Source organism: Hordeum vulgare, chromosome 2H (assembly GCF_904849725.1).
Source record: "Hordeum vulgare subsp. vulgare chromosome 2H, MorexV3_pseudomolecules_assembly, whole genome shotgun sequence".
In the NCBI taxonomy this organism is placed as follows: Eukaryota; Viridiplantae; Streptophyta; class Magnoliopsida; order Poales; family Poaceae; genus Hordeum; species Hordeum vulgare.
This window is the reverse complement of record NC_058519.1, coordinates 578,435,355-578,507,443: the sequence shown is the minus strand read 5'-3', so window position 1 is coordinate 578,507,443 and position 72,089 is coordinate 578,435,355. Positions and strand designations below refer to the sequence as shown.

The 72,089-nt window shown below is 45.0% G+C and overlaps 1 protein-coding gene across 1 annotated transcript; it reads left to right on the top strand.

The window, feature by feature from the left end:
- The first annotated feature begins 32,889 nt into the window (after positions 1 to 32,889).
- LOC123430612 (ethylene-response factor C3-like) lies at positions 32,890 to 33,961 on the top strand. Its single transcript, XM_045114462.1, has one exon. The coding sequence runs from the start codon at positions 32,891 to 32,893 to the stop codon at positions 33,728 to 33,730; it is 840 nt and encodes a 279-aa protein (XP_044970397.1). The 5' UTR covers position 32,890; the 3' UTR covers positions 33,731 to 33,961.
- Positions 33,962 to 72,089: the final 38,128 nt, after the last annotated feature.

The following is a 72,089-nucleotide window of genomic DNA, read 5'->3' as shown; positions in this document are numbered from 1 at the left end:
TGAGCATGAGCGTTCGGGTTTGATCAGACCGAGCTCGTCTCCGTGGGGCTATGGTGTTCTGTTTGTCAAGAAGAAGGATGGCACGGACCGGCTGTGTGTCGATTACCGTCCGTTGAATAAGAAGACAATCAGGAACAAATATCCACTTCCGAACATAACTGAGTTGTTCGAACAGTTGAAAGGTGCTAAGGTCTTCTCCAAGCTTGATCTCAGAATGGGCTATCATCAAATTCACATTCGCGAGGAAGACATTCCAAAGACTACCTTCAGGACTAGTTTTGGCTCATATGAGTATACGGTCATGTCTTTTGGTCTGGAAAATGCTCCTCCGACATTTTGTCGATTGATGAACTATATATTCTGTTCGTTCAAGAATGACTTTGTCTTGCTCTATCTCGACGACATTCTGGTCTTTTCTGAAACTGAGGAGGAACATGAAGAACATCTCAGGTTGGTGCTTGATAAGCTGAGAGAGTACAAGCTGTATGCCAAGTTTTCCAAGTGCGAGTTCTGGCTGAAAGAAGTGGTGTATCTTGGGCACATTATCTCTGCCGAGGGCATTAAAGTTGATCCGTCCAAGGTTCAGGCCATTGTTGAATGGGAGCCTCCGCAGAATGTGAAGCAGCTTCGAAGCTTTCTCGGGCTTGCTGGATATTGCAGAAGGTTCGTTGAGAACTTCTCCAAGATTGCCAAGCCGCTCTCAAGTATTCTTCGGAAGGGTGTTAAGTATGCTTGGTCTCCAGAGTGTCAACTGGCCTTCGATACACTCAAAGAGAAGCTTACCTCCACTCCAGTCTTGGTCCCTCCGGATGATTCCAAGCCGTACCAGGTCTTCTGCGACAGCTTCTCTCCAGGGTCTTGGTGCGGTCCTGATGCAAGATAAGAAGGTGGTTGCTTATACCTCCACGTAGTTGAAGCCAGCGGAGAAGAACTATCATGTGCATGATCTTGAGCTAGCAGCTGTGGTACACGCTCTGATGACTTGGAGACACCTCTTGTTGGAACGTAAAGTTGAAGTTTTCACCGATCACAAGAGTCTCAAGTACATCTTCACTCAGCCTAACTTGAATCTTCGACAAACACGTTGGGTGGAAATGCTCCAGGATTTTAATCCGAGTGTTGAGTACACGCCAGGCAAAGCTAATGTCGTGGCGGATGCTTTGAGCAGGAAGGCATATTGCAACAGTCTGATTCTGCAACCTCTCCAGCCTGGTATTTGTGAGTCTTTCAGGAAGCTCAATCTTCAGCTAGTACCTCAGGGATTTCTTGCAAACCTTCAAATCTCTCCTACCTTGGAAGATCAGGTCCGAGCAGCACAGCTTCTTGACGCTATGGTGAAGAAGGTCAAGATTGGCGTGGGAAAGAGCCTTCCCAAGTATAAGTGCTTCACTGTTGATGCCAGAGACACGTTGTTCTTCGAGGATCGCCTTGTCGTCCCGAAAGGTGATCTCAGAAAGGTAATCATGGAGGAAGCTCATAAATCTCTGCTCTCTATTCATCCTGGAAGCTCCAAAATGTACCATGACTTGAGGCAGACCTTCTGGTGGACTCGGATGAAGCGTGAGATTGCGCAATTCGTAAATGAGTGTGATGTGTGTCGCAGGGTGAAAGCAGAACATCAACGTCCAGCAGGTCTTTTGCAGCCTTTGCCGATTCCCGAGTGGAAGTTCGATCACATTGAGATGGACTTCGTCACCGGGTTTCCGAAGTCCAGGAAGGGTAATGATGCTATCTTTGTGGTGATTGACAAGCTGTCGAAAGTTGCTCACTTCTTGCCACTGAAAGAATCTATCTCAACATCTCAGCTAGCAGAACTGTACACGTCGAGGATTGTTTCCTTGCACGGTGTTCCGAAGCTCATTTCATCAGATCGCGGAAGTATCTTCACTTCCAAGTTCTCGGACTCCTTTCAGTCTGCTATGGGCACGAAGATCCTCTTCAGCACAACGTTCCATCCTCAGACTAGTGGTCAAGTGGAGAGAGTGAATCAAGTTCTTGAGGATATGCTGAGAGCCTGTGTTATCTCTTTTGGCATGAAGTGGGAAGATTGTCTGCCTTTCGCGGAGTTCTCGTATAACAACGGTTATCAAGCTAGTTCTGGCAAGGCTCCGTTTGAAATTCTCTATTGCACGAAGTGTCTGTTGGATATGCCCTAGAGGCAATAATAAATTAGTTATTATTATATTTCTTAGTTCATGATAATCTTTTATTATCCATGCTATAATTGTATTGAATGGAAACACAATACTTGTGTGGATACATAGACAAAACACTGTCCCTAGTAAGCCTCTAGTTGACTAGCTCGTTGATCAAAAATGGTCAAGGTTTCCTGGCCATAGGCAAGTGTTGTCACTTGATAACGGGGTCACATCATTAGGAGAATCATGTGATGGACTAGACCCAAACTAATAGACGTAGCATGTTGATCGTGTCATTTTATTGCTACTGTTTTCTGCGTGTCAAGTATTTGTTCCTATGACCATGAGATCATATAACTCACGGACACCGGAGGAATGCTTTGTGTGTATCAAACGTCGCAACGTAACTCGGTGACTATAAAGATGCTCTACAGGTATCTCCGAAGGTGTTCGTTGAGTTAGTATGGATCGAGACTGGGATTTATCACTCCGTGTGACGGAGAGGTATCTCGGGGCCCACTCGGTAATACAACATCACACACAAGCCTTGCAAGCAATGTGACTTAGTGTAAGTTACGGGATCTTGTATTACGAACGAGTAAAGAGACTTGCCGGTAAACGAGATTGAAATAGGTATGCGGATACTGACGATCGGATCTCGGGCAAGTAACATACCGAAGGACAAAGGGAATGACATACGGGATTATATGAATCCTTGGCGCTGAGGTTCAAACGATAAGATCTTCGTAGAATATGTAGGATCCAATATGGGCATCCAGGTCCCGCTATTGGATATTGACCGAGGAGTCCCTCGGGTCATGTCTACATAGTTCTCGAACCCGCAGGGTCTGCACACTTAAGGTTCGACGTTGTTTTATGCGTATTTGAGTTATATGGTTGGTTACCGAATGTTGTCCGGAGTCCCGGATGAGATCACGGTCGTCACGAGGGTTTCCGGAATGGTCCGGAAACGAAGATTGATATATAGGATGACCTCATTTGATTACCGGAAGGTTTTCGGAGTTACCGGGAATGTACCGGGAATGACGAATGGGTTCCGGGAGTTCACCGGGGGGGGGGGGGGGGGCCCACCCACCCCGGGGAAGCCCATGGGTGTTTGGGGTGCCACACCAGCCCTTAGTGGGCTGGTGAGACAGCCCAAGAGAGGCCTATGCGCATAGGAAATAAAATCAAAGAGGAAAAAAAAAGAAGGAGGTGGGAAAGGGAAGAAGGACTCCACCTTCCAAACCAAGTGGATTTCGGTTTGGGAGGGGGAGACCTTCCCCCTTGGCTCGGCCGACTCCCTTGGGAGTCCTTGGACCCCAAGGAAAGTCTCCCCCCTCGTCCTCCTATATATAGTGGGGTTTTAGGGCTGATTTGAGACCACTTTGCCACGGCAGCCCGACCACATATCTCCACGGTTTTACCACTAGATCGCGTTTCTACGGAGCTCGGGTGGAGCCCTGCCGAGACAAGATCATCACCAACCTCCGGAGCGCCATCACGCAGCCGGAGAACTCTTCTACCTCTCCGTCTCTCTTCCTGTATCAAGAAGGCCGAGATCATCGTCGAGCTGTACGTGTGCTGAACGGGGAGGTGCCGTCCGTTCGGCACTAGATCGTGGGACTGATCGCGGGATAGTTCGCGGGGCGGATCGAGGGACGTGAGGACGTTCCACTACATCAACCGCGTTCACTAACGCTTCTGCTGTACGGTCTACAAGGGTACGTAGATCACACATCCCCTCTCGTAGATGGACATCACCATGATAGGTCTTCGTGCGCGTAGGAATTTTTTTGTTTCCCATGCGACGTTCCCCAACAGTGGCATCATGAGCTATGTTCATGCGTAGATGTCTTCTCGAGTAGAACACAAAAGTTTTTGTGGGCGGTGATGTGCGTTTTGCTGCCCTCCTTAGTCTTTTCTTGATTCCACGATATTGTTGGATCGAAGCGGCTCGGACCGACATTACTCGTACGCTTACGAGAGACTGGTTTCATCGCTACGAGTAACTCCGTTGCTCAAAGATGACTGGCGGGTGTCAGTTTCTCTAACTTTAGTTGAATCGGAATTGACCGAGGAGGTCCTTGGATGAGGTTAAATAGCAACTCATATATCTCCGTTGTGGTGTTTGTGTAAGTAAGATGCGATCCTACTAGATACCCATGGTCACCACGTAAAACTTGCAACAACAAAATTAGAGGACGTCTAACTTGTTTTTGCAGGGTATGCTTGTGATGTGATATGGCCAACGATGTGATGTGATATATTGGATGTATGAGATGATCATGTTGTAATAGTTAATATCGACTTGCACGTCGATGGTACGGCAACCGGCAGGAGCCATAGGGTTGTCTTTATAACTAACGTTTGTGCTTGCAGATGCGTTTACTATTTTGCTAGGATGTAGCTTTAGTAGTAATAGCATGAGTAGCACGACAACCCCGATGGCGACACGTTGATGGAGATCATGATGATGGAGATCATGGTGTGACGCCGGTGACTAGAAGATCGTGCAGGTGCTTTGGTGATGGAGATCAAGAAGCACGTGATGATGGCCATATCATGTCACTTATGAATTGCATGTGATGTTAATCCTTTTATGCACCTTATTTTGCTTAGAACGACGGTAGCATTATGAGGTGATCTCTCACTAAAATTTCAAGACGAAATTGTGTTCTCCCCGACTGTGCACCGTTGCTACAGTTCGTCGTTTCGAGACACCACATGATGATCGGGTGTGATAGACTCAACGTTCACATACAACGGGTGCAAAACAGTTGCGCACGCGGAACACTCGGGTTAAGCTTGACGAGCCTAACATGTGCAGACATGGCCTCGGAACACATGAGACCGAAAGGTCGAGCATGAATCGTATAGTTGATATGATTAGCATAGAGATGCTTAAAACTGAAACTATTCTCGACTCACGTGATGATCGGACTTGAGATAGTGGATTTGAATCATGTACCACTCAAATGACTAGAGAGATGTACTTTTTGAGTGGGAGTTCTTAAGTAATATGATTAATTGAACTAATTGTCATGAACATAGTCTAATGGTCTTTGCGAATTACGATGTAACTTGCGCTATAGCTTTACTGTTTTTATATGTTCCTAGAGAAAATTTAGTAGAAAATTGATAGTAGCAAAACTTTGCAGACTGGGTGTGTAAAACCGAGGATTGTCCTCGTTGCTACGCAGAAGGATTATGTCCTTAATGCACCACTCGGTGTGCTGCACCTCGAGCGTCGTCTGTGGATGCTATGAACATCCGACATACACGTTTCTGATGACTACACGATAGTTCAGTGCAAAATACTTAATGGCTTAGAAGCAAGGCGCCGAAAACGTTGTAAAACGTCACGGAACATAAGTGATGTTCTAAAGAGATGAAATTGTGATTTCATGCTTGTGCCCTTGTTAAGAGGTACGAGACCTCCGACAAGATTCTTTGTCCACAAAGTAAAGGAGAAAGGCTCAATCGTTGAGCGTGTGCTCAGATTGTCTGAGTACGACAATCGCTTGAATCAAGTGGGAGTTAATCTTCCAGATGAGATAGTGATAGTTCTCCAAAGTCACTGCCACCAAGCTATGAGAGCTTCGTGATGAACTATAACATATCAAGGATACATACAATGATCCTTGAGCGATTCGCGATGTTTGACACTAGAAAGTAGAAATCAAGAAGGAGCATCAATAGTTGATGGTTTGTAAAACCACTAAGTTTCAAGAAAGGCAAGGGCTAGAAGGGATACTTCGTGAAACGGCAAAACAGTTGCTGCACTAATGAAGAGACCCAAGATTAAACCCAAACCCGAGACTAAGTGCTTCTGTAATGAGGGGAACAGTCACTGAGGCGGAGCAACTCTAGATACTTGGTAGATAAGAAGGCTGGCAAAAGTCAAGAGAAGTATATTAGATATACATGATGTTGATGTGTACTTTACTAGTACTCCTAGTAGCATGAGGGTATTGGATACCGGTTTGGTTGCTAAGTGATTAGTAACACGAAATGAAAGCTACGGCATAAACGGAGACTAGCTAAAGGTGAGGTGACGATACGTGTTGGAAGTGTTTCCAAGGTTGATATGATCAAACGTCGCACGCTCCCTCTACCATCGGGATTGGTGTTAAACCTAAATAATTGTTATTTGGTGCTTGCGTTAAGTATGAACATGATTGGATCGTGTTTATTGCAATACGATTATTCATTTAAAGAGAATAATGGTTACTCTATTTTCTTGAATAATCACCTTCAATGGTTTATTGAATCTCGATCGTAGTGTTACACATGTTCATAATATTGGTGCCAAAAAGATACGAGTTAATGATGATAGTACCACTTACTTGTGGCACTGCCGCTTGAGTCATGTTAGTATAAATTGCATGAAGAGGCTCCATGCTGATGGATCTTTGTACTCACCTTATTTCGAATCAATAGTGACATGCAAACCATACCACATGAGCAAGGCCTTGTTTTCATTGAGATGAAATAAGATAGTAACTTGTTGGAAGTGATACATTTTGATGTATGCAGTCCAATGGGTGCTGAGGCACGTAGTGGATATCATTATGTTCTTACTTCACTAACGATTTGAGTAGATACAGGAGTATTTACTTAATGAATCACAAGTCTGAAATGTTGAAAAGTTCAATTCCGTTTCAGAGTGAAGTTCGTCGTAACAAGAGGATAAACTGTCTACGATATGATCATAGAAATGAATATCTGAGTTACAAGTTTTGGTACGCAGTTAAGACAATGTGGAAATTGTTTCGCAATTCATGCCACCTAGAACATCATAGTGTGATGATGTGTCTGAACGTCATAGCCAAGCACTATTTGGTATGGTGCATACTATGATGTCTCTTATCGAATAACCACTATCGTTTTTGGGTTATGCATTAGAGACAACCGCACTCACTTTAAATAGGGCACCGCGTATTTCCGTTGAGATGACACAGTATAGACTGAGGTTTAGAGAAATCTAAACTGTCGTTTCTTGAAAGTTTGGGGCTTCGACACTTATGTGAAAAAGTTTCAGTCTGATAAGCTCGAACCCAAAGCGGATAAATGCATCTTCATATGATATCCAAAACAGTTGGGTACATCTCCTATCTCAGATCCGAAAGCAAAGTGTTTGTTTCTAGAAACAGATCCTTTCTCGAGGAAAGGTTTCTCTCGAAAGAATTGAGTGGGAGGGTAGTAGAACTTGATGAGGTTATTGAACCATCACTTCAACCAGTGTGTACCAGGGCGCAGGAAGTTGTTCCTGTGGCGCCTACACCAATTGAAGTGGAAGCTGATGATGGTGATCATTGAGCTTCAAATCAAGTTACTACAAACCTCGTAGGTCGACAAGGTCGCGTACTGCTGCAGAGTAGTACGGTAACCCTGTCTTGGAGGTCATGTTGTTGAGCAACAGTGAACCTACGAGTTATGGAGAAAGCGATGGTGGGCCCAGATTCCGACAAATGGTTGGAAGCCATGAAATCTGAGAGAGGATCCATGTGTGAAAACAAAGTGTAGACTTTGGTAGAACTACTTGATGGTCATAGGACTATTGAGTAAAATGGATCTTTAAAAGAAGACAGACGATGATGGTGATAAGTCACTATTAAGAAAAGCTCGACTTGTCGCAAAGATGTTTTCGACAAGATCAAACAGTTGACTATGATGAGACTTTCTCACTCGTAGCGATGCTAAAGGTCTGTTAGAATTATGTTAGTTGTTGATGCATTATTTATGAAATATTGCACGTAGGATGTCAAAACATTGTTTTCTCGACGGTTTCCTTGAGCAAACATTGTATGTGATACAACCAGAAGGTTTTGTCGATCCTAAAGATACTAGCAAGTATGCAAGCTCCAGTGATCCTTCAATGGACTGGTGCAAGCATCTCGGAGTTGGAATATACACTTTGATGAGATGATCAAAGATTTTGGGTTTGTACAAAGTTTATGAGAAACTTGTATTTCCAAAGAAGTGAGTGGGAGCACTATAGAATTTCTGATAAGTATATGTGGTTGACATATTGTGGATCAGAAGTAATGTAGAATTTCTGTAAAGCATACAAGGTTGTTTGAAAGGAGTTTTCAAAGGAATACCTGGATTGCGCTAGTGGAACGTTGAGCATCAAAGATCTATGGAGATAGATCAAAAGCGCTTAATGAAAGTTTCAATAAGATGCATGCCTTGACAAGTTTTTGAAGGAGTTCAAAATAGATCAGCAAAGAAGGAGTTCTTGGTTGCGTTGTAAGGTGTGAATTTGAGTAAGACTCAAAACCCGACCCCGACAGAATAAAGAGAATAGACGAAGGTCGTCTTCTATGCCTTAGCCGTAGAATCTAAAGTATGCCATGCTGTGTACCGCACCTGATGTGTGCCTTGACTCAAAGTATGTTGAGAGGTACAGAGAGTGATCCATGATTGAATCACTAGCAGCGGTCAAAATTTATCCTTAATAACTAATGGACTAAGGAATTTTTCTCGATTATGGAGGTGGTTAAAGAGTTCGTCGTAAAGGGTTACGTCGATGCAAGCTTTGACACTAATCCGAATAACTATGAGTAGTGAAACGGATTCGTATAGTAGAGTAGATATTTGGAGCATTTCCGAATAGCACGTAGTAGCAGCATCTATAAGATGACATAAAGATTTGTAAAGAACGCACGGATCTGAAAGTTTCAGAACCGTTGACTAAAACCTCTCTCACGAGCAAGACGTGATCAGACCCCATAACTATATGGGTGTTGGATTCGTTGGAATCACATGGTGATGTGAACTAGATTATTGACTCTAGTGCAAGTGGGAGACTGTTGGAAATATGCCCTAGAGGCAATAATAAATTAGTTATTATTATATTTCTTAGTTCATGATAATCGTTTATTATCCATGCTATAATTGTATTGAATGGAAACACAATACTTGTGTGGATACATAGACAAAACACTGTCCCTAGTAAGCCTCTAGTTGACTAGCTCGTTGATCAAAAATGGTCAAGGTTTCCTGGCCATAGGCAAGTGTTGTCACTTGATAACGGGGTCACATCATTAGGAGAATCATGTGATGGACTAGACCCAAACTAATAGACGTAGCATGTTGATCGTGTCATTTTGTTGCTACTGTTTTCTGCGTGTCAAGTATTTGTTCCTATGACCATGAGATCATATAACTCACGGACACCGGAGGAATGCTTTGTGTGTATCAAACGTCGCAACGTAACTCGGTGACTATAAAGATGCTCTACAGGTATCTCCGAAGGTGTTCGTTGAGTTAGTATGGATCGAGACTGGGATTTGTCACTCCGTGTGACGGAGAGGTATCTCGGGGCCCACTCGGTAATACAACATCACACACAAGCCTTGCAAGCAATGTGACTTAGTGTAAGTTACGGGATCTTGTATTACGAACGAGTAAAGAGACTTGCCGGTAAACGAGATTGAAATAGGTATGCGGATACTGACGATCGGATCTCGGGCAAGTAACATACCGAAGGACAAAGGGAATGACATACGGGATTATATGAATCCTTGGCGCTGAGGTTCAAACGATAAGATCTTCGTAGAATATGTAGGATCCAATATGGGCATCCAGGTCCCGCTATTGGATATTGACCGAGGAGTCTCTCGGGTCATGTCTACATAGTTCTCGAACCCGCAGGGTCTGCACACTTAAGGTTCGACGTTGTTTTATGCGTATTTGAGTTATATGGTTGGTTACCGAATGTTGTTCGGAGTCCCGGATGAGATCACGGACGTCACGAGGGTTTCCGGAATGGTCCGGAAACGAAGATTGATATATAGGATGACCTCATTTGATTACCGGAAGGTTTTCGGAGTTACCGGGAATGACGAATGGGTTCCGGGAGTTCAACGGGGGGGGGGGGGGGCACCCACCCCGGGGAAGCCCATGGGTGTTTGGGGTGCCACACCAGCCCTTAGTGGGCTGGTGAGACAGCCCAAGAGAGGCCTATGCGCATAGGAAATAAAATCAAAGAGGAAAGAAAAAAAAGAAGGAGGTGGGAAAGGGAAGAAGGACTCCACCTTCGAAACCAAGTGGATTTCGGTTTGGGAGGGGGAGACCTTCCCCCTTGGCTCGGCCGACTCCCTTGGGAGTCCTTGGACCCCAAGGCAAGTCTCCCCCCTCCTCCTCCTATATATAGTGGGGTTTTAGGGCTGATTTGAGACAACTTTGCCACGGCAGCCCGACCACACATCTCCACGGTTTTACCTCTAGATCGCGTTTCTACGGAGCTCGGGCGGAGCCCTGCCGAGACAAGATCATCACCAACCTCCGGAGCGCCGTCACGCATACGGAGAACTCTTCTACCTCTCCGTCTCTCTTGCTAGATCAAGAAGGCCGAGATCATCGTCGAGCTATACGTGTGCTGAACGCGGAGGTGCCGTCCGTTCGGCACTAGATCGTGGGACTGATCGCGGGATAGTTCGCGGGGCGGATCGAGGGACGTGAGGACGTTCCACTACATCAACCGCGTTCACTAACGCTTCTGCTGTACGGTCTACAAGGGTACGTAGATCACACATTACCTCTCGTAGATGGACATCACCATGATAGGTCTTCGTGCGCGTAGGAAATTTTTTGTTTCCCATGCGACGTTCCCCAACAGTGTCGTACCCCGCTCAACTGGTCCGAGACCGGCAGGCGTCAGATCCTTGGGAATGATTTGATAGAAGAAGCTGAGGAGATGTGCCAGATCATTCACGACAACCTCAGAGCAGCTCAGTCCCGTCAGAAGAGCTATTATGATAGCAAGCACCGTGACATGTCTTATGAGCTTGATGACTTCGGCTATCTCAAGGTGTCGCCTATGAAGGGTATGCCGCACTTTGGCATCAAAGGCAAGCTTGCTCCTCGTTTCGTTGGTCCGTTCAGAGTGGTTGGCAAGAGAGGCGACCTTGCGTACCAGCTCGAGCTTTCGTCAACCTTTGAAATGTCCATGATGTGTTCCATGTTTCTCAGCTTCGGAGGTGTTTCAAGACCCCCAAGCGCATTGTTCATCTTCAATACATCGACCTTCAGCCTGACCTTTCTTATCGTGAGCATCCAGTTGCGGTTCTCGAGGCGACTGAGCGCAAGACTCGTAACAAGACTGTCAAATTTCTCAAAGTGCAGTGGTCACACCATTCCGATAAAGAGGCGACTTGGGAACGCGAGGATCACCTCCGTTCTGAATTTCCCAATCTATTTTAGTCTTAGATCTCGAGGACGAGATCTTCTTTGTAGTGTGGGAGAGTTTGTAATGCCCTAGATGTGTAGTTGCCATATTTGGAACCTATTGCATGTGGGTCCACCTTGTCATGGATATGATGATGTCATTTTGTGGCTATGATTTCATGTGGCATCATGATCTTGTTGTTTTGCTTGCATGTGATTATTATTATTTTATGTGGTCTAGCTAGGAGTTGGAGTTTGTGGTGATATGAATTCATGTGGTCATATGACTCCATGTGGTGCCTTGTGTTGTTGTGCATGTGATGTATAGCTTGTGTAGGGAGATGCATGTGATAGTAAGTGCTTAGGTTTAAAAAACCATCTTCACCCCTCTCTCTATTTCTCCTATGTCAAGATTCTCTTCTTCCTTCCCTCTTTTGAAAATGCTCATGTATTAGCTTAGAATTGTGGTGGATGAGATGTGTGATTTGCTGGTTTTGAATGGGTGTTTAAAAGGTGTAAGCAACTACAAAACAACCCCCACCATGGTTGTTTTGTAAAATAAATACTTGCTCCTAAATTCTTGTTCTCATTTTTTATTAAATAGGTCTTGTTTTTTACATGTCCAGGAAAAGTGCTATTTTATTTTAGCACTTGTAGTTTTCTTGTGTTTTTGTCTTACTCCCTCTTAATTTCTGTAAATGGAAAGAGTCCAGGGAGTGTTTTTCCTTTTAAATGACGCCACCTGTGGGCTTCCTCCCACATGGCCAGCCCACCTTCTCCCCTTCGCGCGTAGAGAGCAGCCCAGCCAGCGTCCCTCTTCCTCCTCCGTCGACGTCATGGCGTACGACGCCATCTCCTCCTCCCGATCCCCTTCCTGTCGATCTGAGGGCCGAGCTCCTCCCCGATGCGCTATAAAGCCCCGGGTCTTCCTCCTCCTCCGTAGGGTTCCCCCTCCTCCCCCAGTGCGCCGCCACCTTCTCCTTTCTTCTTCCTCCCCTCTCTGGTAAGCTCTGTAGGATAGGCAGAGAAGTCTCCGTCGTCGATCGCCATCCTCCCGTCGCCCTCCGGTGCCGAGGCCATGTCCAAGAGCGTGGGGGATACTCCCGCGCTCCATTTTTGCCCTCAGTGAGGTCGAGGAGCCTCCTCACCGACGGCAGGGACGGCGCCGTTGCCGTGGACTCGAAGCCCCGCGCGTTCTGCTTCCAGGAGCCTCTCATCGTCGATATTCTTCCTCTCCATCGTCGGGCTGCTTCCCCTTCCTCCGTCCGGTTCTCTCCTTCCTTCCCCAAGGTGAGAGACGTCTCCCCCTTCCTTCTTCCCCCATAGATCGGCCGGATCACCGTGTTTGAGCTCGCCATGGTTCCCTGTTCCGAGCTGCAGTAGCAGAGGTGTTGCGGCGTGCAGTAGTAGTAGCAGTAGCTTGGCTCCTGGCTTGATCGTCGTTGTGTGGTAGTTGTGGATGCAGGAGCTCGTCTCCCTGCATCGCAACAGTAGCTAGCAGGGTGCAGCGACTTCCCTGTCGCCGTAGTTCCTGTCGAGCAGAGCAGATCGAGCAGCAACCTTGATGTATGTGGTGTGTAGGTCTCTGTCAGGTGGGTGAGTGGTAGAGAGTAGCAGTAGCAGGGGCTCTCCCCTTTGTATGCTACGACGTGTAGTGGTGGCTCTCCTCTGTTGCGTGGCAGCAGCAGTAGTTACTCCGGCAGCCTTCCTGTCGCCGGCGTGCAGAGCCTAGTTCGACTGCTTGTAGTAGCTTAGCTGATTAGATTCCCCCGTACCAGCAGTTACCGATTCGTAGCGTAGTGGTTGGAACCTTGGGGTTGCTCTCAGCAGGTCGTGGGTTCGATCCCAGGGAAAAACCTCCCCCTTTTTGTTGATTTCTTCGGCACAGTAGTCGCAGCAACAGGGCACCTTAACCTGATAGGTGCCCCTGTTTTGTCGAGCGCATGGGCCGTAGTAGAGTGGTTTCGTTGCAGTAGAACCAGCAGCAGGTCTGGGGTTCAATCCCAGACCCTGCCTTTTTTTTACTCTTGCAATCTTTTGCTATTTATTTTTCATGTGCTCTTGTCTTGGCAGCATTTTAGCATTTTTCCTTTTGTGCACTATGTATGTCTTCCTGCAGACTGTTAGTGTATGTAGGTGATCTATGTGAGCTTAAGTGTGTGTGGTGATTCCCCTTGTAGAGAGGCATGTGTAGGTGTGCATGTTGCATTCTTGCTTGTGTTACTAGATATGTGGCAGATTGTGTGTGTGAGTGTTGCACACACATGTAGTGGTGCTAGTGTATGTATGTATGTGTTAAATGCATGTGTTAGTATTCTTTTGTTTTGCTAGTATGTGTAGGTGGTTTGGTTGCTACTAGATGATATGCATATGAGTAGGTGTGTGTGTGTTGAGATGATGTATGTGGGTGGTAAACCAGCCCCATTTGCAACTTGTGCACCTCCTCATGTTAATATGAGAGTGGGCATGATGATGTGTGTGTGTGGGTGATCTAGTGAGAGAAGTGGTTGTGAAGTTGATGTGCATGACACAAACATGGGGTTCAAACCCCATGTCACTTTGTCATTGTGCACATGAGCTCAACCATGTAGTAGTTGATATAGTGAAAACTACATGAAATGATGCACTATTCACTAGGCATGATTTGGTGTAGTTTCCCTTCCTAGTTTGTGGCCACTTGCTCTAAACAAGTGTATGCATATTATATATGATTTTGTGGTAGAATCTCCCAAGGAATCCATTGGTGAACTCAGTTTTGCCATTGGAACATTTTCTGGAGATGACATATTTTCATTTTCTTCTATGTTTAGAGCTTGATTCCATGAGTAGTGATGTGCTCATGTATTTGTTTCAAGGTTGTGGTAGTCGAGGGTGACCCCCTCTACCTCATGTTGGTTTCATATCTTGATTAGGATTCCATATGTGCAAGTTATGCCCACTCAAAATAGGCATGTGGATGAAATTCCAGATTAGTTTTCACTAAGTCTAGGAATCTGTTTATATTTTCTTCTCCTGTTCATGAGGTTGTGCTGGTCAATATATTGTGATATAGCCTTAGCTTTCGACTAGAAAGTTGGACCTGATATGTTTGTATAGCTCCCTGAAAATTTCATGTCATTTGGAGTCTTGTAGATAATTTTTTGGCTGCTGTCAAAATGCTTCAGAGCATAGACAGAAAGTGAGAATCTCGAATTTTCACTAAGTCCCTGAAAACTGATGTTTTTGGGCAAGTTTGCAGCCTTGTAACTTTCTGTGTTTAATTACTTTTTGTGTGATTCTTGCTTGTGCTTGTAGTATTCTTGGCTAGCTACAGCCACATATATTATTTGTCATGTTTGGGTGGCTGTAGGTGCTTTGCATGTAGCTCACAAAGTGCTATAATGGAGTTTATGGCAGATTGTGTAGTTTTGTCATTTTGATGTTTGTGAGTTCTTAGTTGATGTTGTGGTGTTCTTCTTTGCTCCGCCCCATCCATGATGGTTTGTTTTATGTCTTGGCAACCTGGAAATACCAGAGTTGTGCCATTTGAGTGTGTGGTGATGATTTTGACACGTAGGGCTTCATATCTTGTTTCGTTGATTCCCGTTGATCCGTAGCTCCGATTGTAATGTTCTTTATATGGTTTTGCATCGTTTTCACGAGACGCATTTGATCATGTCATTATCATGCATGTCAAAATAGCTTAGGATACAGTTCTGTCCAGGAACATGTATTCACTCCTTATGCTTATGTTAGTGATAGAGATAGTGATGCATGCTCAGTTTCATCTCATGCATCATGTGCTTGTTGCATCTTGAAGTGTTGTTGTTCATTGGATGTTATTCTTATATTGGGTAGCACCGGGATCGGAGAACGAATACGTGGAGTCAGGAGAGTACATGCAGGACGATCAAGAACCATTCCAAGCTGAGGATATCACATGCAAGATGATATGACCTTGATTCCATCTCTAAACTTGTTATGCTAGATTACGTTTACGTTGTCATATGTTCGCTGCCTACCACTGAAATATTTGCCTCTTGAAATTCCATGAACCGAAACGCTGATCCCTTCCTATCAAACTTGAATGGATAATTAGGCTTTGCTCGGCTACTAATGTTAGTGTTGCTAGATGCAGGTGCTTTGACTCAAGTGAAAACATGAGGTTGATATCATTATATTAAATTCTGTTATTTAATTAATGCAACCATATACTTGGTAAATAACGGAAGGCCTTGCCTTTTGCCGGGTGCTTTGTTCCGTTATTGCCGCCATAGTTACCGGCTACCGGTGTTTGATTCCATATTGATCGTTCCTAACACGTTCGGGGTTGTTATGGGGACCCCCTCGATAAATCGCGTAGTGTTAAGACTTGTCCGGCAGGACCCAACTTTGGTGTTAATTTGCTAATCACTTAATAATAATCTGCATAGGGAATGGCCTACCCGAGGAATTTAATCAACAACCCGGGCCAGTGCTCCTCATGAGTGTTGGTCCAAACTAGAGCACCGTGCGGGGCCATCCCGGGGCAACTCGGAAGATTTCTCTGGCCACTGTACGCTTCACTTATCCGGCGTGTCCTGAGACTGAGATACGCGGCTCTTATGAGGGTCGTCGACACGTCGGGAGGTCCTGCTAGTCTTGTCTTACCTTAGCGATAATCTTGCGTATAGGAATCCCAGTGAAGCTTTGGTTCCCCCAGAGTTGAGGTTTTCCTCTAAGGAATCCGACGAGATCACGAGATTCGTGATAGAGGATTACTTTGCGGCCTGTGTACGTTTGTGTTGGACTAGTTGGAGCACCCCTGCAGGGTTTAATCTTTCGGAAAGCCGTGCCTGCGGTTATGTGGCAACTTGGAATATTTTGTTAACATCCGGTATTAGATAACTTAAACAAAAGCTAATAAAATTGCCAACTGTGTGCGTAACCGTGACTGGCCCCTCGAAGATCTCTCTTCGATCGGGAACACGGTGGGGTTATGATTGACGTAGGTAGGTGTTCAGGATCACTTAGTGATCAAGTATTCTCGACCGTTAGTGTAGTCCACCTTCATAAATGTTCTACGTAAGATAGCCACCATATCAAGCTTAGGATGATGCAACCTTAAACACTCTACCCTATCCAACCTAATAACTTGACTAGCTCTGGCACCGAGGTCATAGATTGCTGAGTCCCCGTGGCTCACAGATTCCTTCACAACACCAACAGGTTAAGGTACCCCAGAGACAGGCGATCCCGACGGCACGCAGCTGGCGTGGCTGTACGATGAGGAGACAAACCGCCTGTACGTGAACTATCCAGAAGATTGAGGCGTGGTCGTGATCGTGGGCCAGCAGGCAGGGTAGCATAGCCTTTTCTCTGTTTTGTAGTCCGTAGCGGAACTACTTTGGTTGTATGCGTGATGTACTCTGATATTTATGAGAAGGCAATTGAACCCCTTATTGTCTATCTTTATTATTATGTATGTGCTGTGTTACCTGTTTGCGAGACGCTTAGATGCGCTCCTTTCCAATTCGGGGCCTCGATCCCCAGATCGGAAAGGGCCGCATTTTGGTCGTTACACTCATGATTGGGGCATGAATATAACTTTGACTTAATCCTCCCCCAAGCTTGAGAGATTCTTTATCCTTCACGAGGCCAAAAATTATAAATATAATTCCGATCACGATGAACCAGATGCATAGGATAAGACTTCTGATGAAATTCCAATTTCAATCGGTTGTAGTTCCATGGTCCAATATCATCACATAGCCTATACCACGTCAACACCTTTTCCTTCAAAGATAAAGGAGAGACCTTCTTCTTGACATCATCCTTGGGGAGACCTGCAAGCTTAAATAATCCACAAACTTCATCCACATAGATTAGATGCAAATCAGGATGTAGTGTTCCATCTCCCGCATAAGGATTAGCCAGCAATTTTTCTATCATACCCAAAGGAATTTCATAATAAATATTTTCAGTAGGTGCAGTAGGTTGAGGAGCATATCTTTGTGCTTCGGACCGGGGTGAAGATACCCCGAACAAGCCCCTCAAAGGATTATTTTCCATAGTGACAAGTGACAGTAAATTTCATCACAATATATAAAATTTTCCTTACCAAGTTCCACTCACCAAAGGCACTTCACTCCGCGGGAACAGCGCCAGAAAAGATTATTGATGACCCACAAGTATAGGGGATCTATCGTAGTCCTTTCGATAAGTAAGAGTGTCGAACCCAACGAGGAGCATAAGGAAATGACAAGCGGTTTTCAGTTAGGTATTCTCTGCAAGCACTGAAATTATCGGTAACAGATAGTTTTGTGATAAGGTAATTTGTAACGGATAGCAAGTAACGAATGTAAAAAAGGTGCAGCAAGGTGGCCCAATCCTTTTTGTGGCAAAGTACAAGCCTGGACAAACTCTTATAGAAAGCAAAGCGCTCCCTAGGACACATGGGAATTTCTGTCAAGCTAGTTTTCATCATGCTCGTATGATTCACGTTTGTTACTTTGATAATTTGCTATGTGGGTTGACCGGTGCTTGGGTGCTGCCCTTAATTGTACAAACCTCCCACTTATGATTAACCTCTCTCGCTATCATCCGCAACTACGAAAGAAGAATTAAGATAAATTTAACCATAGCATGAAACATATGGATCCAAATCATCTCCTTACGAAGCAATATATAAACTAGGGTTTAAGCTTCTGTCACTGTAGCAACCCATCATCTACTTATTACTTCCAATGTTTTCCCCTAGGCCCAAATAATGGTTAAGTGTCATGTAATCGACATTCACATGACACCACTAGAGGAGAGACATCATACATCTCATCAAAATATCAAACGAATACCAAATTCACATGATTACTTATAGCAAGACTTATCCCATGTCCTCAGGAACAAACATAATTACTCAAAAAGCATATTCATGTTCATAATTAGAGGAGTATTAATAATCATTAAGGGTGTGAACATATGATCTTCCACCAAGTAAACAAACTAGCATCAACTACAAGGAGTAATCAACACTACTAGCAACCCATAGGTACCAATCTGAGGTTTGAGACAAAGATCTGATACAAGAGATGAACTAGGGTTTGGAGAGGAGCTGTTGCTGATGAATATGTTGATGGAGATTGACCCCCTCTTGATGAGAGGATCGTTGGTGATGACGATGGCTTCGATTTGCCCCTTCGGGAGGGAAGTTTCCCCGGCAGAATAGCTCCACCGGAGCTCTGGATTGGTTGTGCCGAAGTTCCGCCTCGAGAGGGCGGCCCTTCGCCCCAAAAGTTCTCATATTATTTTTTCCAGGTGAAAACCCTTCATATAGCAGAAGATGGGCACCGGAGGCCTGCCAGGGGGTCCACAAGCGTGCAGGGCGCGCCGAGGGGGGTAGGTCTCTCAGATTTGCTCCTTTTTAGGTCCAGAATTCCAACTGTCGGCATTCTCCTTCTTCTTGTAAACCTTGTAAAATAAGAGAGAAAAGGCATAAGTATTGTACAATAATTTGTATTAACAACTCATAATGCAATAAATATCGATATAAAAGCATGATGCAAAATGGATGTATCACTCACCTAAGACAATGTGAAATTGTTTCAGAGTTGACACCGCCTCGAACACCACATTGCAATGGTGTGTCCGAACATCATAATGAAACCTTGTTAGATATGGTACACTCTATGATGTCTCTTGCCGATTTTCCACTATCATTTTGGGGTTATGCGTTAGAGACAGTTGCATTCACTTTAAATAGGGCACCATCTAAATTCGTTGAGACGACGCTATATGAATTGTGGTTTGGCAATAAACCAAAATTGTCGTTTCTTAAAGTTTGGGGATGTGATGCTTATTTCAAAAAGCTTCATTATGAAAAGGTGGAACTCAGAGCGGAGAAATGCGTCTTCATATGATACCCAATAGAGACAGTTGGGTATATCTGCTATCTCAGATCAAAAGGCAAGGTGTTTGTCGCTAAAAATGAAACATTTCTTGAGAAAGAGTTTCTCTCGAAAGAATTGAGTGGGAGGAAGATAGAACTTGATGAGGTTATTGAACCTTTGCTTCAACCAGAGAGTAGCACAACATAGAAAGGTGTTTCTGTGGAGCCTACACCAGTTGAAGAGGAAGTCAATGATGATGATCATGAAGCTTTGGATCAAGTTGTTGTCGAACCTTGTAGGTCGATAGGGGCACGTACTGCTCCTCAGTGGTATGGTAACCCTGTCTTAACGGTCGGGTTGTTGGACAACAATGAACCTATGAGCTATGGAGAAGCGATGGTGGGCCCAGATTCCAACAAATTGTAAGAAGCCACGAAATGCGAGATAGGATCCATGTATGATAACAAAGTGTGGACTTTGGAAATATTATCTAGAGGGTGAAAGACCATTGAGAATAAATGGATCTTTAAAAAGAAGATGGATGTTGACGGTAATATCACCGTGGATAAAGCTCGACTTGTGGCAAAGGGTTTTTCACAAGTTCAAGGAGTTGGCTACGATGAGACTTTCTAACCCGTAGCGATGCTTAAGTCCGTCAGAATCATGTTAGCAATAGCTGCATTTTTTGATTATGAAATTTGGCAGATGGATTTCAAAACAGCGTTCCTTAACTGTTTCCTTAAGGAAGAGTTGTATATGATGCAACCTGAAGGTTTTGTCGATCCAGAGAATGGTGACAAAGTATGCAAGCTCCACTGATCCATTTAGGGACTGGTGCAAGCATCTCAGAGTTTGAATCAGTGCTTTGATGAGGTGATCAAGGCGTTTGGGTTTATACAAGTTTTTGGAGAAGCATGTATTTTCAAGAAAGTGAGTGGGAGCTCTATATAGTTTCTAATATTATATGTGGATGACATATTGCTGATTGGAAACAATATAGAATTTTTGGGAAGCGTAAAGGATTACTTGAATAAGAGTTTTTCAGTGAAGGACCTAGGACAAGCTGCTTACATATTAGGCATCAAGATCTATAGAGATCAAGACGCTTAATAGGACTTTCATGGAGCACATGCCTTGACAAAGTTTTGAAGAACTTCAAAATGGATCAGTCTAAGAAAGGGTTCTTGCGTGTATTGTAAGGTGTGAAGTTGTGTAAGACTCAATGCCAGTGACTGCACAAGATAGAGAAAAGATGAGTGTTGTCCTCTATGCTTCAGCCATAGGCTCTATCATGTATGGAATCTTGTGCACAATACCTGATGTCAGCCTTGCCATAAGTATGGGGGGAAGGTTTCAAAGTGATCCAGGAATGGAACACTGGATGACGGTCAAGAATATTCTGAAGTGCCTGAAAAGGAGTAAAGAAATGTTTCTCATGTATGGAGGTGATCAAGAGCTCGCCGTAAAGGTTTACCTCGATGCAAGCTTTGACACTGATCTCGATGACTCTAAGTCTCAAACCGGATACATATTTATTCTCAACGGGGGTGCAGTAAGCCGGTGCAGTTCTAAGCAAAGCGTGGTAGATGATTTGACATGCGAAGCGGAGTACATAACTGCCTCGGAGGCGGCTAAAGAAGGTGTCTGGACGAAGGAGTTCATGACAAATCTTGGAGTTGTGCCTAGTGTACTGGTGTTGGGGAACGTCGCATGGGAAACAAAAAATTTCCTACGCGCATGAAGACCTATCATGGTGATGTCCATCTACGAGAGGGGATGAGTGATCTACGTACCCTTGTAGATCGTACAGCAGAAGCGTTAGTGAACGCGGTTGATGTAGTGGAACGTCCTCACGTCCCTTGATCCGCCCCGCGAACAATCCCTCGATCAGTCCCACGATCTAGTACCGAACGGACGGCACCTCCGCGTTCAGCACACGTACAGCTCGACGATGATCTCGGCCTTCTTGATCCAGCAAGAGAGACGGAGAGGTAGAAGAGTTCTCCGGCAGCGTGACGGCGCTTCGGAGGTTGGTGATGATCTCGTCTCAGCAGGGCTCCGCCCGAGCTCCGCAGAAACGCGATCTAGAGGAAAAACCGTGGAGGTATGTGGTCGGGCTACCGTGGAAAAGTCGTCTCAAATCAGCCCTAAACCCCCACTATATATAGGAGGAGGAGGGGGGAGACTTGCCTTGGGGTCCAAGGACTCCCACGGGAGTCGGCCGAGCCAAGGGGGAAGGTCTCCCCTTCCCAAACCGAAATCCACTTGGTTTGGAAGGTGGAGTCCTTCTTCCCTTTCCCACCTCCTTCTTTTTTTTTCCTTTCCTCTTTGATTTTCTTTCCTATGCACATAGGCCTCTCTTGGGCTGCCTCACCAGCCCACTAAGGGCTCGTGCGGCACCCCAAACACCCATGGGCTTCCCCGGGGTGCGTGCCCCCCCGGTGAACTCCCGGAACCCATTCGTCATTCCCGGTACATTCCCGGTAACTCCGAAAACCTTCCGGTAATCAAATGAGGTCATCCTATATATCAATCTTCGTTTCCGGACCATTCCGGAAACCCTCGTGACGTTTGTGATCTCATTCGGGACTCCGAACAACATTCGGTAACCAACCATATAACTCAAATACGCATAAAACAACGTCGAACCTTAAGTGTGCAGACCCTGCGGGTTCGAGAACTATGTAGACATGACCCGAGAGACTCCTCGGTCAATATCCAATAGCGGGACCTGGATGCCCATATTGGATCCTACATATTCTACGAAGATCTTATCGTTTGAACCTCAGTGCCAAGGATTCATATAATCCCGTATGTCATTCCCTTTGTGCTTCGGTATGTTACTTGCCCGAGATTCGATCGTTAGTATCCGCATACCTATTTCAATCTCGTTTACCGGCAAGTCACTTTACTCGTTCCGTAATACAAGATCCCGCAACTTACACTAAGTCACATTGCTTGCAAGGATTGTGTGTGATGTTGTATTACCGAGTGGGCCCCGAGATACCTCTCCGTCACACAGAGTGACAAATCCCAGTCTCGATCCATACTAACTCAACGAACACCTTTGGAGATACCTGTAGAGCATCTTTATAGTCACCCAGTTACGTTGCAACGTTTGATACACACAAAGCATTCCTCTGGTGTCCGTGAGTTATATGATCTCATGGTCATAGGAACAAATACTTGACACGCAGAAAACAGTAGCAACAAAATGACACGATCAACATGCTACGTCTATTAGTTTGGGTCTAGTCCATCACATGATTCTCCTAATGATGTGATCCCGTTATCAAGTGACAACACTTGCCTATGGCCAGGAAACCTTGACCATCTTTGATCAACGAGCTAGTCAACTAGAGGCTTACTAGGGACAGTGTTTTGTCCATGTATCCACACAAGTATTGTGTTTCCAATCAATACAATTATAGCATGGATAATAAACGATTATCATGAACTAAGAAATATAATAATAACTAATTTATTATTGCCTCTAGGGCATATTTCCAATAGTCTCCCACTTGCACTAGAGTCAATAATCTAGTTCACATCACCATGTGATTCCAATGAATCAAACACCCATATAGTTATGGGGTCTGATCACGTCTTGCTTGTGAGAGAGGTTTTAGTCAACGGTTCTGAAACTTTCAGATCCGTGCGTTCTTTACAAATCTTTATGTCATCTTATAGATGCTGCTACTACGTGCTATTCGGAAATGCTCCAAATATCTACTCTACTATACGAATCCGTTTCACTACTCATAGTTATTCGGATTAGTGTCAAAGCTTGCATCGACGTAACCCTTTACGACGAACTCTTTAACCACCTCCATAATCAAGAAAGATTCCTTAGTCCATTAGTTACTAAGGATAAATTTTGACCGCTGCTAGTGATTCAATCATGGATCACTCTCTGTACCTCTCAACAGATTTTGAGTGAAGGCACACATCAGGTGCGGTACACAGCATGGCATACTTTAGATTCTACGGCTAAGGCATAGAAGACGACCTTCGCCTATTCTCTTTATTCTGTCGTGGTCGGGTTTTGAGTCTTACTCAAATTCACACCTCACAACGCAACCAAGAACTCCTTCTTTGCTGATCTATTTTGAACTCCTTCAAAAACTTGTCAAGGCATGCATCTTGTTGAAACTTCTATTAAGCGCTTTTGATCTATCTCCATAGATCTTTGATGCTCAACGTTCAAGTAGCGTAATCCAGGTACTCCTTTGAAAACTTCTTTCAAACAACCTTGTATGCTTTACAGAAATTCTACATTACTTCTGATCCACAATATGTCAACCACATATACCTATCAGAAATTCTATAGTGCTCCCACTCACTTCTTTGGAAATACAAGTTTCTCATAAACCTTGTACAAACCCAAAATCTTTGATCATCTCATCAAAGTGTATATTCCAACTCCGAGATGCTTGCACCAGTCCATTGAAGGATCACTGGAGCTTGCATACTTGCTAGTATCTTTAGGATCGACAAAACCTTCTGGTTGTATCACATACAATGTTTGCTCAAGGAAACCGTCGAGGAAACAATGTTTTGACATCCTACATGCAATATTTCATAAATAATGCATCAACAACTAACATAATTCTAACAGACCTTTAGCATCGCTACGAGTGAGAAAGTCTCATCATAGTCAACTGTTTGATCTTGTCGAAAACATCTTTGCGACAAGTCGAGCTTTCCTTAATAGTGACTTATCACCATCATCGTCTGTCTTCTTTTAATGATCCATTTTACTCAATAGTCCTATGACCATCAAGTAGTTCTACCAAAGTCTACACTTTGTTTTCACACATGGATCCTCTCTCGGATTTCATGGCTTCCAGCCATTTGTCGGAATCCGGGCCCACCATTGCTTTCTCCATAACTCGTAGGTTCACTGTTGCTCAACAACATGACCTCCAAGACAGGGTTACCGTACCACTCTGCAGTAGTACGCGACCTTGTCGACCTACGAGGTTTGTAGTAACTTGATCCGATGCTTGATGATCACCATCATCAGCTTCCACTTCAATTGGTGTAGGCGCCACAGGAACAACTTCCTGCGCCCTGCTACACACTGGTCAAAGTGATGGTTCAATAACCTCATCAAGTTTTACCACCCTCCCACTCAATTCTTTCGAGAGAAAACTTTCCTCGAGAAAGGATCCGTTTCTAGAAACAAACACTTTGCTTTCGGATCTGAGATAGGAGATGTACCCAACTGTTTTGGATATCCTATGAAGATGCATTTATCCGCTTTGGGTTCGAGCTTATCAGACTGAAACCTTTTCACATAAGTATCGAAGCCCCAAACTTTCAAGAAACAACAGTTTAGATTTCTCTAAACCTCAGTCTATACTGTGTCATCTCAACGAAAAATACGCGGTGCCCTATTTAAAGTGAGTGCGGTTGTCTCTAATGCATAACCCATAAACTATAGTGGTAATTCGATAAGAGACATCTTAGTATGCACCATACCAAATAGTGCGTGGCTATGACGTTCAGACACATCATCACACTATGATGTTCCAGGTGGCATGAACTGCGAAACAATTTCCACATTGTCTTAACTGCGTACCAAAACTCGTAACTCAGATATTCATTTCTATGATCATATCGTAGATAGTTTATCCTCTTGTTACGACGAACTTCACTCTGAAACGGAATTGAACTTTTCAACATTTCAGACTTGTGATTCATTGAGTAAATACTCCTGTATCTACTCAAATCGTCAGTGAAGTAAGAACATAGTGATATCCACTGCGTGCCTCAGCACCCATTGTACTGTATACATCAAAATGTATCACTTCCAACAAGTTACTATCTTATTTCATCTCAATGAAAACAAGGCCTTGCTCATGTGGTATGATTTGCATGTCACTAGTGATTTGAAATCAGGTGAGTACAAAGATCCATCAGCATGGAGCCTCTTCATGCAATTTATACTAACATGACTCAAGCGGCAGTGCCACAAGTAAGTGGTACTATCATCATTAACTCGTATATTTTGGCACCAATATCATGAACATGTGTAACACTACGATCGAGATTCAATAAACCATTGAAGGTGAATATTCAAGAAAATAGAGTAACCATTATTCTCTTTAAATGAGTAATCGTATTGCAATAAACACGATCCAATCATGTTCATGCTTAACGCAAGCACCAAATAACAATTATTCAGGTTTAACACCAATCCCGATGGTAGAGGGAGCGTGCGACGTTTGATCATATCAACCTTGAAAACACTTCCAACACGTATCGTCACCTCGCCTTTAGCTAGTCTCCGTTTATGCCGTAGCTTTCATTTCGTGTTACTAATCACTTAGCAACCGAACCGGTATCCAATACCCTCATGCTACTAGGAGTACTAGTAAAGTACACATCAACATCATGTATATCAAATACACTTCTTTCGACTTTTGCCAGCCTTCTTATCTACCAAGTATCTAGAGTTGCTCCGCCTGAGTGACTGTTCCCCTCATTACAGAAGCACTTAGTCTCGGGTTTGGGTTTAATCTTGGGTCTCTTCATTAGTGCAGCAACTGTCTTGCCATTTCACGAAGTATCCCTTCTAGCCCTTGCCTTTCTTGAAACTTAGTGGTTTTACAAACCATCAACTATTGATGCTCCTTTTTGATTTCTACTTTCGCAGTGTCAAAACATCGCGAATCGCTCAAGGATCATTGTATGTATCCTTGATATGTTATAGTTCATCACGAAGCTCTCACAGCTTGGTGGCAGTGACTTTGGAGAACTATCACTATCTCATCTGGAAGATTAACTCCCACTTGATTCAAGCGATTGTCGTACTCAGACAATCTGAGCACACGCTCAACGATTGAGCCTTTCTCCTTTACTTTGTGGACAAAGAATCTTGTCGGAGGTCTCGTACCTCTTAACAAGGGCACACGCATGAAATCACAATTTCATCTCTTTAGAACATCACTTATGTTCCGTGACGTTTTACAACGTTTTCGGCGCCTTGCTTCTAAGCCATTAAGTATTTTGCACTGAACTATCGTGTAGTCATCAGAAACGTGTATGTCGGATGTTCATAGCATCCACAGACGATGCTCGAGGTGCAGCACACCGAGTGGTGCATTAAGGACATAAGCCTTCTGTGCAGCAACGAGGACAATCCTCGGTTTTACAGACTCAGTCTGCAAAGTTTGCTACTATCAACTTTCAACTAAATTTTCTCTAGGATCATATAAAAACAGTAGAGCTATAGTGCAAGCTACATCGTAATTCGTAAAGACCATTAGACTATGTTCATGACAATTAGTTCAATTAATCATATTACTTAAGAACTCCCACTCAAAAAGTACATCTCTCTAGTCATTTGAGTGGTTCATGATCCACTTACACTAGCTCAAGTCCGATCATCACGTGAGTTGAGTATAGTTTCAGTGCTAAGCATCCCTATGCTAATCATATCATCTATATGATTCATGATCGACCTTTCGGTCTCATGTGTTCCGAGGCCATGTCTGCACATGCTAGGCTCGTCAAGCTTAACCCGAGTGTTCCGCGTGCGCAACTGTTTTGCACCCGTTGTATGTGAACGTTGAGTCTATCACACCCGATCATCACGTGGTGTCTCGAAACGACGAACTGTAGCAACGGTGCACAGTCGGGGAGAACACAATTTCGTCTTGAAATTTTAGTGAGAGATCACCTCATAATGCTACCGTCGTTCTAAGAAAAATAAGGTGCATAAACGGATTAACATCACATGCAATTCATAAGTGACATGATATGGCCATCATCACGTGCTTCTTGATCTCCATCACCAAAGCACCGGCAGGATCTTCTTGTCACCGGCGCCACACCATGATCTCCATCAATGTGTCGCCATCGGGGTTGTCGTGCTACTCATGCTATTACTACTAAAGCTACATCCTAGCAAAATAGTAAACGCATCTGCAAGCACAAACATTAGTTATAAAGACAACCCTATGGCTCCTGCCGGTTGCCGTACCATCGACGTGCAAGTCGATATTTTCTATTACAACATGATCATCTCATACATCCAATATATCACATCACATCGTTGGCCATATCACATCACAAGCATACCCTGCAAAAACAAGTTAGACGTCCTCTAATTTTGTTGTTGCATGTTTTACGTGGTGACCATGGGTATCTAGTAGGATCGCATCTTACTTACGCAAACACCACAACGGAGATATATGAATTGCTATTTAACCTCATCCAAGGACCTCCTCGGTCAAATCCGATTCAACTAAAGTTGGAGAAACTGACACCCGCCAGTCATCTTTGAGCAACGGAGTTACTCGTAGCGATGAAACCAGTCTCTCGTAAGCGTACGAGTAATGTCGGTCCGAGCCGCTTCGATCCAACAATACCGCAAAATCAAGAAAAGACTAAGGAGGGCAGCAAAACTCACATCACCGCCCACAAAAACTTTTGTGTTCTACTCGAGAAGACATCTACGCATGAACCTAGCTCTGATACCACTATTGGGGAACGTCGCATGCGAAACAAATAATTTCCTACGCGCACGAAGACCTATCATGGTGATGTCCATCTACGAGAGGGGATGAGTGATCTACGTACCCTTGTAGATCGTACAGCAGAAGCGTTAGTGAACGCGGTTGATGTAGTGGAACGTCCTCACATCCCTCGATCGGCCCCGCGAACAATCCCGCGATCAGTCCCATGATCTAGTACCGAACGGACGGCACCTCCGCGTTCAGCACACGTACAGCTCGACGATGATCTCGGCCTTCTTGATCCAGCAAGAGAGACGGAGAGGTAGAAGAGTTCTCCGGCAGAGTTAAGGCGCTCCGGAGGTTGGTGATGATCTCGTCTCAGCAGGGCTCCGCCCGAGCTCCGCAGAAACGCGATCTAGAGGAAAAACCGTGGAGGTATGTGGTCGGGCTGCCGTGGAAAAGTCGTCTCAAATCAGCCCTAAAACCCCACTATATATAGGAGGAGGAGGGGGGAGACTTGCCTTGGGGTCCAAGGACTCCCAAGGGAGTCGGCCGAGCCAAGCGGGAAGGTCTCCCCTTCCCAAACCGAAATCCACTTGGTTTGGAAGGTGGAGTCCTTCTTCCCTTTCCCACCTCCTTCTTTTTTTTCCCTTTCCTCTTTGATTTTATTTCCTATGCGCATAGGCCTCTCTTGGGCTGTCTCACCAGCCCACTAAGGGCTGGTGCGGCACCCCAAACACCCATGGGCTTCCCCGGGGTGGGTGGCCCCCCCGGTGAACTCCCGGAACCCATTCGTCATTCCCGGTACATTCCCGGTAACTCCGAAAACCTTCCGGTAATCTAATGAGGTCATCCTATATATCAATCTTCATTTCCGAACCATTCCGGAAACCCTCGTGACGTCTGTGATCTCATCCGGGACTCCGAACAACATTCGGTAACCAACCATATAACTCAAATACGCATAAAACAACGTCGAACCTTAAGTGTGCAGACCCTGCGGGTTCGAGAACTATGTAGACATGACCCGAGAGACTCCTCGGTCAATATCCAATAGCGGGACCTGGATGCCCATATTGGATCCTACATATTCTACGAAGATCTTATCGTTTGAACCTCAGTGCCAAGGATTCATATAATCCCGTATGTCATTCCCTTTGTCCTTCGGTACGTTACTTGCCCGAGATTCGATCGTTAGTATCCGCATACCTATTTCAATCTCGTTTAGCGGCAAGTCTCTTTACTCGTTCCGTAATACAAGATCCCGCAACTTACACTAAGTCACATTGCTTGCAAGGCTTGTGTGTGATGTTGTATTACCGAGTGGGCCCCGAGATACCTCTCCGTCACACGGAGTGACAAATCCCAGTCTCGATCCATACTAACTCAACGAACACCTTTGGAGATACTTGTAGAGCATCTTTATAGTCACCCAGTTACGTTGCGACGTTTGATACACACAAAGTATTCCTCCGGTGTCCGTGAGTTATATGATCTCATGGTCATAGGAACAAATACTTGACACGCAGAAAACAGTAGCAACAAAATGACACGATCAACATGCTACGTCTATTAGTTTGGGTCTAGTCCATCACATGATTCTCCTAATGATGTGATCCCGTTATCAAGTGACAACACTTGCCTATGGCCAGGAAACCTTGACCATCTTTGATCAACGAGCTAGTCAACTAGAGGCTTACTAGGGACAGTGTTTTGTCCATGTATCCACACAAGTATTGTGTTTCCAATCAATACAATTATAGCATGGATAATAAACGATTATCATGAACTAAGAAATATAATAATAACTAATTTATTATTGCCTCTAGGGCATATTTCCAACAACTGGATCCAATGACTCTGTTTTGTGACAACACTGGTGCCATTTGTCTAGCCAAGGAACCAAGGTTTCACAAGAGGACCAAACACATAAAGCGACGCTTCAATTATATCTGTGATTACATCAAGGAGGAGGACATAAGTATTTGCAAAGTGCACACGGATATTAATGTTGCAGACCCGTTGACTAAGCCTCCTCCACGAGCGAAACCTGATCAACACCACAAGTGTATGGGTGTTAGATTCATTACAATGTAAATCACATAGTGATGTGAGATAGATTATTGACTCTCGTGCAAGTGGGAGACTACTAGAAATATGCCCTATAGGCAATAATAAAGTGGTTATCATTATATTTCCTTGTTCATGATAGTCGTTTATTATCCATGCTAGAATTGTACTGATTTGAAACTCAAATACATGTGTGGATACATAGACAATGCACTATCCCTAGTAAGCCTCTAAAGGACTAGCTCGCGAATCAAAGATGGTCAAGGTTTCCTAGCCACACACATGAGTTTTCATTTGATGACGGGATCACATCATTAGGAGAATGATGTGATGGGTAAGACCCAAACTATGAACGTAGCATATGATCGTCTCAGTTTATTGCTATTGTTTTCTGCATGTCAAATATCTGTTCCTGTTACCATGAAATCATGAAACTCTCGGACACCGGAGGAATGCCTTGTGTGTATCAAACATCACAACATAAGTGGGTGACTATAAAGGTGCTCTACACGTATCTCCGAGGGTGTTTGTTGGGTTGGCATGGATCGAGACTGGGATTTGTCACTGCGTATGACGGAGAGGTATCTCTAGGGCCCACTCGGTAATACAACATCACAAGAAGCTTGCAAGAAATGTGACTAAGGAGTTAGTCACAAGATCTTGCATTACGTAACGAGTAAAGAGACTTGCCGGTAACGAGATTGAACTAGGTATGCAGATACGGACAAGTAACATACCGATGGACAAAGGGAATAGTATACATGATTGATTGAATCCTTGCCATCGTGGTTTGACCGATAAAAATCTTCGTAGGATATGTTGGAGCAAATATGGACATCCAGGTCCCGCTATTGGTTATTGACCGGAGAGTGTCTCGGTCATGTCTGCATAGTCCTCGAACTCGTAGGGTGTGCACACATAAGGTTTGTTGACGATTTGGTATTAATGAGTCTTGTGTGGTGATAACCTGAAGTTGTTCAGATTCCCGGATGAGATCTCGGAAGTCACGAGGAGCTCCGAAATAGTGTGTAGGTAAAGATTGATATCTAGGAAGTTGCTATCCGAGCTCCGGAAAAGTTCCGGGGTATACCGGTTTTGTGACGGGAGTCTCAGAAGTGGTTCAAAGGTCCACCGGGAGGTCCACCTGCCCGGAGGGCTCCATGGGCTGTGAGAGGAGGCGCACCAGCCCGTGGTGGGCTGACCGCCCCTCCCACTAAGGACCATCCTGCCGAAGGCAAGAAGGAGGGTGGGCGTAAGGGTGGCAAGCCACCTTGACTGCCGCCCCAAGCCCTAGGGGAAACCCTAGGGGCCGCCGGCCTCCTCCCCTCCTCTTATATATATGTGAGGAGAGGGAGGGTTGCAACACCCAATGCCAAGGTGCAACCTCTCCCTCTTCCTCTAGATCGTCTCCACCTCTAGTTTTCTCGGTATAGCTCTGCAAAGCCCTGCTGGGACAACTACTCCACCACCACTGTCACGCCGTCACGCTACCGGGGAACTGGTCTACCACTCCGCCCTCGCTTGTTGGATCAAGGAGTCAGAGATGTCATCAAGTTGCACGTGTGCTGAAGGCGGAGGTGCCGTCCGTTCAGTACTCGATCGGAAAGTTCGTGGGACGGATTGCGATTTGGATCGCGAAGACGTTCGAATACATCAACAACGTTTCTTACGCTTCCCGCTTAGAGATCTACAAGGGTATGTGGATCCGATCTGTCCTCTCGTAGATGGTCATCACCATGGGTAGATCTTGTATGTGCGTAGGATTTTTTTTGTTTCTCATGCAACGTTTCCCAATAGTGGCATCATGAGCTAGGTCTATGCGTAGATGAGATCTCGAGTAGAACACAAAGGAGTCTGTGGGCGTTGATATTCAGATTGCTTCCCTCCTTAGTCTTTTCTTGATTCAACGGTGTTGTGGGATGAAGCGGCCCGGACCAACCTTACTCGTCCACGTACGAGGGACCGGTTCCATCGACTGACATGCAACTTATTGCATAAAGATGGCTGGCGGGTGTATGTCTCTCCTACTTTAGTTGAATCAGATTCGACAGAGGCGGTCCTTGTAGAAGGTTAAATAGCAACTTGCATATCACTGTTGTGGTTTTGCGTAGGTAAGAAACGTTCTTGCTAGATATCCATAGCAGCCACGTAAACACATGCAACAACAAATTAGAGGACGTCTAACTTGTTCGGTTATATAGCCATTGGTTCTATTGGGGTTTGACCAAGCCTGGCTGTGTGGGGTCCATCCCGGACATCCATCTTCCGCCGGACGTCCAAACTTGAATTTTTTATTGTATTGTCATAGGTATGATGTTGAACACTCTTCCGTATTGTCATAGGTATGATGTTGAACGCTCTTCCATCTATTATGCTTATTCAAGGCCTTGGTAATCAATCAATGCTTATGATGTGTTTTCTTGAATGGTGATTGATACATAAATTGTGATTTGCTGCGGCCCCTCATTCTCTCCCCAAGCCACTCGCTCCCGTTCCACGTATCTCTTCCAAAAACCGTCTTCGGTGTACCTCATAGTGCCACCGCTATGAAACTTGGCATCAAGGATGGCATGGACCGCATCGCAGAGCACTGTTGCGTGTGCATCCTCCCGCTAATCTGCGGGAGCTGATGGACGAGCACCGGCTCGGCGACTGCACCTGTTTGGCGATGGCGGGGCTCCGTGCCGCTCGCATGGATGATGAGGTCGAGGATCTATTTTCCACTTGTTCGTAGTGAAATAAAGGTCGGCTCAATTGATAGTACTACTACGAAATTTCCATGTTTACGGATGCGAACACCCTCGACTCATGCTACTACTACTATCTTCTTTCACAAATCACCAATAGTGCCAGCATTTTCGTGTTTTAACATTCATAAATGATTTTAATCTTGGCGTTTTAATCTTGACGTTCTTCAAATCAATATCGTCAAACAAATACAAATAGAGCACTCCCTCCGTGCGGTGAAGGGAGTACTCATAAATTATCATATCATCGTAGTACAAGAGCAGATGTCGCCGTCACAACTATCCCTTCCCGGAAACAATTAGGGAAAGAAACCAGGAAACAGAGCATTTTCCCATAATTCCACCCCTGCCCTCCCCTGCTTCATTCACTCTCAACTAACAAGTTAGCCGCCACCAGTACTAGTATAAAAACCATGGAGTCGCACTTCCAGAACTTCCAACTCGACAATATGTCTGGTCCAAGCAGCACGGCTTCCTCTTCTTCTACGTCGCCCCGGCTCACCGCCGGCGTCGTCAGCTTCTTGGCCCGCCGCGCCATGACCACGCAGAACCACCAAAGAGCAGCAGCATTCCTCCACTCGCCAGGCTCCTCCACCGGCTCCGCCGACACTGCGCCATGGCACCACCGCGCCCCTGCCACGCCGCCGCCTCTGCTCCCGTTCGACGCCAACGACGCCGACGAGATGCTCCTGCTCGACATGCTCTCCCAGCACCAGCAGGAGGACATGCACACCGCGACAGCGCCCGTCCCCGCCACGACGGCGGCAACGGCCGTGAAGCGAGAAGCCAGGGAAGAGGAGGAGGAGGCCAAGGTGGCCGTCGGTGGCAGTGGGCGCGCGTTCCGCGGGGTGCGGAAGCGTCCGTGGGGCAAGTTTGCGGCGGAGATCCGGGACTCGACGCGGAACGGCGTCCGGGTGTGGCTGGGCACGTTCGACAGCCCGGAGGCGGCGGCGCTCGCGTACGACCAGGCCGCCTTCGCGATGCGGGGCGGCGCGGCCGTGCTCAATTTCCCCGCCGACCAGGTCCGGCGCTCGCTCGAGGGCGCAGAGGACGACGTGTGCGGCCGCGCCGACGGGTTGTCACCCGTGCTGGCGCTGAAGCGGCGGCACTCCATGCATAGGCGGGCGGCGACAAAACGAAAGGCCATGCCCGCACGGCCGGGCCGGCCGGAGGGCGTGATGGAGCTTGAGGACCTCGGCGCAGAATACCTCGAGGAGCTGCTCGGCGCCTCCGACGACATGACAACGTCTGCCTCCAATTCATGGTGCTCGAGTTATCACTCCATCTGATTCTCCGGTCTGCGCACTCAGAAAGTTGGCCATGGCTAGAAGACGATGGATTGGTCACTATCACTACTTGTGTTTTTCTTTCATGCCTGTTGTGGGTCTCCTTCGCTCCAGAGTTCAGCTGCAGTAGATTAGCTTCGATCATTAGCTTCCTTAGCAGTGAGAAATGATTGTGGGAATCGTCGGTTGTGCACGTTTTTAAGCTTCAATATTCGGGTTTGAATTCAGTCAAAACTGACGGTTCCCTCCCATCATTTTAAGTGTAGTGAACATATGTTTTTTTGCATGACATAGGTGCCAAGTTTGTATTTCTATGGACCCCGGTGTGGGCTGTTATTTGTTCTCCTGATATGAAAAGGGGATGTGATTGAACATATATAATTGTTGATAGTTTTGGTGTTCACGTTACCAGGTCAAATCCAAACGTGTTACCGATCAATGTCCGGGCATGCAGTCACGTGTGAGTATAATAAAAAACAATAACTAGTGACGTTCCGTTGGTATTACAGTTAACGACTACTAAAATGATCACTAGTTAACGACTACTAAAATGATCACTTTCTAAAAGTAAGGCTTACTTTGATTCATAGGGTAGGAATATCATAGAAATGGAAAAACCGTAGGAAATAAGATGTCCTGCATATTAATTCGTATAGATAAGGAGATGCCATTTGGTTCATAGGATATGAACTTTTTCATTAGGTGTGAGCTAATATTTTTTATTTGAAATGTGAAGGGTACCTGTGTACAAATAATACTTCATTCCTACAAATCAAAGGCCCCAATCCGCCTTTGGATCATAGGATGGGAATGAAAAACCCATAAGAATTGAGATGACATGTATCCATTTTTTTAAAAGGGACATAAATGTCATTTGATTCATAGGATATAATTTTTTTCGTTGGGATTAGGCTAATGTTTTTTTTTCCTTTGGAATGTGAAGTATTGGTTCCTATCATGCAAAAGAATAGAAAACCATTTCTACAAACCAACGTGCTTCAAAGGCATTAGTCCCACAAAATTCATATCCATTAGAATTACTACAAAATTCCTTTAACCAAAGGAGGCCTCAAAAGGAATTTTTCGCTAGAGCAATTCTATCCTATACAATCCCTATAAAAAATATGGAAACTAAAGGATGCCTAAGGGGTTGTGGCATGTGATCTTTTATCAGACTGGTTGTAATGATGAGTATCATATACTAGTATCATGCATATGATTCTAGTGTATGATACTACATCCATAGTGCATCATATCATATGCTAGTATCATAGATAGTTCATTTACTGGCATGCATGTCACATAGTAGTCCATCATTTAATATGATACGGTATCATGATATGATACTCAACTCTCACTTTCTTCATTCAATTCTATGCCACCTCATCAAAATTGCCTAATTGGCTTGCATGATACTACCTATGATACTCCCATTACGACCAGCCTCATATTTCTTGTTTAATCTTGTTGTAGAAGTTTTTATCATCATGCACATTAAAGCTGCTAGACATAATCTTATTTCTGGGCTGCTTGAGGTTTGTGTTCTCGAGGTTTTAAAGAGTGATAGGGAGATGCCTCCTTCTAAAATGGTTGATACTTCCTCCGTCACAGTTTAAAAGGCACGATTAAATTTACGTGCATTTTCATAATAGACAAGGTTTAGGGCGCATTGCATTTACTTCTAGCAGCTGTTTAGTATTCCGTTGTACTACTTCTATATGCATTCGTAGTGTGAATGCTATTTTTCAGCCCATTTCATAGCCAATCAATAACCACCTAGGTTCTAGAGAATGTCGAAGCAAGCCTTCTAAACCGTGACGTAGGGAGTAGTTTTGTTTTGACACATCTCTCTTACTAGGAATAGTTTCCTTATAAATTGACTTGGTTCTCATGAATATTGAAGAAAATGACATTTCTACTTTGCTCAACTTTTTGGATATAGTACCAACTAGTGAGTGACACGGGAGATGGGGTTATATGACAAATCACTCTTTCCAACTGATACACTTTAAAATTTCTTTTAGTTGTATCGGCCTTGGTGACTAGCGACCTCGTTGAGTTTGTGAAGTATTGGAATTGATGTTTTCTGTTTTAAATTCTTTAGGTGTAACTAAGCTAGACAATTGAAATCTACAAAATATCTACTATGGCATTTATTAATCTGTTAACATGGCAGAACCCCCTTTAGAAGGATATTTCAAGATACTAAGTAGACATAAACATAAACTATTCTGCAACAAAATCTTTCAATGTAAACTTTTAAAAACAACGTAATTGCGACATGATGTCCTACTCTTCACACTAGTATGTAGTTCAGGTTTTGCTAAAGGTTGTATTAATGAGAATATGTATAGTGTTTCATAATAAATCATAAATAGTTTAGTCTCAACATTGTTATGCATTGAAATAATGCATACAGTGAGGACGGGTAGAACAATACATTTACATTGTCATGGTTATTTCACGGACAATACCCATAGGGGTTTCTGTGGAGGAGCATAATGACTACCGAAACACGTAGACAAGAGTACATAAGAGGAACTATACATGTTCAAGCCACCGGCTCTAGAGGTAATAACCTACTCATGTGTGGTGCTATTGCTCTTGCACTTAAGGCTTACAATGATGTTCAACCCGAGCCCGGTGCTCCACATCCAACTTATATAGAGTGCACCAAGAGGGGTTCCACCATAGACTAATATCAATGCTTGTAGTAATGTTCCATGAATTGCCAACTATGTCTAGCCATAACTAAGAAGTAAAGACTATAGTTAACGGGAAATGATGTCGTTGGGTAACGCTTGTGTTTAATGCCTGGTAGAGATCGTGGGTGAAGCCTTTCCTAGTCGACTGGTCGTTGGGTTGCCTACGACCAACTGGAGACCCTTGCCCAACTAGAGGAAATATGACCGAATGGAGACCTGACCTTGAATGGAAGGTGACCCCTCCTAGGTCGTCCAATGGTCTATAATTTTCATGTGACTCAGCCTTTAGGTGGGTCGTATGTTACATGGGTCTCTCTGGTGGGCATTCCCTCGTCAAACAACCTAAATAAACAACTTAGAACAATGTATCAAAAGTGGGTTGTCATTGTCACAAATGAAAACTCATACACTATTTTACAAAAAATATATATAAGGATATCAATTTTATCATCACCAATAGACCATCGGCGGTACCCTCTAAAAGAGAGATAATGCCAAATATTATTATTATTGAAAATCTTATTGCTCATGAGATAACACTTAAGTAGGAAAATCTTTTTATCTAATATGAGTGATATTTGATTTAAAAGGATTATTCTAGTGCATTTTAATCCAGGTGCATCAACTCTTTGTACCCATTTATATTGCCCAATTTTTTTATCTCACTTCAATACTTCTTTTTGCGAGGATTTCACTTCAATACTTGACTCCATATTGCATCGATTTGAACACATCTATTGATCATCCCGTATATATATATGCTGCGAAAAATAGGTATAACTTCCAAAAATATCATAAAGAGTGAATTTGTATTAAAAATATTTGATGGTTGAATGGTCAAGAGGATGGTTGTATCCCGGTCCACAAAAAATAGAAAAGGAGAAGAATGTCCTTTGAGGTGTCTCTTAGGGCTCCTTTGATTCAAAGGAATTCTATAGGATTTTTGGAGGATTAAAATCCTTAGGAATTTTGCCTACATTGGTCCTTTAATTCATTGGATTGGATTCCATGGGATTTTTTTTGGAATCTTTTGTACTACATTTCATAAAAAATTTAACATCAACTTCAACCTTTTTTTACAATTATTTTGTTTTTTCCGTGACATCAAACACCGCTTGCTAATCCTATAAGGTTTAAATGAACATGTCATTTCGACCCTCTATTATTTCTATTCCTACGTTTTTAAAATCCTGCAAATCAAATAGGCCCTTAGTGTTTCCAAAAGAAAAATAAAAATACCTGATTACCTAATCCATCGAGGTTTGGAATAACCGAATGTCTGGGTGCGTCAACCCGAATTGCATGTTCTACGATATGCGGCCAGATGCAAGATTAGGTAGAACGAGAGCATATATGGCCTGGCTGCCCACTTCCATCATGCATGCTTGCTGAGTCAAACACGGATATGCATGTCAAAGTTTTAAACTTAACGCTCTTAAGATAGTGTCTTTCTACAAGTACACAAATCTTGCAGTATGTATGATCGAATGCTTTTCGGTCCTCTCGTACATCGACTGTCTGAACTACGTGCTACTCTCTCTGTTTCTAAATATGACTTAAAAAAGAAATCATTACAGAACTACGTACAAAACAAAATGAATGAATCTATATTTTAATGTATATCTATATACGTTCGTATGTACTTTCTTAATAAAAAATCTAAGAGATTTATATTTAAAAACGGAGAAAACAGTTTTCTACTGTTCAGTCGAAAGGGAAATCGGTCATGAGTGACCTCACATTGTGTCCTTTTTTCTTTGAGAGAACATATTGTGTGCTTTTTTCTTTGAGAGAACATATTGTGTCCTTTTTATATTGTAGTAATATATATCCACGAAGTGGATGTCCTTACTGGAATGGGAAAAGTCAAGATGAGGCAGTAAGACCGTTGTCATGTCTGAAAACGGATAAGGAAAGTTCCAAGGTTCCTTCGCGAGGGCATTTTAGGCATCTAGCTTTGCGACACTGTCAACTGTGCTTGTTCTTGTCGAACTCTTAATCGGCAGGGGACAAACTACGGACTGGCTAGCACTAAATGATAGAGTATGCTTGAAAAATAAAATGTTGCAATAAATTTTGAGCCGATTTTGTAGATCGTCAGTAGTTGATGTCCAAACTAAATCCATGTGGCGACAAAGTGCTCTGCATGCTGCCCCGTTATGCACTCCGGCTACGTCTCATGCATAATCTGAATACACTTGTACAAATATAAGCATGCCACACTCTTGAACAAATTGAACTTGCCGAAGGCACAATTCGATGTAAAAACTTTTTTAACACAATACAGACCTATATACATGTACATGCACTCATTTTTATGTATATAAATTCGATCTAAAAGCTGTAAGTTCTAGTAGCAATTAAGTACTCCCTTCGTTCTTAAATGTAAGACATTTTAAAGATTGTAGTACTATAAATTACATGCAAAATAAAATGAATGAATCTACATTTAAAAATATATTTATATACATTCATATATAATTCATAATGTAATTTTTGAAAGGTCTTATATTTAGAAATTGAGGAAGTGACTATCTGCTAGCCATTAGGTGGTTGATCCATCCATGCTTTCATATACGTCAACCTAAGAACTAGTGATTCTCCCGGCATGCCTCAGGGACTCCGGACCAGATTCAATCACGCTCGTGCGCTAATTGGAGACACGAAACCTGATTAAGAAATAGAAAAAGAAACAGGGATAGAGTTCAATGGATATAGGAATGTACAAAGGGTATAGAGTAAAAGAATGGAATATCCGAGAGGCGACCGACCCGTCACATCACGCATATGCATCTTGTGACGACAGTCACCAGCCACGCCGCGCACCACACATTCACACAAAGTCACAAACACATGTAGCCCCAGGGGAAGTGAAAAAAATAGGTTGTTTCCATGAAAATAATCGGGAAGAAAAATCACACATGTATGCGCATCGTTTTATCGCATGTATCACTCCGTCCGGAAATACTTATTGAATAAATGGATATATTTAAACGTATTTCAGTTTTAAATATATCTATTTTTATTAATTTTTGTGACAAGTATTTTCAAACGAAGGGAGTACCTAGTACATATCTTTCAAATTAGAAGGCCAGTGCTCTGGGCCGGCGTGCCCGGCCGCGCATGGGCCGCACAGTCCGCCAACCGCCGCACGTCCGCACCATTAGATCCATCCATACAACATTTTTTCCTCGATGCAAAAAATTTCGGCACGATGCAGCAATTTTCATCAATGGTTGCAATTTTTTTTTAATTGTACCAAAAAAAATATCCACGTGATTGTAGCAAAAAAACGAAGCTGATGATACGTGGTAGCAAAAGTCAAACGCCGATTGTAGCAAAATCTACGTGTATGCAACTTTTTTAGTGAACGGTTGCAGGAAAAAATGATGTCGGTTGTAGCAAAAATTAACACGATTGTAGCAAAAGTCAAACGCCGGTTGTAACAAAAATTCAACGAAATCGAGTTGCAACCAAACGTGGATGTAGCTTTTTAAATAGACAGATTGTACCAAAATGGAAAACGTTTGTATTAAATTCACACATAATTGCAGCAAATCTGACGAAAAAATGTTGCATGCACCTCGCCAGCGAGGCGAGCGGCCCGCGCGCGACCGGCCGAACGGTTCGGCCGGCGCGCCGGGTGGAAGGTTTCCCAAATTAGAAGCGCAATTACCTCCACACATCAGGAGTGAAGTCTAAAATAAACCCCGAGGTTGTAAAGATCGACACGAACAAATCCTCATCTTCAAATCCGTGAAATTGATACCCTGTATTTACAGATCTCGGTCAGTCTAAACCTTGCATGAGTAAAATCTTCTTTGTTGTAACAGGAAAGGCACAATCCCGGCCGGGATTGATTTTTGTAGTCACTTACAACATGGTGAGCACGACCACGGTGTCCATCAATGAAGTGTTCCCGCTGTCGTGTCAGAAAGACAAGAAGAATATGATGCATCACAAGGGCTTGTTACAAACTTGATATACATCCGTTTCTGACGTCTTCCGTGCGTGTATCAAGAAATGATCATCCATGTACGGCATACCCATGTACGTCATAGACTAGTTCAAGAATACATCAAGCTAGCCATCGATATCCCTGTACGTGCATGTCTTCTGGCAGAACTTCAGTCCTCAGTCGGTGCTTGTCGACATCGCCGTGAATACAGAAGAAGCTCGGGTGGCTGTGGTTGTCGTCACCCGTGCCGCGCATGCCCACAGCCTACGCTTGCTGAGCTGCACCGGGAGGCGGCCATGGCGACATGCTCAAGCCAGTGCGGCGTCAGGAACCGGGATAGCGGCGCTGCTGCGAGATGGAGTCCTTGAGACCTTGTTTGGTTAAGGGAGATTGGGGAGGTTTTGAGAGAGAGGGATTTCAGGGAATTGGGTGAATCCCTTTGTTCCACCAAATCCTCTCAAATTCCCGGGGTTTTGATTCCACTAGTCCTCCGATGAGGGTTTTGAAACACATGGATAGGAAGGGATTGAAGGGGAACGGAGGGGATTGGGCTAAGCAAACCCCTCCTACCAAATGGGCGCCCGAGGATCTGTGGGGTTTCTGGCCCTTCCGGGGATTTTCCTCTCAAAACCTCCCCAATCCCCCTTAACCAAACGAGGCCTGACGTAGCTCAAGACCCAGCCCAGAGCGCCACCGTGTACGTGCGTTGCGAGTCAGCACGGGCCTCCAGTGCCACGCGCCAACCGAAGTGCTCTAACGTGAGTGCGCACACCACGGTGGCTGCGTGCAGCATGAGTTTCTCGCCTTCTCGGCATGAACGGAGCCGAGGGAGATGTTGAACTTGGTCCGGTGATCCCTGATGGTGGCCTTCGTCCTCTTGATGGCAAATAGATTCTCGTCGTTGGCGTCCTAGCTCCTCAGCTGCCTTGGCTGTCATCCACACGGCTGCCATCGCCATTATGGCCTCCATGCTCACCATATGGCAGCAGGCTCGCCCCCGCTGCCTCTACTCCCGCCGATGCGTCGTGCAGGCTGCAGCTCATCAACTCGCCGACACCTTTCAGAAGCATCTACGCTGATAGCCATTGTCATCATCGTTCTCTTCTTCTTCATCGTCGTCTTCCATCATAACCCCTCTTTCTCCGTGCTTGGTCCAAACATTATAGCCCGACATAAAACCAGACCGAAGCAGGTGGCTCTGAATGACTCTTGAGGAAGTGTAATCCTTCTCATTCCGACATCCAACACATGGACAAAACATATAGCCACCACCATGCTTGTTCGCATCGGCTGCATCTCGAAAAGAATGCACGCCTTCTCTGTAAGCGGTTGTGCGTCGATCACCGTACATCCATGGATGACTCATCTGCGTTATACGACAGTATATCAAATACAATCACGATCCTAAAAATTAGCACCGCACGGTCTAAACGAGGAAATATAGTTGCTAACCTTTTAGAATAAGTAGAAATAAAGAGGAGGAGGTTTAAGCGTGGCTCGGGTATCTCATATCGTAGTTGTGTTCGGTGAACTGAAGCGGCATCGCTCTAACACACATTTCAACAAACACCTCTAGTGCATCCAAGAAAAATGGAGAGCTAGCACACACCCACACTCTTCCATCCAAGAAAAATGCAAGGAAGAGGGGAGAGGGGGGCTGTGGCCAATATATATAGGCAGAGGACTTTAGTCCCGGTTTGAGACACAAACCGGGACTAAAGGTGGCGCACATGCGGGCTGCACACCGCTTAGCCCTTTAACCGAGACTAAAGATTCCTTACGGGCCGGGACCAAAGCCTCGTGGGCGGCATTGCGATTTTGGGGCGACGTGGCCGGGCCTTTAGTCCCGGCCCAGATTAAGGCTGGGAGTAAAGGGTCCAGGCCAAATGTCCGTTTTCCACTAGTGTGGGAGCGATGAAGAATATGGCGTGACCCGCACAACAGCGAGAAAAGCAAGTTCCCAGTGAGGATTGTGCTTTTTCCGGTGTGTCAAATGTATCTAGGGTCAGGACAAATCGGGATCTAAAAAGTCAGGGTACAAACTTCAAGGATTTGAAAGTAAAGGTTCATCTGTGTCGGTCTGTACAACCTCAAGGTTTATTTCGGACTTCACTCCACACATCAGTAACCCACGTGTCAATATGTCACGTGTGCTGTCGTCTGGTCTGGGGTGCTGGTCTTCAAGACTTGCGTGCAACTTGACTTAATCTGGACTTCATGCTGCCTAACCGTATGTGAATTTCGTTCTTCTCTTTCTGGACGTGACAGCCAAGTTCTAGTTGACGCGCGCATGACAAATTGCAGATACAATGCACCATGTGTGTCAGCGGAGTGCCCTGCGTTCTAATCGATCAATGGAATACAAGGTGTGACTGACAAAAACAAACAAACATATACTCCTACCCTAGCTAGCTAGCAAATTAACAAACACGTGACGCTGTGGTATAAATCAACGAAGAACAGACGAAAGAACGTACGTAGGAGGACGGTAGGAGAGATGGGATGGAATGGAACCGGTTAAGGAATAGCGCTGCAGGCGAGGTGCAATGCATGCATTGCCAGCCTAATGACGACAATCATACGTATCATGCTTGCTTGGCAACTTCCAGATGCCACTGGCAGACGATGCATGCATGGTAGTAACAGCTACGTAGACGATGTTAATATATTCTAAGTGCCACTTACAAATTGATTAAGGGCGACCCCGCAGTATAAACGAAGAAGACAAGATGAGAGTTCTTTTTATCTTTCCAAACGGAACACAATGAGAGTGAGCGTGGAGGTCAGGTGCAATGGACCTGCATATTGACTCACGTGCGGTTAAACCTTGACCACCATTTGCAGTATCATAATCCATCCTCGCACTCGTCTCGCCCCCACCTGGCCGCTTAATGAATTATCGGCCATCAGTGGAGTGTTGATGCGTACTACCACCCGCTCAGCTGCTTCCACTTGACCGTAATGAAATGAGCTACTAGCTCAGCTAGCTACAACCCAGTTAATATTACTACGATGGATTCTCCAGGATCACCCGGAGACGGTAACGTGCTCAGCCTCAAGCTGATGTACTGTCTTCTTCTTGACTTTCACCGCGAGTACCAGCAATTTTTGTTAATTTGTGGACTTCTTTTAACTCTAATAATTTGGCTTCAATCTGCATATCAGTTAGCACTGCTATCTTAACAAATTAATACCTACCGCATCGATGCAAATATGCTCTACAAAATATCATTCTTTATCATCATAAAGTAGGCGAGCAGAGCAAATGGGCATGGAACACGGAAACAGTAACGGAAAGAGACCAAGAAGCGGAGCGTAACCACCACCGAGCAGCAGCAGCAGTAGCAGTCCTGCAAATGGTGCGCGACCAAGAATTATGATACTGCAAATGGAGATCAAGCCGCACGTGAGTCCATTGCACCTAACCTTGAGTTAACATCCATTTGCAGCCAGTGGCAAATACAGTACATTGGCATCATATCGCATAACATGCTTGCATTGCATGCATCGCCTGCTATCTGGAATTTTCTAGGAGTAGCATAATACTGCATACGTACCGTCACATAGAGTAGCAGTATCATATTGACGATGACATGGTTGGAGGCGGGACATCCATTGCACCTCGCCTGCACCACTATTCTCTAACCGGTTCGATCTCCCGCATGTTCGTTCCTTGTCCCTTCGTTTTCCCATCGTTCAGGCCACGTATGTGGAGTTACTAGGTGTTGTGGCACCGATCATTTGTCTCCGTTGATCCATCAGAATGTAACACTCCACTAGCGTACACATGCTATATAGTAAGTCCCACACACACATGATACATTGTATCTGCGATTCGTCGTGCGTCAGTTGGAACGGGTTACGTGGTCACGTCGTGAAGAAAACAAACACAGAAATTTGTATACGGGTAGGCAGCAACATGCACTCTACCTACTAGCTCTTCTTTGGTCAAGTTGCACGCAAGTCTCCAAGACCAGCACCCAGACCAAATGACCGCCGTACGCACATGACATATTAACATATCGGTTTATATCGTGGAGGCGGACGAGTTTGTGGTTGGATGGTTGGACGAGTTTTCTTTATTTTTTTCAAGTCCGCATAATCGAATGACCGCATGCAAAGGGTATATAGGTTCAAATAGCCCCATGTAAGACTAGTTTGAATTTTAAAAAGTTCAAATATACATCCTAACATAGTTGTCCCCTCTCACCCTCCACTGATACTCAATCAAATCGTCTTTTAGCTGCTCGTGAGTTGATCTATGCCGAATTTATTGATGCATTTTAATAAACTCTTCAAACTTGGTGTGATTCTGTTTTCAGAAGTTGGATAGGATCCCCCATTTTTCAAATTTTGAGAGCCGCGGTGGCATTATCATCATCATCCTCAACGATCATGTCGTGCATGATCACACAACATGTCATCACCTCCCACGAAGTCTCCGGATCCCATTGTTTTGCAGATCCACGAACAGCCACTAGTAGAAAATGACCATTTATCCCGATTCGAGAGGCCCATTAGTCACGGTTCCGGAATCGGGACTAAAGGGTCGGGACTAAAGCCCAAAACCTTTAGTCCCGGTTCGCTTACCAACCGGGGCAGAAGAGTCTCCACGTGCTCGCTGCGGGGAGCCAAGGCAGGAGGACCTTTAGTCCCGATTGGCTGCACCGACCGGGACCAAAGGGCATCCACGCGTCAGCATCTGGCAGGAGCTGAAGTTTTTCTTGAAGGGGGGGGGGTTGGTTTTTTTTTGAAGGGTTAATTTAGGGGTTTCATATTGTGTTAGCTAGCTAATAGAGAGAAGTCTCCTCTCTTTCTCCGTGCTTGGTCGAGCTAGCTACTGTTACATATAGAGAGAACTTGATGCTAGCTAATAAGAAAATGAAGGAAATCATTAATTACACAAGATCGTCATGTTGAACATATATATAGAGAAGTGACATCTCTTTCTCCGTGCTTGGTCGAACAACAAGTTTTCGTATATCTATCCGACGCTACTACATATATACAATATAACATCTTTTACAATCTCTAACATCATCTACCAAAGATCCAATCACAAAGCCGCATGATATTTTCCGTCTTTAGGTATGACGTGGTCAAGAAAGAATCCCGTCAATTGCTCTTGAATTGCTCGTATGCGATCATATGGTAGGAGTTCACCCCGCATCTGTCAGATCTAATTTAAAGAAGGGGGTCAATACATGCATATATATGAACAAAACTCAACATAATTGATGGCAATATATTAAATAAAATTGTGAATATTATTTACGTACTTGAAATTGTTTGTCAGAGAAGCCCCGCCTAGAGGTCGAGTGGCGGATGAACTCGGATACGCAGTATGCACATAAAACAATCCCTTCTTCGTGCTACAAGCACTTTACGAGAATAGAGTTCAATCAAACTGATAAGCAAGCATGGTATATATTGATGCAAATTTGAATCAATTAGAGATGCGCGGAACTAGCTAATACTACTTACTCTATGGTCGTAAATCGCAACTCTTTGTTTAGACCGGGAACCTTTTTATTGAACTTCTTCCAAATCCTGCCACACAAAGAAAATGATTACTTGATATCAGGAAATTAACGAAAGTTGCATGCCAATATGGTCCTGGTATTGACTGAATTTACTTCTTGAGCATTGCAATCATGTCCGCATAACCCTCGGGATCTTTACGTCTCGAGTCTAAGATAGTTACTAGTGCCCCGTCAAGCTTAATGGATAGCAGAATAAAGTGGAAACTACGCACGCATATATAACTCATCAATTACATTACTTAACCTCGAGTAAGCGAAATCGAGTATACACCGAAGACATCAACACTCACTTGAAGTTGTAAGGAAACATATTTTTTGTTTTGATGTATAATTAACGACTTTAGCAAGTTCTCCTCGGTCTCTTTGGTTGAGTGTCGTACCATCCATTCATTTACGGCATCTGGGCTAATGAACCCAACGTCGAAGATTCCTGCTTTTTTGCATTCGACGATCTTCAATCTGCATAATATAGTGAGGATAATTATATATACGTGCAATGAACGAGGTGAGCTAGAGACTTAATTATAGAAGTAATACTTACAGATAGTAGAAAGTCATGAGTTGTTTGTCGAGGGCCAGTTGATTGTATAACTGAAATAACTCCACAAATTCAATAGGCATCACGGGAAGTCCACAAATCCAATGAATTCGTGCTCTGGTTTCACTGCCACATACATAGTGTCTTTCCCAACCTCCCTGCAGGTTTTCATGTACCACTCATGCAATTTGTGCATCTTTGTTGTTAGAGGAGGATGATCAGGTTTGACGAGAGGCTTCCCGTGCACGTATTTATATTGTTCTTTTGTTACCTCAGCCTTTTCAAAAATTATATCAACCCCCAAGTAATCACCAGGATTGGTACCGGGCACCATCCCCGGAGGATTAGCGACGATATCGCTAGACACCTTGAGCGGGGGGCACGATTGCTTCTCCTGTTCGTCGAGCTAGGGAATTGTTTTCCCACTTCTTCGTTCTTCTAACCTTGCTTCAGTGGAAGTACTTCTCGACCGCCGCGCTGCTGCATATGTCTTTTTAACAATGCGGTCATAGTTGAAATCCATCGGAGGCGGTGGTGGTCGCTTCAGGGTATTGATAGTGCACGTCACTTTCACCGGATCTAGATCCTCCTTTGGAGGTGGAGTTTTCTTTGCAAAATGTTCCCTCAATTGGGCACGACATATGTCCACGTTTTCCCGCGCGGTCCTTTCATATGGTAAATTTTCCACAGGCTTGAGAGATTGACCGTATCTCCCGCCTCTGATTGTACCGCTAGCCGCTGGAGCGGCGGCGTCTCTCCTCCGTCATTGCTGACGAGGCAGAGGAGGAGGTGGAGCGGCGGCGTCTGTCTTCCACCGTTGTCGACGAGGCGAAGGAGGAGGCAGACTACTCTGACGCGCCGGAGTAGGCGAAGGAGGAGGCAGAGTGCCCTCACGCGTTGGAGGAGCCGGAGAAGGAGGTGGAGTGCCCTGATCACTCGCCGGAGGAGGAGGAGGATGAGGAGGCAGAGTGCCCTGACTCACCGGAGGAGGAGGCGGAGGCGGAGGCGTCCAGTTTGGAAGCTTGATGTACTCCTTCTGCCATAGACATGTACTCCTCAGAGCACAAACCAGCTGGTTCTCCCCTTCACCTGTAGGGTGGTCAAGCTCGAGCTGCTCAAATTCCTCCATTACTTGATCCACCATCACAACAGCATAGACAGTTGGAATCGGAAGGCAGTGAAAAGTTTCGTTGGGTTGAGGAGGTGCAACAGAGCCGACAGCCGCCTTGAAAGTGAGGTTCCGACATTTTGTCATAAGCTCGCAATGTTGAGCCTCCGTGATAGTATCCACGGGGTAGCTAGGAGCCGTGAAGTCAGGATGAACGTGCTCCGTGGAAGCCACACTGCTTCTCCGCTGAGATGGCGGGGTACCTTCTGGGGTAGCTTCGTGCCGCTGAGATGGTTGGCCGGCAGCTTGCTGCCTCTCACGTTCCTCTAGCTTTTGTAGTCTTGCTTGGATCTTCTGCATGTCGCTCAGCTCTGCTTTCCTCTTTTTCTCTCGGCTTCTGTAACCGCCTGCGTCGGGAAACTCAACCTTCCATGGAACGGAGCCTGGTGTGCCTCGTGTTCATCCAGGGTGCTCAACATTCCCTAGGGCCTGAGTCAGCTCGTCCTTCTCTCTGTCGGGAATGAACGTCCCTTCCTGCGCTGCGGTGATATACTCCTGAAGCTTCTTGATGGGTATTGCAAGTTGCTCGTCCGTCCAACGGCACCTCCCTGTTTCAGGGTCCAAAGTTCCCCCAACCTCGAAGAACCAAGTCCTTGAACGGTCTGGCCAGTTCAATGTTTGTGGTTCGACCCCTTTAGCAATTAGGTCATTCTTACCTTTGTCCCAGAACGGTCGGGCTTTGAGGTAACCACCTGACCCCGTGTGATGGTGATACTGCTTCTTTGCAGCATTGTTCTTGTTTGTCTCTGACATTTTCGTACTCTTGTCCGATGTCTTGTAGGCCACAAATGCGGGCCAGTGATCTCTTATCTTCTCAAACCGGCCGATGAATTCTGTAGTCTTCCCTTTGTCGACAAAATTTGATTTCAACTCCTGAATAGATCTGCCATCTTCTTAAGAGCACACGCCTTGACGAGTGGCTTTATAACCGGCTTATTTGGATCCTCCTCTTGCTGGAATTATGCCCTAGAGGCAATGATAAATAAGTTATTATTATAATTCCTGTATCAAGATAATCGTTTATTATCCATGCTATAATTGTATTGAATGAAGACTTAGATACATGTGTGGATACATAGACAAAACACTGTCCCTAGCAAGCCTCTAGTTGGCTAGCCAGTTGATCAAGGATAGTCAGGGTCTTCTGACTATGTACAAGGTGTTGTTGCTTGATAACTGGGTCACATCATTAGGTGAATCATGTGATGGACCAGACCCAAACTAATAGACGTAGCATGTTGATCGTGTCATTTGTTGCTACTGTTTTCTGCGTGTCAAGTATTTATTCCTATGACCATGAAATCATATAACTCACTGACACCGGAGGAATGCTTTGTGTGTATCAAACGTCAAAACGTAACTGGGTGACTATAAAGATGCTCTAAAGGTATCTCCGAAGGTGTCCATTGAGTTAGTATGGATCAAGACTGGGATTTGTCACTCCGTGTGATGGAGAGGTATCTCGGGGCCCACTCGGTAATACAACATCACACACAAGCCTTGCAAGCAATGTGACTTATTGTAATTCACGGGATCTTGTATTACGGAACGAGTAAAGAGACTTGCTGGTAAACGAGATTAAAATAGGTACGCGGATACTGACGATCGAATCTCGGGCAAGTAACATACTGAAGGACAAAGGGAATGACATACGGGATTATATGAATCCTTGGCACTGAGGTTCAAACGATAAGATCTTCGTAGAATATGTAGGATCCAATATGGGCATCCAGGTCCCGCTATTGCATATTGACCGAGGAGTCCCTCGGGTCATGTCTACATAGTTCTCGAACCCGCAGGGTCTGCACACTTAAGGTTCGACGTTGTTTTATGCGTATTTGAGTTATATGGTTGGTTACCGAATGTTGTTAGGAGTCCCGGATGAGATCACGGACGTCACAAGGGTTTCTGGAATGGTCCGTAGACGAAGATTGATATATAGGATGACCTCATTTGATTAGCGGAAAGTTTTCGGCATTACCGGGAATGTACGGGGAATGACGAATGGGTTCCGGATGTTCACCGGGGGGGGGGGGGGGGGCAGCCCAACCCCGGGGAAGCCCATAGGCCTTAGGGGTGCCGCACAAGCCCTTAGTGGGCTGGTGGGAAAGCCCAAGAAGGCCCCTGCGCAGGATAAGAGAAAATCAAAGAGAAAAAAGGGGAAGTGGGAAGGAAGAGAAGGACTCCACCTTCCAATCCTAGTTGGACTAGGATTGGAGGAGGATTCCTCCTCCCCCCTTCAGCCGACCCCCTTGGGGCTCCTCTAGCCTCAAGGAAAGGCCCCTCCCCTCCCTCCTATATATACTGAGGTATTAGGGCTGATTTGAGACAACTTTGCTACGGTAGCCCGACCACATACCTCCACGGTTTTTCCTCTAGATCGCGTTTCTGCGGAGCTCGGGCGGAGCCCTGCTGAGATTAGATCACCACCAACCTCCGGAGCACCGTCACGCTGCTGGAGAACTCATCTACCTCTCCGTCTCTCTTGCTGGATCAAGAAGGCCGAGATCATCGTCGAGCTGTACGTGTGCTGAACGCGGAGGTATCGTCCGTTCAGCACTAGATCGGAGCGGATCTGGGGACGGATCGCGGGACGGTTCGCGAGGCGGATCGAGGGACGTGAGGACGTTCCACTACATCAACCGCGTTTATTAACACTTCTGTTGTGCGATCTACAAGGGTACGTAGATCGGAAATCCCCTCTCGTAGATGGACATCACCATGATAGGTCTTCGTGCGCGTAGGAATTTTTTTGTTTCCCACGCGACGTTCCCCAACAGTGGCATCATGAGCTAGGTTCATGCGTAGATGTCATCTCGATTAGAACACAAAAGTTTCTGTGGGCGGTGATGTGCGATTTGCGGCCCTCCTTAGTCTTTTCTTGATTGCGCGGTATTGTTGGATCGAAGCGGCTCGGACCGACATTACTCGTACGCTTACGAGAGACTGGTTTCATCGCTACGAGCAACCCCGTTGCTCAAAGATGACTGGCGAGTGTCGGTTTCTCCAACTTTAGTTGAATCGGATTTGACCGAGGAGGTCCTTGGATGAGGTTAAATAGCAATTCATACATCTCCGTTGTGGTGTTTGCGTAAGTAAGATGCGATCCTACTAGATACCCATGGTCACCACGTAAAACATGCAAAAACAATTAGAGGACGTCTAACTTGTTTTTGCAGGGTATGCTTGTGATGTGATATGGCCAACGATGTGATGTGATATATTGGATGTATGAGATGATCATGTTGTAATAGTTAATATCGACTTGCACGTCGATGGTACGGCAACCGGCAGGAGACATAGGGTTGTCTTTATACTAACGTTTGTGCTTGCAGATGCGTTTACTATTTTGCTAGGATGTAGCTTTAGTAGTAATAGCATAAGTAGCACGACAACCCCGATGGCAACACGTTGATGGATGATCATGGTGTGGCGCCGGTGACAAGAAGATCGTGCCGGTGCTTTGGTGATGGAGATCAAGAAGCACGTGATGATGGCCATATCATGTCACTTATGAATTGCATGTGATGTTAATCCTTTTATGCACCTTATTTTGCTTAGAACGACGGTAGCATTATGAGGTGATCTCTCACTAAAATTTCAAGACGATATTGTGTTCTCCCCGACTGTGCACCGTTGCTACAGTTCGTCGTTTCGAGACACCACGTGATGATCGGGTGTGATAGACTCAACGTTCACATACAACGGGTGCAAAACAGTTGCGCACGCGGAACACTCGGGTTAAGCTTGACGAGCCTAGCATGTGCAGACATGGCCTCGGAACACATGAGACCGAAAGGTCGATCATGAATCATATAGTTGATATGATTAGCATAGGGATGCTTACCACTGAAACTACTCTCGACTCACGTGATGATCGGACTTGGGATAGTGTAAGTGGATCATGAACCACTCAAATGACTAGAGAGATGTACTTTTTGAGTGGGAGTTTAGCATATAATTTGATTAAGTTGAACTCTAATTATCTTGAACATAGTCTAAGTCCACTTTGAATATATTTGTGTTGTAGATCATGGCTCACGCGACAGTCATCCTGAATTTTAATACGTTCCTAGAGAAAGCTAAGTTGAAAGATGATGGAAGCAACTTTGTAGACTGGGCTCGTAATCTTAAGCTAATCTTACAAGCTGGGAAGAAGGATTATGTCCTTAATGCTGCGCTAGGAGATGAACCACCCGCTACGGCTGATCAGGATGTTAAGAACGCTTGGTTAGCACGTAAGGAGGACTACTCAATAGTTCAATGTGCAGTCTTGTATGGCTTAGAGCCGGGACTTCAATGTCGCTTTGAGCGTCATGGAGCATATGAGATGTTCCAGGAGTTGAAGTTTATCTTTCATAAGAACGCCCGGATCAAGAGGTATGAGACCTCCGATAAATTCTATGCTTGCAAGATGGAGGAGAATTCGTCTGTCAGTGAACATGTGCTCAAAATGTCTGGGTACTCAAACCGTCTAGCTGAGCTGGGGATAGAACTCCCGCAAGAGGCTATCACTGACAGAATTCTTCAATCACTGCCACCAAGCTATAAGGGCTTCGTGTTGAACTATAACATGCAAGGGATGAACAAGTCACCCGGCGAGTTATTCGCGATGCTGAAAGTCCCAGAGTCAGAACTCCGTGAAGAGCATCAAGTGTTGATGGTGAATAAGACCACTAGTTTCAAGAGAAACGGGAAAGGAAAGAAGGGTAATTCGAAGAAGAGCGGCAAGCCTGTTGCCAATCCGACGAAGAAACCCAAAGTTGGACCTAAGCCTGAAACGGAGTGCTATTATTGCAAGGGTTTGGGTCACTCGAAGCGCAACTGCCCCAAGTATGTTGCTGATAAGAAGGCGGCCAAAGAAAAATCAGGTATATTCGATATACATGTTATTGATGTGTACTTAACCAGCTCTCGTAGTAGTGCATGGGTATTCGATACCGGTTCTGTTGCTCATATTTGCAACTCGAAACAGGAACTGCGGAATAAGCGAAGGCTGGCAAAGGATGAAGTGATGATGCGCGTGGGAAATGGTTCCAAGGTTGATGCAATCGCTGTCGGCACAGTTTCACTTCAGTTACCATCAGGATTAGTTATGAGCTTAAATAATTGTTATTTAGTGCCTGCGTTAAGCATGAACATTATATCTGGATCTTGTTTATTGCGAGACGGTTACGCGTTTAAGTCAGAGAATAATGGTTGTTCTATTTCTACGAGTAATATCTTTTATGCTCATGCACCCAATGTGAGAGGATTGTTCATAATGAATCTTGATAGTGATAATACACATATACATGACATTGAGACCAAAAGAGTTAGAGTTAACAATGATAGCGCCATGTTTTTATGGCACTGCCGCTTAGGTCATATTGGTGTAAAGCGCATGAAGAAACTCCATACCGATGGACTTTTGGAGTCACTTGACTTTGATTCACTTGACACGTGCGAACCATGCCTCATGGGAAAGATGACTAAAACTCCGTTCTGCAGAACAATGGAGCATGCAAGTGACTTGTTGGAAATCATACATACCGATGTCTGTGGTCCGATGAGTGTGGAGGCACGCGGCGGATATCATTATTTTCTCACCTTCACTGACGATTTGAGTAGATATGGTTATGTCTACTTGACGAAGCACAAGTCTGAAACATTTGAAAAGTTCAAGCAATTTCAGAGTGAAGTTTAAAATCATCGTAACAAGAAGATCAAGTTCCTATGGTCTGATCGTGGGGGTGAATATCTGAGTTTCGAGTTTGGTGCTCACTTAAGACAATGTGGAATTGTTTCACAGTTGACACCGCCTGGAACACCACAGTGTAATGGTGTGTCCGAACGTCGTAATCGTACTTTATTAGAGATGGTGAGATCTATGATGTCTCTTACCGATTTGCCGATATCGTTTTGGGGTTATGCATTAGAAACAGCTGCATTCACTTTAAATAGGGCACCATCAAAATCCGTTGAGACGACACCATACGAACTGTGGTATGGCAAAAGACCAAAGTTGTCGTTTCTTAAAGTTTGGGGATGTGCTGCTTATGTCAAAAAGCTTCAGCCTGAAAAGCTGGAACCCAAAGCGGAAAAGTGCGTCTTCATAGGTTACCCAAAAAAGACAGTTGGGTATACCTTCTATCTCAAATCCGAGGGCAAAGTGTTTGTTCCTAAGAACGGAGCTTTTCTCGAGAAGGAGTTTCTCTCGAGAGAATTGAGTGGGAGGAAGATAGAACTTGATGAGGTTGTCGAACCTCTCATCCCTTTTGATGGTGGCGTAGGGCAAGGGGAAACCCCTATCGTTGCAACGCCGGTAGAGGAGGAAGTTAATGATGATGATCATGAAACTCTGGATCAAGTTTCTATCGGACCTCGCAGGTCGACGAGATCGCGTACTCCTCCAGAGTGGTACGGTAACCCCGTCTTATCAATTATGTTGTTAGACAACAATGAGCCTGTTAATTATGAAGAAGCAATGGTGGGCCCAGATTCCAACAAATGGCTGGAGGCCATGAAGTCCGAGATAGGATCTATGTATGAAAACAAAGTGTGTACTTTGGAAGTATTACCGGAAGGCCGCAAGGCTATTCAGAACAAATGGATCTTTAAGAAGAAGATGGACGCTGACCGTAATGGGACCGTTTATAAAGCTCGGCTTGTGGCAAAGGTTTTTTCACAAGTTCAAGGAATTGACTACGATGAGACGTTCTCACCCATAGCGATGCTTAAGTCCGTCAGAATCATGTTAGCAATAGCTGCATTTTTCGATTATGAAATCTGGCAGATGGATGTCAAAACGGCGTTCCTTAACGGTTTCCTTAAGGAAGAGTTGTATATGATGCAACCCGAAGGTTTTGTCGATCCTAAAAATGCTAACAAAGTGTGCAAGCTCCAACGACCATTTATGGACTGGTGCAAGCATCTCGGAGTTGGAATAAACGCTTTGATGAGGTGATCAAAGCATTTGGGTTTATACAAGTGGTTGGAGAATCTTGTATTTACAAGAAAGTGAGTGGGAGATCTGCGGCGTTTCTAATATTATATGTGGATGACATATTGCTGATTGGAAACAACGTGGAGTTTTTGGAGAGCATAAAGGATTACTTGAATAAAAGTTTCTCTATGAAGGACCTAGGAGAAGCTGCTTACATTCTAGGCATAAAGATCTATAGGGATAGATCAAAACGCCTGATAGGACTTTCACAAAGCACATACCTTGATAAAGTTTTGAAGAAGTTCAAAATGGAACAGACCAAGAAGGGTTTCTTGCCAGTTTTACATGGTACGAGATTGAGTAAGACTCAGTGCCCAGCAACTGATAAAGATAGAGAGCATATGAGCACCGTTCCCTATGCTTCAGCCATAGGTTCTATCATGTATGCAATGCTGTGCACTAGACCGGATGTTAGCCTGGCCATAAGTATGGCAGGCAGGTTCCAGAGTAATCCAGGAGTGGATCACTGGACGGCGGTCAAGAATATCCTGAAGTACCTGAAAAGGACTAAGGAGATGTTTCTCGTATATGGAGGTGACAAAGAGCTCGTCGTAAAAGGTTACGTCGATGCAAGCTTTGACACAGATCCGGACGACTCTAAGTCGCAGACCGGATACATATTTATTCTTAATGGGGGTGCGGTAAGCTGGTGCAGTTCCATGCAAAGCGTCGTAGCTGATTCTACATGTGAAGCGGAGTACATGGCTGCCTCGGAGGCAGCTAAGGAGGGTGTCTGGATGAAGGAGTTCATGACGGATCTTGGAGTGGTGCCGAACGCACTGAATCCAATAACCCTGTTTTGTGACAACATGAGTGCCATTGCCTTAGCAAAGGAACCACGGTTTCACAAGAAGACCAGACACATCAAACGATGCTTCAACCTCATCCGCGACTACGTCGAGGAGGAGGATGTGAATATATGCAAAGTGCACACGGATCTGAATGTCGCAGACCCGCTGACTAAACATCTGGCACGGGCAAAGCATGATCAACACCAGAACTGTATGGGTGTTAGATTTATTACAATGTAATTCGCATGGCGATGTGAGGACTAGATTATTGACTCTAGTGCAAGTGGGAGACTGTTGGAATTATGCCCTAGAGGCAATGATAAATAAGTTATTATTATAATTCCTGTATCAAGATAATCGTTTATTATCCATGCTATAATTGTATTGAATAAAGACTGAGATACATGTGTGGATACATAGACAAAACACCGTCCCTAGCAAGCCTCTAGTTGGCTAGCCAGTTGATCAAGGATAGTCAGGGTCTTCTGACTATGTACAAGGTGTTGTTGCTTGATAACTGGATCACATCATTAGGTGAATCATGTGATGGACTAGACCCAAACTAATAGACGTAGCATGTTGATCGTGTCATTTTGTTGCTACTGTTTTCTGCGTGTCAAGTATTTATTCCTATGACCATGAGATCATATAACTCACTGACACCGGAGGAATGCTTTGTGTGTATCAAACGTCACAACGTAACTGGGTGACTGTAAAGATGCTCTACAGGTATCTCCAAAGGTGTCCGTTGAGTTAGTATGGATCAAGACTGGGATTTGTCACTCCGTGTGACGGAGAGGTATCTCGGAGCGCACTCGGTAATACAACATCATACACAAGCCTTGCAAGCAATGTGACTTATTGTAATTCACGGGATCTTGTATTACGGAACGAGTAAAGAGACTTGCCGGTAAACGAGATTAAAATAGGTATGCGGATACTGACGATCGAATCTCGGGCAAGTAACATACCGAAGGACAAAGGGAATGACATATGGGATTATATGAATCCTTGGCACTGAGGTTCAGATGATAAGATCTTTGTAGAATATGTAGGATCCTATATGGGCATCCAGGTCCCGCTATTGGATATTGACCGAGGAGTCCCTCAGGTCATGTCTACATAATTCTCGAACCCGCAGGGTCTGCACACTTAAGGTTCGGCGTTGTTTTATGCGTATTTGAGTTATATGGTTGGTTACCGAATGTTGTTCGGAGTCCCGGATGATATCACGGACGTCACGAGGGTTTCCGTAATGGTCCGTAGATGAAGATTGATATATAGGATGACCTCATTTGATTACCGAAAAGTTTTCGGCATTACCGGGAATGTACCGGGAATGACGAATAGGTTCCGGATGTTCACTCGGGGGGGGGGGGGGGGGCAGCCCACCCGGGGAAGCCCATAGGCCTTAGGGGTGCCACAACAGCCCTTAGTGGGCTGGTGGGCAAGCCCAAGAAGGCCCCTGCGCAGGATAAGAGAAAATCAAAGAGAAAAAAAGGGGAAGTGGGAAGGAAGAGAAGGACTCCACCTTCCAATCCTAGTTGGACTAGGATTGGAGGAGGATTCCTCCTCCCCCCCTTCGGCCGACCCCCTTGGGGATCCTTGAGCCTCAAGGCAAGGCCCCTCCCCTCCCTCCTTTATATATTGAGGTATTAGGGCTAATTTGAGACAACTTTGCCACGGCAGCCCGACCACATACATCCACGGTTTTTCCTCTAGATCACGTTTCTGCGGAGCTCAGGCGGAGCCTTGCTAAGATTAGATCACCACCAACCTTCGGAGCGCCGTCACGCTGCCGGAGAACTCATCTACCTCTCCGTCTCTCTTGCTAGATCAAGAAGGCCGAGATCATCGTCAAGCAGCACGTGTGCTGAACGCGGAGGTGACGCCCGTTCGGCACTAGATCGGAGCGGATCGTGGGACGAATCGCGGGACGGTTCGTGGGACGGTTCACGGGGTGGATCAAGGGACGTGAGGATGTTCCACTACATCAATCGTGTTTATTAAAACTTCTGCTGTGCGATCTATAAGGGTACGTAAATCGGAAATCTCCTCTCGTAGATGGACATCACCATGATAGGTCTTCGTGCGCGTAGGAATTTTTTTGTTTCCCATGCGACGTTCCCCAACACCTCTGGCGGTAGGGTGGCCTTCAGCGTGGTCCAAAGATCATCTTTCTATCTACCGGTGACATAATCACATTCAGGGACGTCGTCGCCCATAGGCTTATTCCATTGCTTGATGCTGACAGGGATGTTGTCCCTAACAACAACTCCGCACTAAGCAGAAAATGTGCCCTTGGTCCGCTTGGGTTGAATCGGTATGCCATCGTCCGCGAGTGTTGTGATCATGAACCTTTCATGCTTGCGCAACATTCTCTTCGGGCCTCGTCTCGTTACCGAAGTTTGGATCGATCCAGAGGGCTCTAAAAGAAGAAAGAAGAATTAATATATGTACATACCAAAACAATTAATGCATCAATTAGCTAGTCAGCACAGCCTTAATTAATATATGTACCTCGCCGGACTTTGCAATGCTCCCTCCTTCGTTCGGTCACCGGAGCCGTCATCATGGTCTCCTTCTTCCTCCGGCGTTCGGTGACCAGAGCCATCATGATCATGTCCTTCCTCCTCCATTGTTCGATCACCCGAGCCGTCATCCTCTCCTTCCAGACCATCGGTGTTGTTGAGATACGAGAAGACATCATGTCCGGCGAGGATTATTGATACGTCTCCAACGTATCTATAATTTTTGATGGTTTCATGCTATTATCTTGTCAAACTTTGGATGTTTTGTATGCCTTTTATATCTTTTTTGTGACTAACTTATTAACTTAGTGCCAAGTGCGAGTTCCTGTTTTTCCGTGTTTTTGACCCTTTTCAGAGGAGAATTTTAAACGGAGTCCAAACGGAACGAAACTTCCAAAAAGATTTTTTCCAAACAGAAGAAGATTGGGGAACTTGAGAACCAAGGCAGGGGGCCACCAGGGACCCCACAAGCCCCCTAGCCACGGCCAGGGGGCCCATGCCTCCGAGGCTTGTGGGCTCCCGGGGCCACCTCTGCCCTAGGTCTTTCGCATATATATTCCCAAAAATTCCAGAAAAAATCAGGAGATCATCGAAAGTACTTTTCCGCCACCGCAAGCTTCTGTCTCCGCAAGATCCCATCCGGGGCACGTTCTGGTGCCCTGCCAGAGGGGGATTCGGATACGGAGGGCTTGTTCATCAACACCATGACCTCTCCGATGATGCGTGAGTAGTTCACCATAGACCTACGGGTCCATAGCTAGTAGCTAGATGGCTTCTTCTCTCTCTTGGATCTTCAATACAAAGTTCTCCATGATCTTCATGGAGATCTATCCGATGTAATCTTCTTTTGCGGTGTGTTTGTCGAGATCAGATGAATTGTGGATTTATGATCAGATTATCTATGAATCTTATTTGAGTTTCTTCTGATCTCTCTTATGCATGATTTCATATCCTTGTAATTCTCTTCGAGTTGTGGGTTTTGTTTGGCCAACTTGATCTATGATTCTTGCAATGGGAGAAGTGCTTGGTTTTGGGTTCATACCGTGCAGTGACCTCACCGAGTGACAGAAGGGGTAGCGAGGCACGCATCGTGTTGTTGCCATCAAGGGTAAAAAGATGGGGTTTTCATCATTGGTTTGAGTTTATCCCTCTACATCATGTCATCTTGCTTAAGGCGTTACTCTGTTCGTCATGAACTCAATACACTAGATGCACGCTGGATAGCGGTCGATGTATGGAGTAATAGTAGTAGATGCAGAAAGTATCCGTCTACTTGTCTCGAACGTGATGCCTATATGTATGATCATTGCCTTAGATATCGTCATGACTTTGCGCGGTTCTATCAATTGATCGACAGTAATTTGTTCACCCACCATAATATTTGCTATTTTGAGAGAAGCCTCTAGTGAACACTATGGCCCCCGGGTCTACTTCACACCATATTTTCAGCCTTACTCTTTTACTTCGTTGCACTTTCCGCCTTCAGATCTCACTCTGCAATCAATCTTGAAGGGATTGACAACCCCTTTATAGCGTTGGGTGCAAGCTCGTTTGTGTTTGCGCAGGTACTCTGGACTTGACGCGATTCTCCTACTAGATTGATACCTTGGTTCTCAAACTGAGGGAAATACTTATTGCTCGTGTGCTGCATCGCCCTTTCCTCTTCAAGGGAAAAACCAACGCAAGCTCAAGGGGTGACAGAAAGGTTTCTGTCGCTGTAGCAGAAGAATTTCTGGCGTCGTTGCCGGGGAGGATCAAGTCAATAACTCATCCAAGTAAGTGTCGCAAACTCATATCTTGCATTTACTTTTTTTCCTCTCGTGTTCCTCTCCCCCACTTCTGAAAAACAAAAATTTACAAAAAGATTTGCCTTTTTCGTTTGTCTTTTTCTCTCGCTTGCTTTCTGTTCGTCTGTGTGGGATAGTAATTATGGCTAGATCCACCACTTCGAATGATACTCCCGAGAATGAACTCCTCAATTTGAAACAAATTGAGGAACAAAACTTAAAGGACGCCTCGTATAGAATTTGCAATGCTCAGAGTTGATCTACTCATAAGCAATCTACTATCGTCCTTCTTCGCAGTTTTTATGTGGGTGTTTCTCCTTGGAATAGATATATTCTTGACACCATCGTGGGAAGAAATTTCTTGGGTAGCCTTACCGTTGATTCTTACGGAGCTGTAATAAATTTGGTAGGCTCACCCCCACTCATGTTTAATGGAACTACCTTAACTCTAGAACATGTGATGCGTAGTCTGGACGTCATTAAAAATAATTTTGCTACGATCGAACTTATTGAAAATTTGGATAAAAAGATCCACAATCAAATCACTCAGTACGGATCCAAGGTGGGAATAGTTTTGAAAAATGTAAAGGAGAAGGAACCCACAGTTAACGAAAAACTAGGTCATGATTCCGCTAGGATTGGCAAACTAGAGGATGTTATAACCAACTTGGGTTCCGCTTTTGCCGCTGTGCAGAATACTCCAAATTTTGCCCACAATAAGGTCATCAAGTCTATTTTTGTTCCTAAAAATAGCGGTGAATCATCTAGTAAGAAAGATGAAGACCTTAAGATGATGAGTGATCACACTGTTGGGTAACGTAGCATAAATTCAAAATTTCCTATGCATATTCAGATCTTCCTATGGAGAGACCAGCAACGAGAGAGGGGTAAGAGCATCTTCATACCTTTGAAGATCGCTAAGCGGAAGCGTTGCTAGAACGCGGTTGATGGAGTCGTACTCGCAGCGATTCCGATCTAGTGCCGAACTACGGCACCTCCACGTTCAACACACGTGCAGCCCGGTGACGTCTCCCGCACCTTGATCCAGCAAGGAGGAGGGAGAGGTTGGGGAAGAACTCCAGCAGCACGACGGCATGGTGTCGATGGAGGGACGAGGTCTCCCGGCAGGGCTTCGCCAAGCACCGGCAGAGAGGAGGAGAATGAAGAGCAGGGCTGCGCCGAGGGAGAGGGAAAAGTCTATGTCCCCAATGGCCAAAAGTGCCCAGTATATATAGGGGGAGGGGATAGGGGGTGCCACCCCAAGGGTTCCCACCCTAGGGGGTGCGGCAGCCCCCCCGATGGGAGGTGCGGCGGCCAAAAGGGGGAGGAGGGGGTGGCGCACCAACTGGTGGGCCTTAGGCCCACCTGGCTTTGGGTTTGCCCCCCCTTTTCTCTCCCTTGCGCAATGGGCTGAGTGGGGAGGCGCACCAGCCCACCTAGGGGCTGGTTCCCACCCCCACTTGGCCCACCTTACCTCCCGGGGTCGTTGCCCCCCTTCGGTGGTCCCCCGGGGCCACCTCCGGTGGTCCCGATACATTACCGGTGACGCTCGAAACACTTCCGGTGTCCAAAACCATCCGTCCTATATATCAATCTTTACCTCCGGACCATTCCGGAGCTCCTCGTGACGTCCGAGATCTCATCCGGGACTCGGAACAACTTTCGGTAACCTCGTATAATAATTCCCTATAACCCTAGCATCATCGAACCTTAAGTGTGTAGACCCTACGGGTTCGGGAGACAGGCAGACATGATCGAGACACCTCTCTGGCCAATAACCATCAACAGGATCTGAATACCCATGGTGGCTCCCACTTGCTCCACGATGATCTCATCGGATGAACCACGATGTCAAGGATTCAATCAATCCCGTATACGATTCCCTTTGTCTGTCGGTATAGAACTTGCCCGAGATTCGATCGTCGGTATACCTATACCTTGTTCAATCTCGTTACCGGTAAGTCTCTTTACTCGTTCCGTAGCACGTCATCGTTTGACTAACTCCTTAGTCACATTGAGCTCATGATGATGTTCTACCGAGTGGGCCGAGAGATACCTCTCCGTCACACGGAGTGACAAATCCCGATCTCGATTCGTACCAACCCAACAGACACTTTCGGAGGTACCCGTAGTGCACCTTTATAGTCACCCAGTTACGTTGTGACGTTTGATACACCCAAAGCACTCCTACGGTATCCGGGAGTTGCACAATCTCATGGTCGAAGGAAAAGATGCTTCACATTAGAAAAGCATTAGAATACGAACAATACGATCTAGTGCTAGGCTTAGGATTGGGTCTTGTCCATCACATCATTCTCCCAATGATGTGATCCCATTATCAATGACATCTAATGCCCATGATCAGGAAACCATGATCATCTATTGACTAACGAGCTAGCCAACTAGAGGCTTGCTAGGGACACATTGTGATCTATTTATTCACACATGTATTACTGTTTCCTGTTAATACAATTATAGCATGAACAATAGACGATTATCATGAACAAGGAAATATGATAATAACCATATTATTATTGCCTCTAGGGCATATTTCTAACAGTCTCCCACTTGCACTAGAGTCAATAACCTAGTTACATTGTGATGTATCGAACACCCATAGCATTATGGTGTTGATCATGTTTTGCTCGTGGAAGAGGTTTAGTCAACGGGTCTGCAATATTCAGATCCGTATGTACTTTACAAATATCTATCACTCCACTCTGGACATGGTCCTGGATGGAGTTGTAGCGGCGTTTGATGTGCTTCGTCTTCCGGTGAAACCTGGGCTCCTTGGCTATGGCAATGGCTCCAGTGTTATCACAGAAGAGTGTCATAGGACCCGACGAGCTTGGAACCACTCCAAGGTCGGTGATGAGCTCCTTCATCCAAATTCCTTCATGAGCCGCTTCTGAAGCAGCTATGTACTCCGCTTCACATGTAGATGCTGCCACGACTTCTTGCTTGCTGCTGCACCAGCTCACTGCCCTAACACATATACGTATCCGGTCTGTGACTTAGAGTCATCCGGATCTGTGTGGAAGCTAGCGTCGACGTAACCCTTTACGACGAGCTCTTCGTCACCTCCATAAACGATAAACATTTCCTTAGTCCTTTTCAGGTACTTAAGGATATTCTTGGCCGCTGTCCAGTGTTCCATACCTGGATCACTTTGGTACCTCCCTACCAAACTTATGGCAAGGTTTATATCAGGTCTGGTACACAGCATGGCATACATTAGAGAGCCCACGGCTGAAGCGTAGGGGACAGAACTCATCTTCTCTCTATCTGCTGCCGTGGTCGGCGACTGAGTCTTTACTCAATCTCATACCTGGCAAAACTGGCAAGAACCCTTTCTTTGAGTTTTCCATATTGAACTTCTTCAATATCTTGTCAAGGTATGTACTTTGCGAAAGACCTATGAGGCGTCTCGATCTATCTCTATAGATCTTGATGCCTAATATGTATGCAGCTTCTCCAAGGTCCTTCATTGAAAAACTCTTGTTCAAATAGGCCTTTATGCTCTCCAACATCTCTATATTATTCCCCATAAATAATATGTCATCCACATACAGTATGAGGAAAGCTACAGAGCTCCCACTCACTTTCTTGTACAGACAGGCTTCTCCGTAAACCTGTATGAACCCAAACGCTTTAATCACCTCATTAAAGCGAATGTTCCAACTCCGAGATGCTTGCACCAGCCCATAGATGGAGCGCTGGAGCTTGCACACTTTGTTAGCACCCTTAGGGTCGACAAAACCTTCTGGTTGCATCATATACAACTCTTCCTTAAGGTTCCCGTTAAGGAACGCTGTTTTGACGTCCATTTGCCAAATTTCATAATCATAAAAGGCGGTAATTGCTAACATGATTCGGACTGATTTCAGCTTCACTACGGGAGAGAAAGTCTCTTCGTAGTCAACTCCTTGAATTTGTCGAAAACCCTTTGCGACAAGTCGAGCTTTGTAAACGGTTACATTACCGTTTGCATCAGTCTTCTTCTTGAAGATCCATTTATTTTCTATGGCTTGCCGGTCATCGGGCAAGTCCACCAAAGTCCATACTTTGTTCTCATACATGGATCCTATCTCGGATTTCATAGCCTCAAGCCATTTGTTGGAATCCGGGCCCGCCATCGCTTCTTCATAGTTCGAAGGTTCACCGTTGTCTAACAACATGATTTCCATCACAGGGTTGCCGTACCACTCTGGTGCGGAGCATGCCCTTGTGGACCTTCGCGGTTCAGTAGTAACTTGATCCGAAGCTTCATGATCATCATCATTAACTTCCTCTTCAGTCGGTGTAGGCGCCACAGGAACAACTTCCCGCGCTGCGCTACTATCCTGTTCGAGAGGGGGTGTAATTACCTCATCAAGTTCTACCTTCCTCCCACTTACCTGTTTCGAGAGAAACTCTTTCTCTAGAAAGGATCCGTTCTTGGCAACAAAGGTCTTACCTTCGGATCTAAGATAGAAGGTATACCCAATAGTTTCCTTAGGGTATCCTATGAATACACATTTCTCCGCTTTGGGTTCGAGCTTTTCTGGTTCAAGTTTCTTCACATAAGCATCGCAGCCCCAAACTTTAAGAAACGACAACTTAGGTTTCTTGCCAAACCATAGTTCATACGGTGTCGTCTCAACGGATTTAGACGGTGCCCTATTTAAAGTGAATGCTGCAGTTTCTAATGCGTATCCCCAAAATGATAGCGGTAAGTCGATAAGAGACATCATAGATCGTACCATATCTAATAAAGTGCGATTACGACGTTCAGACACTCCGTTGCGTTGCGGTGTGCCAGGCGGCGTCAGTTGTGAAACGATTCCACACTTCCTTAGGTGTGTGTCAAACTTGTGACTCAAATATTCTCCTCCACGATCAGACCGTAGACATTTAATTTTTCTGTCACGTTGATTCTCAACCTCACTCTGAAATTCCTTGAACTTTTCAAACGTCTCAGATTTGTGCTTCATCAAGTAGATATACCCATACCTACTCAAATCATCGGTGAGACTAAGAACATAATGATAACCACCGCGAGCTTCAACGTTCATTGGACCACACACATCAGTATGTATTATTTCCAATAAGTCGGTTGCTCTCTCCATTATTCCTGAGAATGGAGTCTTAGTCATCTTGCCCATGAGGCACGGTTCGCATGTGTCAAATGATTCAAAGTCAAGAGACTCTAATAGTCCTCAATATGGAGCTTCTTCATGCGCTTAACGCCGATATGACCAAGGCGGCAGTGCCACAAGTATGTGGGACTGTCATTATCAACTTTACATCTTTTGGTACTCACACTATGAATATGTGTAACATCACGGTCGAGATTCATCAAGAATAAACCATTCACCAGCGGAGCATGACCATAAAACATATCACTCATATAAATAGAACAACCATTATTCTCTGACTTAAATGAGTAGCCGTCTCGCATTAAGCAAGACCCTGATACAATGTTCATGCTTAAAGCTGGTACTAAATAACAATTATTAAGGTTTAAAACTAATCCTGATGGTAGACGTAGAGGTAGCGTGCCGACGGCGATCACATCGACCTTTGAACCATTCCCGACGCACATCGTCACCTCGTCCTTGGCCAGTCTCCGCTTATTCCGCAGTTCCTGCTTTGAGTTGCAAATGTGAGCAACAACACCGGTATCAAATACCCAGGAGCTACTACGAGCGCTGGTAAGGTACACATCAATAACATGTATATCACATATACCTTTAACGTTGCCGGCCTTCTTGTCCGCTAAGTATTTGGGGCAGTTCCGCTTCCAGTGACCTTTTCCCTTGCAATAGAAGCACTCAGTCTCAGGCTTGGGTCCATTCTTTTTCTTCTTCCCAGCATCTGGCTTACCAGGCGCGGCAACAGCTTTGCCGTCTTTCTTGAAGTTCTGCTTACCCTTGCCTTTCTTGAAACTAGTGGTCTTGTTGACCATCAACACTTGATGCTCTTTCTTGATTTCTACTTCTGCAGACTTGAGCATCGAGTACAACTCGGGAATGGTCTTCTCCATCCCTTGCATGTTGTAGTTAATCACAAAGCCTTTGTAGCTTGGTGGGAGAGACTGGAGGATTCTGTCAATTATAGCATCATCCGGAAGTTCGACTCCAAGTGAAGTCAGACGACCGTGTAACCCAGACATTTTGAGTATGTGCTCACTGACAGAACTGTTCTCCTCCATCTTACAGCTAAAGAACTTGTCGGAGACTTCATATCTCTCGACACGGGGATGAGCTTGAAAAACTAGCTTCAGGTCCTGGAACATCTCATATGCCCCGTGTTGCTCAAAACGCCTTTGGAGCCCCGTTTCTAAACTGTATAACATGCCACACCTAACCAGAGAGTAGTCATCACTCCGCGTTTGCCAGACGTTCAGTATGTCCTGGGCTGCTGCGGGAGCGGGAGGGTCACCTAGCGGCGCATCAAGGACATAAGCCTTTTTAGCTGCTTCAAGGATGAGCTTCAAGTTGCGAACCGAGTCCGCATAGTTGCTACCATCATCTTTCAGCTTGTTTTTCTCTAGGAATGCATTGAAATTGAGGTTGACGTTGGACATCTACAAAATTTATGAAGACAACTTTTAGACTAAGTTCATGACAATTAAGTTCATTTACTCAAATTAAGTATGAACTCCCACTTACATCGACATCCCTCTAGTCGTCTAAGTGATACATGATCCATGTTGACTAACCCGTGTCCGATCATCACGTGAGACGGACTAGTCACCATGGTGAGCAACTCCATGCTGATCGTATTCAACCATACGACTCATGTTCGACCTTTCGGTCTCTTGTATTCGAGGTCATGTCTGTACATGCTAAGCTCGTCGAGTCAACCTAGGTGTTTCGCGTGTGTAAATCTGGCTTACACCCATTGTATGCGAACATTAGAATCTATCACACCCGATCATCACGTGGTGCTTCGAGACAACGAACCTTCGCAACGGTGCACACTTAGGGGAATACGTTATCGAAATTTTAAGAGGGATCATCTTATTATGCTACCGTTGTTCTAAGCAATAAGATGTAAAACATGATAAACATCACAATGCAATCATATAGTGACATGATATGGCCATTATCATCTTTGCTCTTTCGATCTCCATCTTCAGGCATCGCATGATCATCATCGTCACCGGCGTGACACCATGATCTCCATTATCGTGTCTCCGTGAAGTCGTCACGCCAACTACTACTATCACTACTACTATAGCTAACCGTTAGCAATGAAGTAAAAGTAGTAAGCACATGGCGTTGCATCTCATACAATAAATTAAGACAACTCCTATGGCTCCTGCCGGTTGTCATACTCATCGACATGCAAGTCGTGAAACCTATTACAATAACATGATCATCTCATACATCATACATGCAACATCACAACTTTGGCCATATCACATCACATGTCAAACCCTGCAAAAACAAGTTAGACGTCCTCTAATTGTTGTTGCAAGTTTTATGTGGCTGATTTGGGTTTCTAGCAAGAACGCCTTCTTACCTATGTGACAGCCACAACGATGATATGCCAAAGCTATTTACCCTTCATACGGACCCTTTTCATCAAATCCAATCCGACTAGAGTAGGAGAGACAGACACCCGCTAGCCACCTTTATGCACGGTGTGCATGTCTGTCGGTGGAACCAGTCTCACGTAAGCGTACGTGTAAAGTCGGTCCGGGCCGCTTCATCCCACAATACCGCCGGAAAAGAATAAGACTAGTAGCGGCAAGAAAATTGACAAATCATCGCCCACAACTTTTGTGTTCTACTCGTGCATAGAATCTACGCATAGAAAACCTGGCTCTGATACCACTGTTAGGTAACGTAGCATAAATTCAAAATTTCCTACGCATATTCAGATCTTCCTATGGAGAGACCAGAAACGAGAGAGGGGTAAGAGCATCTTCATACCTTTAAAGATCGCTAAGCGGAAGCGTTGCTAGAACGCGGTTGATGGAGTCGTACTCGCAGCGATTCCGATCTAGTGCCGAACTACGGCACCTCCGCGTTCAACACACGTGCAGCCCGGTGACGTCTCCCGCACCTTGATCCAGCAAGGAGGAGGGAGAGGTTGGGGAAGAACTCGAGCAGCACGACGGCGTGGTGTCGATGGAGAGACGAGGTCTCCCGGCAGGGCTTCGCCAAGCACCGACAGAGAGGAGGAGAAAGAAGAGCAGGGTTGCGCCGAGGGAGAGGGAAAAGTCTATGTCCCCAATGGACAAAAGTGCCCACTATATATAGGGGGAGGGGAGAGGGGGTGCCACCCCTAGGGTTCCCACCCTAGGGGGTGCGGCAGCCCCCCCAGATGGGAGGTGCGGCGGCCAGAAGGGGGAGGAGGGGGTGGCGCACCAACTGGTGGGCCTTAGGCCCACTTGGCTTTGGGTTTGCCCCCCCTTTTCTCTCCCTTGCGCAATGGGCTGAGTGGGGAGGCGCACCAGCCCACCTAGGGGCTGGTTCCCACGCCCACTTGGCCCACCTTACCTCCCGGGGTCGTTGCCCCCCTTCGGTGGTCCCCCGGGGCCACCTCCGGTGGTCCCGGTACATTACCGGTGACGCCCGAAACACGTTCGGTGTCCAAAACCATCCGTCCTATATATCAATCTTTACCCCCGGACCATTCCGGAGCTCCTCGTGACGTCCGGGATCTCATTCGGGACTCCGAACAACTTTCGGTAACCTCGTATAATAATTCCCTATAACCCTAGCGTCATCGAACCTTAAGTGTGTAGACCCTACGGGTTCGGGAGACAGGCAGACATGACCGAGACACCTCTCTGGCCAATAACCATCAGCGGGATCAGGATACCCATGGTGGCTCCCACTTGCTCCACGATGATCTCATCGGATGAACCACGATGTCAAGGATTCAATCAATCCCGTATACGATTCCCTTTGTCTGTCGGTATAGAACTTGCTCGAGATTCGATCGTCGGTATACCTATACCTTGTTCAATCTCGTTACCGGTAAGTCTCTTTACTCATTCCGTAGCACGTCATCGTGTGACTAACTCCTTAGTCACATTGAGCTCATGATGATGTTCTACCGAGTGGGCCGAGAGATACCTCTCCGTCACGCGGAGTGACAAATCCCGATCTCGATTCGTACCAACACAACAGACACTTTCAGAGGTACCCGTAGTGCACCTTTATAGTCACCCAGTTACGTTGTGACGTTTGATACACCCAAAGCACTCCTACGGTATCCGGGAGTTGCACAATCTCACGGTCGAAGGAAAAGATACTTGACATTAGAAAAGCATTAGCATACGAACAATACGATCTAGTGCTAGGCTTAGGATTGGGTCTTGTCCATCACATCATTCTCCCAATGATGTGATCCCGTTATCAATGACATCTAATGCCCATGATCAGGAAACCATGATCATCTATTGACTAACGAGCTAGCCAACTAGAGGCTTGCTAGCGACACATTGTGATCTATTTATTCACACATGTATTACTGCTTCCTGTTAATACAATTATAGCATGAACAATAGACGATTATCATGAACAAGGAAATATGATAATAACCATATTATTATTGCCTCTAGGGCATATTTCCAACACACACTACTTATGGTTTGAGCACCAAAGACGACGATACGTGATTCCATCACCTTATGCCTAGCTAGGGGCGTTAAACATAACGCTTGTTGGGAGGCAACCCAATGAATTTATCTTTTTCTTTCTGTTTTGTTGCGTCCACACCATCATAATTCTGTTATGATAGTGTCTTTTCTGTTTCTTTTTGTTTGAGCCAAGTGAAACCTTTATGACTAGTCTTGGTGATGGTTGTTTGATCTTGCTGGAAAAAGATAGAAACTTTTCGCTCTCGAGATTATTTTTCATTTTTATTCAGAAAGAGCTTTTGAGTTGATTCTTTTTTCTGCTGGTTGATATGCCTTTTTCCCAAGCAGTCGTAATTGTTAAGAATTTTTGAGGTACCAGAAGTATATGAAGTATACAGATTGCTACAGACTGGTATGTTTTTGACAGATTCTGTTTTTGTTGAGTTGGTTGCTTGTTTTGATGAAACTATGGCTAGTATCGGGGGGTACTAGCCATGGAAAAGTGAGAATACAGTAATCTAACACCAATATAATTAGAAATCAAGATTTCTACAGTAGCTAAATAGGTGGTAGTTTGTTTTCTTGTGCTAATGATATCACGAGTTTCTGTTTAAGTTTTGTGTTGTGAAGTTTTCAAGTTTTGGGTGATGTTCTCATGGACATAGAGATTAGGAGTGGAAAGAGCTCAAGCTTGGGGATGCCCAAGGCATCCCAAGACAAATTCAAGGACACCAAAAATCCTAAGCTTGGGGATGCCCCGGGAAGGCATCCCCTCTTTCGTCTTAAATCCATCGGTAACATTACTTGGAGCTATATTTTTATTCACCACATGATATGTGTTTTTCTTGGAGCGTCCTGTATCATAGGAGTCTTTTATTTTTGTTGTGTCACAATCATCCTTGCTGCACACCTTTTGAGAGAGACATGCACTCATCGTGATTTTGCTAGAATGCTTATCGTGCTTCACTTATATCTTTTGAGCTAGACAGTTTTGCTCCATGTGCTTCACTTAGATCTTTTAGAGCACGGCGGTGCGTGAATTGGTAGTTGGCTTGTGCTATGAAAGTAGTCCCAAAGGTGATAGTGTAAGTGCATCTAGTGCCCGTTAGTGATTTTGGTGGTTTGAAGACTTATAGGTTAAGTATCTAATGTGTTTGTGAGTGTACAGAGGATCTATAAGTCATTGAGGTGTTTGAGATATTTGAAGAATATCGACCCCTAAAAATATATGTCTTCAGTTGAAGAAATTGGTCTGAAGCTGAAGAAATGAATCGCGAGGAATCTACGATGAAATTGATATTCCTCATGAAGATACTGATATTGAGAAGTCCGGTGGTTCCTGAAGAAAATCACTCCGAAGAATTTGAAGCATGAAGATTTACACTTTCTGTTTTATTTTCTTCGCATTTGAGTAATAGGAACACCATACTGTTAAAGGGGGTCGAAGTTACACTATGGAATGAATTTCCTCATGATGGTCAATCCAAGCCTAATCCTACCAAAAGCCTCAAGTGAGGAATATGAGTGACATGAGGACTCTCACAGTTGAGGGTTCCGACCGTTTTGATAGCCACGCCAAGTCACTGGTCTTATCCACTCCAACGGTCATATTATTTAAGGGCATTAGTGTCAAATCATGTCGGGATGCTCCCAGGCTATAAATAGCCACCCCCACAACCACTAGCTGGTTGGCTGCTCCGTTAGAAACTGACACTTGTCATAAGAGCAACCCAATTCCTCAGAGCCTTCAAGAGTAATTCATCAGTGAGGAAATACACCACCCACCGAAATCACAAACCAAACCTAGTGATTGGGCATCACTGAAGAAGTTGTTCTTATGTGGGACTGAAGCCTTTTACCTTTGAGGACTGTGCATCCTCCAGACGGTTAGGCGTCATGGTCTAGAGCTTTCCAGCAGTCAATTGTGGATCGCCGGGTGACCTAGTTTGTGAGGGTTTGGAAGTCTGCCCTGAAGACTTACCACGAGTGTTGGGCGAGGATTGTGTGTCCTTAGCTCAAGGAGAATACGGTAGGGACTGTGTGTCCCGGGACTGGGTGTCCTTTGGTTTCAATACCAAGCCGCTCCAAACCAGATGTACGACTGTCACAGCAATTGGAACTGGGTCATCAACGACTGTCTTCACTGAGCAACGGGTTCCAATTCCTCAACTCCTTACTTTCCTTGTATTATGTGTTGATGACTTTCACTGCGACTGTTTGAAGAATTTGTTGAAGACTTTCTCTGAATTTCCTCAACCCCAAATTCTTCACGTTAGTCAATCCTGATCTGTATTCTGCGTGCCTGCTCATAGTGCAATCTGTTTTCACATTCTTCACTCTGAAAAACTTCTGTTGTGAAACTTTGCACATTGATCGTTTACTGTTTCCGCTGTAAGTTGGTCATCAGTGAGAAATTTCCTCAAAAGGAATTTCCTCAGTGATGAAATTCTAAAAATCTCCTATTCACCCCCCTCTAGTCGATATAACGCACTTTCAATTGGTATCTGAGCAAGGTACTCCCTTGTTCTGTGTGATTTTGGTTTAACCACCTGGAGTTTTAGTTATGTCGACTGCAGGCATGTTTAAGGTGACTGCAACATGTCCTACCTACGAAGGAAAGAACTTTCCCTTCTGGAAGAACAAAATGCAAATGCATCTACAAGCTATTGATAATGATCTCTGGTATATTGTGGAACATGGCGTCCCCATCATCTCTGCCAGTGTCTCTGCTGCTGATGTGAAGAAATTCAAGCAACTCGATTCTCAAGCGAAGACC

Excerpts from the sequence above, each read along its gene's own strand:
- LOC123430612 (XM_045114462.1), top strand. The coding sequence starts at position 32,891 with ATGTCTGGTCCAAGCAGCACGGCTTCCTCTTCTTCTACGTCGCCCCGG.